Source organism: Hippopotamus amphibius, chromosome 9 (genome assembly GCF_030028045.1).
Source record: "Hippopotamus amphibius kiboko isolate mHipAmp2 chromosome 9, mHipAmp2.hap2, whole genome shotgun sequence".
NCBI lineage: Eukaryota > Metazoa > Chordata > Mammalia > Artiodactyla > Hippopotamidae > Hippopotamus > Hippopotamus amphibius.
The window spans coordinates 106629481-106690452 of record NC_080194.1 but is presented as its reverse complement, the minus strand read 5'-3'; the positions used below and the strand labels follow the sequence as shown (position 1 = coordinate 106690452).

The 60972-nt window shown below is 57.0% G+C and overlaps 1 protein-coding gene across 15 annotated transcripts; it reads right to left on the bottom strand.

Moving 5' to 3' along the window:
• Window positions 1-374: 374 nt before the first annotated feature.
• On the bottom strand, window positions 375-31404 carry ELN (elastin). 15 transcript variants are annotated; one of them, XM_057750744.1, is made up of 34 exons: window positions 31230-31404; window positions 25125-25175; window positions 23663-23695; window positions 20193-20228; window positions 19588-19683; window positions 19290-19340; window positions 19138-19200; window positions 18399-18446; window positions 17352-17423; window positions 16476-16547; window positions 15761-15802; window positions 15312-15371; window positions 14992-15048; window positions 13371-13466; window positions 13227-13286; window positions 12448-12672; window positions 11197-11250; window positions 10517-10627; window positions 10236-10277; window positions 9757-9837; window positions 8849-8905; window positions 7738-7815; window positions 7596-7655; window positions 6899-7027; window positions 6173-6214; window positions 4677-4730; window positions 4532-4591; window positions 4154-4252; window positions 3444-3482; window positions 3177-3230; window positions 2774-2818; window positions 2359-2388; window positions 1657-1707; window positions 375-548 (listed from the first exon to the last, which is right to left on the bottom strand). In XM_057750744.1, the coding sequence occupies exons 1-34, from the start codon at window positions 31309-31311 to the stop codon at window positions 505-507; spliced, it is 2274 nt and encodes a 757-aa protein (XP_057606727.1). In that variant the 5' UTR covers window positions 31312-31404; the 3' UTR covers window positions 375-504. The 15 variants fall into 15 exon arrangements, with proteins under 15 accessions (XP_057606727.1, XP_057606728.1, XP_057606730.1 ...); XM_057750745.1 differs by having other exon boundaries at window positions 6173-6211; window positions 6902-7027; XM_057750747.1 differs by lacking the exon at window positions 2774-2818.
• Between the last annotated feature and the right edge of the window lie 29568 nt (window positions 31405-60972).

The window sequence follows — 60972 nt, the reverse complement described above, 5'->3', positions numbered from 1 at the left end:
GAATCCAGCTTGAGGGTTTCGATGCTTGGGTACCAATTGGACCGCAGCCAGAGGTGGGTCCTGGTGGGCAGGGGGAGGTGAGACTGCCCAGGAAATGTCTGCACCATCTTCAGAGGAGCCCCAGGGAGAGGGTTCCCTACGGGGCTGCCCTTCCCTCCTCCCTCCCCGCAGGAAGAATGAGAGCACCAGCACGTAGCACCAAGTTCCCCTGGAGATGGAGAGTGTGTGTGGGGGGGGCTGCTGGGTGGGAAGGGGGTGGGGCAGGTGGCCCAGCCCACCCACCCCTCGCCTCTGAAGGAGGGGGCCTCCCGGGGCCCACTTGCCCACCACGCGCTCGTCTGCTTGCCCTGTGGATTTCCAAGGCCGCCCGGCCTGCCCTGTTCCCCGCCAGGGTGGGAACTGAGGAGGGAGCACGGGGTGGGGGTGGGGTCACAAGGGTTTACATTCTCCACCAAGCAGTAGCACCAACGTTGATGAGGTCGTGAGTCAGGGGTCCTGGGAGGCTCACTTTCTCTTCCGGCCACAGGATTTCCCCAGGCAGGCCCCAGCTGGGTGCGGGGAGACACACGCGACGGTCAGCCCTCGCCTACCGCACCCAGCTGCAAGCTGTTCTCACACCCACACCATCGCAGCGGGGAACAGAGTTTCCGAGAAGCTTCGGGAAGCCTGGCCGTGACCCCCCGGCCACTCTCTGCGCTGTTCCATTGTACAAACTCCCCTTGGGCAGGTGGGTGGCAGCGGGACGCCTGCCCTCGTGTGGGGAGGGTCTGACGGGTTAACCTTGTTTCCACTCATCAAGGCAGGTAGAAGGGCCTGATGCAAGCGCCTGCCTCTGCAGGGGCTAGATGTGACGCGTTACCGCCACCTGGGGGCAGCAAGCACCATCTCCCTCCCTCTCTCTCCCCCTCTCTGCCTCTGAATGAAGCTCACCCAGGGTGCTTGCCGGGAAAGAAAGCAGTGTGACAAGGCCACAAGCACCAGCTGGCGTCCGACTGAGAGCCGGGCACCCCGGACGAGGTCAGGCTGCTCTGCCTCTGCCTCTCCCTGGGCCTGGGCTGCTTCAGCTGCCCAGTGGGCAGCAGGTGGGGATGGGAGGGAACGTGCAGCCTGAGCCGGGCGCAGGGGCGGAGCTGGGGCCTCTGGGGGTCTCTTCTGGGCGTCGCTGGGAGGTGCCTTGGGGGTGGTGATCGGAGCCCTCCTCCCCCCACCGCCACGGGCCCGTGTGCATCTGGGAGCAAGGGGATGGCTCTGGGCTGGCTCCGCCCACCCTGCCGGGGCCGCCCCTTCAATCCCCTGGCTCTAGGGCTTCTCCATTCTCGCTCCTCTTCCCCTCCCGGTCCCTCTCTCCTCCTCATCCCTGCTCTTTCTCTTGGCCTTTGCCTGCAGGGGTGGGTGTAGGCGTCAGGGAGGCAGGGGCTGCCAGGCCTGGCCTGGATGAGCCTGGAGGGTCCTGGGCCCATTCTCAGCTCTGAGTGTCTGTGTTGGAGGTAGAAGGGGTGGGTAAGGTGTCCAGCTCCAACCCCCGTCTCCCCACCCCCTGCCAGGCCTCGATCCCTGGCTGATGGGCCCAGTCCCTCTGCCTCTGCTTCACCCCGCCTCCAACCCTCCGCCCCCCCCAACCCCCCCCCCCCACCTCCAGGGTCTGAGTCTACTCACCTTGGAATCCCAGGGCTCCCAGGGCCCCTCCATAGGGCTTGGGAGGTTTACCTGTGGAGGGAAGGTGGAATTTGGGGAGAAGGCCAGGCTTTCCCGCCTCTCCCAGACACCCCACCCCACCCATGCGCCTCCATCCTGTAGCAGCAGGTTCTGAAGGCCTCTCTGCCCCCAGCCCGACCCTTCTGTCCAGCCTCTCGTGCAGATGGCCTCCTGCCTGTGGAGGGCTCAGCAGCTCTGCGGTGCCCCCTCCGACCACAGTCAGACCCCGGCCACACTCCCCAGGGCCAGCCTCGCCCCAGCTGACAGGCTCCGGGCTCAGCCTCACCGACCACCTGAGTGAATGGGCCTTGTTCTTTGCCTACAGTTTCTTTCCTTTTCTATGGGACCTTGCCAAGCGTTCTGGTTAGACCCTAAGACCCGGGGTGACCCAGGTCCCCGGCTCACTCCTGGTGCCCAGTCAAGTGCTAGGCTGGGAGCCGCAGAAATCGGGGTCCCCACATCCCTACATCCCAGGGCTGACTTTTCAGCTTCTGTGATTCCCCTGGGCTCCCTCGAGCCCCGCACCAGAGGGCCATGGCTGCACTAGCCGCTCCCTCCACACGATCGACCCCGACCCTGAGAAGGAGCTCAGGGCCCTGCTTGAAACGGGGCCCCTTGTTCTTTTTTTTTTTTTTTGGCCCCTTGTTCTTATGGGAGACTCACCGCCAACTCCCAGGCCGCCGGCTCCGGCACCTGCAAGGCAAGGAGAGGGGCTGTGAGAGTGCCCGCCTCTGGGGAGCACGCCAAGCCCTCCTGGGCAGCCCGGGCCTCGCCTGAGAGGGGCCAAGTTCTGGGCTTGGATGTTGGAAGCCCTGGGCTCTGCCTCTGCCAGTGACTGTGTGACCCTGGTCGAGCCCCTGGCCCTCTCTGAACCTCAGTTTGCCTCATCTGAACGTGGTGCTTTGGAAAAGCTGATGCTCCCTGGCCTGGCACGGGAGGGAGAGAAGAAGGGGAGGCCCAGCTGTGTGCAATCTGAGGGCACGGGGTGCCCCCCGGGCCCTGGCTCAGCCCTTCTGAGCAGGAGATAAAGCAGGGGAGGAGGAAGGACAAGGCCCAGGTCAGAGGAGACTGGTCATACCTGGAAAAATAGGAGACAGTCCGAAGCCAGGCCTTGCTGCGACTCCTGCAGGAGGGGTTTGGGGTTGGCGTGGGGCAGCCTCCCACCTACTGCCTCTGCGCCTAGGATTGCCTCCTTCTGCTGCCCCTCTCCCCACTGCCAAAGCAGCCTTCTTAACAAAGCTGGTCTCCGCCTGGCATCCTGGCATGAGGCCCTGTGACCTCAGCTCGTCAGCCTGGAGTCTGAGGCCCACGTGTGCCCCCTGACCCTGAGGCCTGCCCCTCTGCCTACTCTCCTGGACTGTCCCCTCCACCCTCTCTCGTGCCCTGTGCTAGATGCAGCTCCGGAGTCCCCGCTGCTAGCCAGCCAGGCCTCCTCCAGAGCCGGGCAGAGCTGAGGATTTCACAGCAGAGGTGACCCCTACCTCCAATTGGGAATGGCCTGGTGGCTCCTAGGACACCTCCAAGGCCAGCGGCACCTGAGAAGAGGGCAGATGGGGGTCAGGGCAAGGCACAGTTTAAGGGGCCCTGAGCGTCCCCTCTGGGGTCTGGGGTCAGGGGTAGCCTGGATGAGCCTTCAGCGGTATTGAGAGCAGGACCGAGGCCTGCACTGGGGCAGGGACAGGGCAGCGGGGGTGGGGTATAAGCAGCCCGCAGGCCTGGGCAGAGCGGGGGCAGAGGGAGCAGCTTACCATATTTGGCTGCTTTAGCAGCTGCAGCTGGGGACACACCTGGGGAGATGGGGAGTGTGAGGGCACAGGAATCGCTCCTCCCTCCGCAAGTCATGTCCCCCTGCTGACCTGCTCACCCATCTGCCATCTGCCCACTGACTCATCCTTCCACCATCCCTCCACCCCGCCTTCATCCATCCATCTTTTAGGACATCCTTATGACGCTCCTACTGTGTGGCCAGTCTTGTGGAGCACACGGGGTAAGAGACTTCAGGCCGGGTCAGGTAGGGAGACACAATGATGGCCCGAAAGAGAGAGAGATGTTCACATAAGGTCCGCCGTGATGGCAGAGACTTTGGGAAAGTAATTTCCCTCCAAGCTTTGCTTTTCTTCTCTGTCCTCATGAACTCCCACTTGAGGGGGCTGGGTGAGTTGAAAGAGAAAGGGAGAGGATTGGGACATGCAAGGGGCAGCCCTCGCTAAGCCTGTTCAGGCCCCTCCAAATGCGACAGGAGCCCAGAGAAGGGGGTGGGGCTCACTCCGACCTTGTTTTGCTGAGGAAGTGGGGGTGGGGTCCAGGCAGAGAGGACAGCTTGAGCAAGCTATGGCCAGGTGGGGCAGAAAGTCTCTCTTTCCGTCTCTCACTCGGGAGCGTGTGCGCGCATGTCTCCCCCCCACAACACACACCCATTCACAGGCCATACACTCACTGATTCCCGGGTACCCGTTACCTCCAAGGCCCAAGGCCCCTGGGACAGCTCCCAGCCCTCCAATGCCCAGTCCTCCGACTCCGAGCCCACCAACTCCGAGCCCAGCAGGTACCCCCAGGCCTGTGGAGAGAGCTGTGCGTCAACCCCTACACGTGAGAGCAGCTGGTCTGTCCCTGTCTGTGGAGAGGTGGGGCCATCACCCCAGGACCCAGTGGAGCCTGAGCCCCCAGGACCTTGGAGGGCTAGTGGGCCCAGGAGGTGGGCGGGGCATCTGGGAGATGATGCCTTTGAGGGCCTTGGGGGCAGGTCAGGGAATATGTGCTCTAAGGAGCGTGGTCAGGGGCCCCCCGCCAAATGTTAGGGGCCTGGTGCCAGCCCCTGCCTCAAGCCCGTGCTCACCAAATTGGGCAGCTTTGGCGGCAGCTTTGGCGGCGGCAGCTGCGGCATCAGGTCCAACTCCTGGGGACAAAGAGGGAGCTCAGGGAGGGACTCTCCACGGGTCAGTTTCCCTCAATCCCCGGCCGGTCCTGGGGTTTCAGCTCACCTGCCACACCACCTGGGACGCCGACTCCAGCAAGATCTCCAACCCCTGGTGCTCCTGTGGAGAGAGGATGGAAAGTCAACCCTCCCATTTCTGAAGGATGGGGTCTCCTTGCCCCAGGGCCACTAGGCAAGTAGACAGGTGGCCAAGTCCATGTAACCCAGTGAAAAAAGCACTGGTCAGAAGTCCATTCCCAGACAGCCGATGGGTCAGGGCAGACCCCTTGAGCCTCAACCTGCCTGTCTCCTCTCCTTCCTCTCGGGCTGGTACTGGGAGCCACAGGTGGTCACCGTGGTGGCTGTGGCCACGAGCCACCCAGGGTAGAGGCCTAGTCTCAGGTCCTGACAGCCCTGGGTTGGGATTCTGGTTTCTCCACTCACCACAGCTGTCTCTGAGCCTCAGAGTTCCACCTCCATAAAGGAGATGATGATCCTTACCCTGTTCGCCGGTGCTTGAAGAGTGAAAGGCCCTCTGAGGGTGAACACCCTCTGAGTGTGAACAGCCTCTGAGTGTGAACCACTGTGCAGCACAGAGCTGCCAGGAGCAGCAGCAGCAGGAGTTAGAGTGGGCGCTTTAGGGGGACCCTCACCAGCAGTGCCATGCTTATTAGCCTGCTTATTGCTCCAGGCAGCAGGAAAGGTAGGTACTATTAGCCCCATTTTGCAGATGAGAAAACTGAGGCACAGCAGAGGTTAAGCAACGTGCTCAAGGTTTCATGGGCAGGAAATGACTTCAAAGCCAGAGCCCTTAACTGCTCTGTTTCCCTGGCAATGGCTGTTGAACTCAGGCCAGCAGAGCTGCCAGCAAGGAACAGGAGAGGGGCCCGTGGGTCACCAGGCCCGCCGAGGGTGGGGGCTGAGGAAGCTAGGATTTTCCGAGGTGGAACCTGCCCCCAAGTGGACCAGCCAGGCCTGGTTGGCAGTTCCCTGGCGGAGGCCCCGGCCCACATCCCAGGAGGCCGGGAATGTGGGGGGGGGGACACAGACAGCGTGGGTCTGGCCAGGCGGGGCTGCCTGAGTGCCAAGTTGTGGGGGGCAGGCAGGTCTGCCACGTCCTCATGGCTCGTGGCAGGCACAGTCATGCTGACAGGGAGGCGGGGGCCCAGATGAGGAGTCCTGGCTTTGCTGGGACAGCAGCTCGGGCCCCTCCCTGGCCTTAGGCCCCATGAAACTGTCAAGGCCTGAGGGACCTTAGGGACCACAGGCCTCACCAAGGTGGAACTGCCCCCAGCGGGGCTGGAAATGTAAAGGGGGGTTTTGGTTGTCCTGGGGCTGAAGGCATGCTAGGCATTTAGTGGGCGGGGGCCAGAGTCTGCTGAGCCGTCATTAATGTGTCCTAGAAACCGCCTTTTTCCATCCTGATGATCCCAGCCCTGCGCTGTAGGCTCCAGGCATTGGGCCCTGGCCCAGGAGGAGGGGAGACGGGTGACCAGGTGCTGCCAGGGATGGTGGGGCAGCAAGGGGACCAACCGTGGGGGGTGGTGTGTGGGATGCACTCACCGTACTTGGCGGCTTTAGCTGCGGCCAGGGCTCCAGGTACTGGGGAAAAGGGCAAAAGCAAAAGTGGGGTGGTCAGCAGCTGAGCTCTGTGCCTGGGGGTTCTGCTTCCTCCAGGGAGCCCTCATTGATTTCCTCAGCCTTCTTTGCTTCTCTCAAAGCCCTGAAGCTGTGGCTCTGTAGCCAGGAGCTCACCCGGCCAGGTACAGAGCTCCAGTATCTAACCGTGCCTCTACCAGTCCGGTCTGGGGGTGCTGGAGGGCTGAGCTGTGCCTCCTCCTTCCATCTGTCCCTTCTCGTCTCCTCTAGGCCCAGCGTGGTCTGCCTGACGCTGGACATAGAGCAGGCTCAGTAACTAGTAGATGAAGAGCTAGAGTTCCTAGTGGCCCCCTTGCCACAGCACACTGCTGAAGGGGAGCCAGACTGGTCCACCCAATCGCACTGACCCCAGGGACCTCTGGCCTCCTTCCTTGGGTGGTGGGCTTCTTCTCAATTTGGAGCCCTGGCATCCTTCCAATGAGGAGATGGCAACTCTGAAATCGGGCAGAAGGGGCCCCCTTTTCCTGGCCTGCCCCCATCTGTCACCCCAGTTGTTTCTAACTGCTCAGGAGAACCTAATGGGGAATTTATTATGTGCCTCTGAATGAAGGGGACGTGCCGGGAGGAGAGGTCTCTCCACTCTGAGGTCAGGGGGTGTTTCTGTTCAGCCCCTAGAAGGCCCCTCATCTGCACCTGCCCCAAATCCAGGCACACCAGCACCAACTCCAAGTCCAGGAACGCCAACACCAACTCCAAGTCCAGGAACGCCGGCACCAACTCCAAATCCAGGAACGCCGGCAGGAAGCCCAGCGGCAGCCCCTGGGGGAGATGCGGAGTGGGGTGGTGACAGCGGGCACGGAACAAGCCCTTTTGGGGGTGTCCCACCCAGGAAACTGAGTCAGGCCCCAAGGGAAGGGGCCCACACCTGTGCGGGGGCCTCCGCCCCCTTAATCTGCCCTCGACGCTGCCACCACAATGGTCTTCCTAAAATTTTCATTGACACCAAGTCCAGCCCTCCCCAGGCCGACTTTCAGGGCCACACACTCTGGACACCACTGCCCTTTTCAGCCTAAGCTTCTGTTCCTCCCTCTCGGATGAACTCATTTGATTCTCCTAACAAGCCTCGGTGGCAGGTGCCAACAGTACCCACGTGGGAGGACAGGAAACTCAGAGGTCACTCAGCTAGTGTGTGGCCCAGGACTTGAACCCGGGTCTCCCTCATGCCAAATCTGTACTTCCAATCCCTCTGTCTGCTGCCCTGGGGGCCTCACGAGGCTGCAGGGCGGGCCTGAAAGGCTGCATGTCCTGGGGCCCAGCTCAGGCTTGGGTCACACCCGGCCAGGCCTGGGCTTGTGGGGTGAGGAGAGAAGGCAGGCAGAGCACTCACGGAGCTGGGCTTTGGCAGCCGCTTTAGCAGCGGGTTTGGCTGCAGCCGGGGCCCCTGCTCCTGGGGGGAGAGAGACGGGGTCAAGGATGGTACCCGTGGAGGATTCAGAGGCCCCTCAGGCCCACGTACTCAACCAGCTTACCTATGACACCGCCAGGGACAAGGCCAAGGCCAGGACCCACACCGACACCGGGACCCACGCCAACACCAGGAGCTAACCCTGCAAGAGAGAGAAGAGCTAGTCCTTAACCAAGTCCTGAGCAAGAAGGGCAGGAGCTGATGGAAGGAGCACTGGGCTGGGGGTCAGGAGCCCTGGGTCCTTGTCCTAGCCAGGCACAGACTTGCTGTGTGACCTTGGACAAGTTACTGTCCCGTGATGGGCCTCAGCTTCTTCATCCCTAATATGAGGTCTATGCAGGATCAGGAGTTCTTAACCTTTGGAGTTACAAGGGCCCCTTTGAGACTCCCGAGGGTGATGGAGGCACACGTGTAATAAAGGGATCTCTGCAAGACAGGCAGGCCTGGCCTCAAAGCTCAGCTCGGCCACCATTTAGCTGTGTGACTGTGGGCAAGCTACTTAAGCGCTTGAGACTCAGTTTCCACATCTGTGAAATGGACATCACAGCACCAATCTCATAAGGCTGGTGTAAGGATTACCTCAGCAAACGGTAGTTTTACAAAAGGGAGCTGTTTGTCATATGTGAGTTTGGGGGTCGGCAGTCCTGAAGTTACGCTTTCTCTGACATGTAGAACCTCCCCACCCTGCCCTGCCTGGGCCCTGGGCCTGGCCTACAGCTGGGCTCTAAAGTGAGTGCTTCGCGGCGCCATATTCAGGCAGGTGTGGCAGCCTGGGGCTGCCGGGGTGGCCCTCAGGTGAAGCAGGAGATGGAGAACCTTGTCAGGGAGCAAGAACACTGCGGTTGCTCAGGGTGGGTGGGCGCCCAGAGGAGCCCAGCATTTGTTCCAGAAGTGGGGCAGGGCCCCAGCTGGCCTGGAAGGCGGCAGGGGCTCTGGGAAGGGTAGGCGGTGGTCCTGGGGGGCTCGCCAGCACCTGTTCTCGCTTTGCCTTCCTAATCAGAAGCTTCACCCACACCCCTCAAAGCGGTCAGATGGGCCAAAAGCTGTGAGGAAGGCCCATGCCCACAAAGTGACAGCCTGGGGAGGGAGGTGCTGCCAGACCCCAAAGCGGGGACACGAGAGAGCAGTGCCCCAGGGCGAGGGTTCCAGGCAGCGTTGGCAGGGGGGACTCTTACCAAACTGGGCTGCTTTGGCGGCTGCTTTGGCGGCTGCAGCTGCTGGGATCCCAACCCCTGGAGAGGTGAAGAATGGGGACTGGGCAGTGGTCCCCAGCACCCCTCCCCCCCTCCCCAACTCCCCACGGTGGAAAGGCTTCTCAGAGACCACCTCTGCGGAGCTGTCCCCTCTCCCAGGAGACCCAGTGTGAGACAGGCTCGCTCTGAGAGGGAACACCGGCCGCTCTGGGCACATCCTTTCCTGAGAAGCAGCTCTGCAGCCGTGGCCTTCTGGCTCCGCCCGTGGTGGAGGGCAGCCCCAGGCTGTGACTGGTAGAGCCCTACCTCCTCTCCTAAACCTCAGTCTAAAAGATTTCTGGAGCTTCTGCTGAAGGTGACGTTAATTTTTTAAAAATCCCAATCATGCCTGTATTCAAAACTATTGGAGGAATTGGCTCATTTATTGCAGGGAAACTCAAAAGGGGAATTTCCTCCCAGAAAGAACAAGAAATGTAGAAGAGAAATCTTCTGGTGGGAAAAAAACAACCAAGGAAGGTTGTAACTTAATCTCATTGTAATTCTTAATCTTCTCCCTTTGGAGAAAGAGTGCAGGGGGAACAAAGGCTGACAAAGGCCTTCCCACCTGGGCAGAAACCAGAAAGGCCCCCAACCCCAGCAGAGCAGAGTTCTGCTGCCCCTCAGGCTGGCATCTTGAGTGTCCCTGGGGCAGGGAGGGGACTTGCCAGGCTCCCTCAGTAATCTGGAATCCCATGGAGGGCTCTTCCCTCCCAACTACGGGAAATTGCTTTCTCTCTACCCCTGTCTCTGGGCTCAGTCTTGCCCTCTGCAAAATGGTACACTGGACCTAGGTCAACTCCAGGGCCCCTTCTATAAGCCGAAAGCATGTCTGGGCTGGGGACACAGCTCACCTGGCACCCCTGCAACGCCTGGCACACCTGGTATTGCTCCTGCAGCACCGGGCACCAGTCCTCCCAGGGCTCCTGCAGCACCTGGAGGGGCACGCGCATCAGCTCTGCCCTCGAAGCGCCCCCTTCTTGGGGGAGCAGGGGGTAGAGGTGGGGGTTCATAAGGCTGTGTATGGGCACCTTTAACTCGCTGGTTTGGCGGTGGGGTTGATAAGCCAGGCGCCAAAGAGCCTAACGGTAGGCAGCTGAAAAGGGCAGAAAAGTTCACTGTGGCTTTGGGAGATGGAGCCGGGGCTTCCGACCTTGACCCAGGCCATTTCAGCCCCGGAGGCCCGGAGGCCCAAGTGTGAGGTTGCTCTGCCCTCATGCTGGAGAACTGCTCTGAGCTGGGAGCCTGGGCCCTGCAGGAGAGCAGGGCTGTGGTGGGGAGGAGGCGAGGGCATGGCCCTGGGCGTGGGGACAGGCAGGGCTGGGGCACTTACCGATCTTGGCTGCCTTGGCGGCGGCGGCTGCCTGAGCTTCAGCTACAAGGAAGCAAGAAAGAAAGAGACTCAGAAACCTTGCTGGGTCCCAGCCGGGCTGTGCCGACAGCGCTCCTGCCCCAGAGGCACCAGAGGCCCTCCCTGCGTTCTCCCCCAGCTCCTCCCTGAGCGTGAAGCCCAGTCTACCCTCCCCCACCCCCACCCCCACAGGCCTGCGGAAGACAACCCCCTGCCCCCATTCCACCCCTTCTCCCGTTGCCCCGCATGGAACTAAGGCTCACGGGAAAGGGCAGCTCCAGGAACACCTCCGACTCCGACACCAAGGCCAGGAAAGCCGCCAGCACCAACGCCGAAAGTGGGAATGCCTCCAACGCCCACTCCACCTCTGACCCCTGCAGAGAGAAGAGGACCAAGTGGAAAAGGATCTCAGTGAAGAGCCTGGGGAGGGCTCTGGGGGATGCTGGACCGGGGAAGAGGATGTAAGCCTCCCCTAGATCTGGTCCACGATGGACAGAAAACCATGGGATACCTGGACCCCCTACCAGCTTCCTCCCTACTGACACCCCCAGCCCCCCTCTTCTCTGAGCACTTGGGGAAGGACCTCTTTGCTGGTGATGGAAAGACCGTGCACAGGCCCCCCATCCCCAGCCAGGCTTGGGCTCCTCTGAGAGGGTCCTGGCCAGAGCAAGGAGGGTCAGGGACACCGTCTCCGCTGCGAATGCCACAGTGGGGCTCTCCCAGCACTAGGTCCCTGGGCCTCATGGTGGGAGACAACGGGGGACTCATCATCCTGGGGCCCAACAGATCCAAGTCCAAGCTCTGCCAGCGACTTGCTGTTGACCCTGGGCAAGTCACTCCCCTGCTCTGGGCTGTACAATGGGAAACAGGGGGTGAGGCTCCTTCAGTTCTGGCAAGTAAAGGCCAGAACGGGGTGGGGCAGAGCTATGAGCACAGCACTCACCGTATTTGGCTGCTTTGGCTGCTGCTTTAGCAGCTGCAGCTGGTGACACCGCCCCTGGAAAGATCAAGGGAAACACAAATGCTCAGGAGAGAATGGAGCAGGGACGCTCAGTATATACAACCCTCTGTCCACCCATCTGTCTTTCAGTCCATCCATTTACTCACGCGTATCTCCATCAACCCAGCTGTCCATCTGGCTACCCAGCCACCCATTCATCCACCTGCTGATCTTCCTATGTCTGTCCATTTTTCTATCTTTGGACCTCAAACTACCCACTCAACCACTTATCTCTCTGTCCACCCACACATGCATTTATCCATCCATTTATCCACCCATCTGTCTATCTATCCATTTATCTAAATATCTAACCAACCATCCATTTTGATTTTTTTGGCCACGCCCCACGGGATGTAGGAGCTTAGTTTCCTGATCAGGGACCAAACCCATGCCCCTTGCATTGGGAGTGTGGAGTTTTAACCACTGGACCACCAGGGAAATCCCCCACCCATTTTGTATTTGCCCTCTACCCACCCATTCATCTGCTCATCCACCCACGTGCTTATCCATCCATCCATCCATCCATCCATCCATCCATCCATCCATCCATCCTGCTAACCACTTATCTTGTCCCCCACCTGTCTACCCATCCCTCTTTTCATTTACCCATTTATCTCACCGTCCACCATTTTACCCATCTATCTATCCATCCATGTAACCACCCATCCTTGTATCTGTCCATTCATCCACCCACCACCCACTATCTCATCCATCAATTTGTCCACTCATCCACATGGCCATTCACTTACCTCCCCAGCTGTCCATCTGCCCATCCATCCATCCATCTCCCCATCCATCCATCCATCCATCCATCCGTCTACCTACCCACCCATCTATCCACCATTTACTGAACACATGTTCGGCTAAGGGCTGGGAACACAGAGATGAAAAAGACATGGTTCCTGCCCCCGGGAGCACAATGACAGCCAAAAGGTGACCTGAAGAAGATGATGCTGGCAGTAGTTAATTAGGAGGTGGTTTTATCCCAAGGGAGAGAAGATGACCAAGGGTATGGAGAGAAGAGGATAGAGGGGTGAGGTGTTAGGGAGAATCCAAAAATCTCAGCAATAGTTTCAACCTCTCTCTCTCTCTCTCTCTCTCTCTCTCTCTCTCTCTCTCTCACACACACACACACACACACACACACACGGCCAAACTCACCTGCTCCACCCACAATGTCCGGGCCCCCAATACCTGGGACTCCAACGCCTGGGACTCCAACGCCTGGGACTCCAACACCTGGGACCCCAACACCTGGGACTCCAACACCTGGGATTCCAACACCTGGGACTCCAACACCTGGGACTCCAACACCTGGGACTCCAACACCAGGGACCCCAACACCAGGGACCCCAACACCAGGGACTCCAACTCCTGGGACGAAGCCAGGCCCACCAGGCACTAAGCCTCCGGGAGCTCCTGTGGAAGGAAAGGATTGTTCTGGCCTGGACCCTGTGGGAACCTCAGAGGGCCTCCAGGCTCTGGGGGGCTTCGGGAGTGGCAGGTCCTGAGTGCAGGATCCCAGGTGGGCTGGCACTTCCTCTGCAGGATCCAAGTCACCTGAGAGAAGGGGAGCGAACCGAGGGAACCCCGACAGCTCTGAGGGTTTGGACCTGTGGTTGGGAAGAGCACGGTCTGCATCTAAAGCAGAGTCGGGATGCTCCACCGGGCACCCAGGCAGGTGGTGCAGCAGCTGTGGGCGGCCCTGGGGGTAAAGTGGGAGGAGCCAGGTGCTCCACAGGGTCCCTGCCTTCTGCTGGGTCAGTCGTGGAGAGCACTGGAGACAGTCTCCCAGGCAGAGTGGCTAGAACGGGCAGAGGCAAGGAGGCATGACAATGACACCTGGGGAGGGACGCTGCCCCACACGGACAAAGACAAAGTCTATCCAGCCTTACAGGCCTGGGGTCTCCAAGGCCCAGGCGGAGTCCAGGCCTGGCCGGAACCCTGGCCCTGTGCTCTCTGGGGACACTCACCATATTTGGCTGCTTTGGCGGCGGCGGCGGCGGCAGCAGCAGCATCCGGAGCTCCGACCCCTGGAGAGACAGCCACGGAGGGTGAGGCCCTCTCCCCACGGCCTTCTCAAGGACACCCCCAGCCCCTGCTGGAACAGGCACTACCTGCAATGCCTCCAATGCCAGGAATCGCGCCGGGCACGCCAGGAATGCCACCAACTCCAACACCAACGCCAGGGAGAACTCCGGCTCCTGCAGCCCCTGTTCAGAGGGGGACACTGGAGAGGTGGCTCCCAAGGGCCCCTCCTGAAGCCAGGCAGGACGCTATCTGGATGCTGGTGTTTTCACCAGTGCAATCTCCTCTGGGCATGAGGCCCAGGCATCTCCGGCTGGGCTTGCTTGGGAAGGCCCCCACCCCACGGTTCCTTGACTCACCCCCAAAGTGTCCATTTCAACACCCTCATTAAGGGACTTGTATGTTTTCAGACAAATCCCATCCTAATCACTGCCACATCCTGAGAAACCACAAGCGGCTGCTCCCCAGGCCAGAGGGGCCCCTGCAAGAATGTTCAAGGCTTTCTCTCCCTGTGTTCTGAAGACGCAGCCAAGTTTGTAATCCAAGGGCCTGGCCGCCCAGCTCTGGCAGCCCCTCGCTGCCCCCATCTCCGGCTCCCCATCTCCGGCTCCCACATTCCAGCCACCTCTCCAGCCTTGGGGGCCCGGAGGGAGGGCCTGTGGGGCCTCCGTGGGGCAGGCCTCCAGCTCAGTGCTTCCCTCCACATTCTCGCCCTCTTGGGCTGGTGGGCAGGCATCTTCCATCCATCGTAGCTACAGGAGGAGCTCCCCTGGGACTGGGGATGAAGGTGAAGACGTCACCCCCCGTGATCTGATGCTAAATTGGGGAATCACCTAGGGGAGGGGCAGATGCCCCCTCTACCCACCACACGGGCATAGAGAAGGCCAGGCCACGTCTACTCGCCAAGGGATCATGGGCTTGAGGAACTAGTTAAAAGTTTTATAGTACATATTAAATTGATGATAAACTATTAAATTGTTTAAACGCTCATACACGTACCACCTAAAATTACCATCCTAACCACCACTGTACCCATTCCCACTGCCTGCTCCTTCCTATTTAACCACATGGCAAACTCCAACTATATTTTAAGGCCTGAATCAAATGTCATTTTCTCTGGGAACACTTCCTGATTATCCCCAGGTAGAAATAATGTCCCCTTCTTCTTGACTTCCACAACAGTGGCTACATTCTCCAGCAGAGCTCTTATCTGTTCCTGGTCTCTGAAATGGGTGGAGGGATGGAGGGAGGGACAGAAGGAGGGAGGGGATGGATGGATGGATGGACAGGTGGGTGGATGGACGGATGGGTGGATGGATGGGTGGGTGGATGGGTAGATGGATGGATAGAGAGATGAATGGGTGGATGGATGGAGGGAGGGATGGATTCATGGATGGATGGCAGGAGGGAGGAACAGAAGAAGGGAGGGATGGGTGGATGGATGAAAAGATGGATGGATGGGTGGATGGAGGGATGGAGGAATGGAGGAATGGTGGGTGGAGTGAATGGATGGATGGAAAGAAGAATGAATGAATGGATGGAAGGAGGGAGGAATGGGTGGTGTTGAAAAAGTTGGATAAATGGGGGTGGGGAGGGAGAGGCCACCTTGGTTAGTTATCTGTGAGGCAGGCTCTCATGGAGAGGAGAGATAATAGGGATGGAGAGGTTGGGGGTCCGGCAGCCAGTGGCAGGGACTCCACGCGTACTCACCAAGCTTTGCTGCTGCTTTAGCTGCTGCTGCTGCTGCTGCAGCCTGTGTGCCAACCCCTGGGGGAGAGGAAGGAGAGAGGCTCTGGAACGCGTGCCCCTGCACCTCCAGAGGCCACCTGTTCCAACACCAAGAGAACCAACTGGTTCCCATCTGGATGTGGATGTGGGGCTTCACAGCAAGCCGAGGCTAAGGGAGCTGCCCCATCCAGAATCCTTCTCCAGGCTCAAGGCAGGGTCTGGATGTGGGGTGGGTGGCCTACTTTCTGGAGCCTGGGTGATGAGTGCCCCTGTGGCTGGCAGTGGGGGGAGCCTCTCCTCACCTGTCCCCGTCGGGTACCCAGCCTTGCCTGCAGCACCTGCCACCCCTCCAGGTCCGTAGCCTGCGAAACGAGAGGCTCAGTGGGCATCCATGCGGATCTCACTGTGGCTGCCCGCTCCCCTGCCCTTCAAGGGCCAGGCCACCCAGAGTCTCTACCTGTCACCCAGACAGAGTTGAATACAGACGTGTGTGGGATAGTTATTCCCATTTTACAGATGAAGACACTGAGGCTCAGAGAAAAACTGGTCCTCCCAAGGCTGGTGAGACGTGTAAGGGCTAGGACTGAGACCCAGGCTGTGTGAGTCCCAGTTCCACGTCCCCTCCTTAGGGAACTCCCATGCTGAGACACCCCCGCCACCACCACCAGCTGGTGCTCTCCTAGCCCTGGGCTGGGGCTGCAGCTCCGCAGCCAGAAAGACCCAGAAGCCCACCAGTCTAAGAGGGCCTTACCATAGGGCAGTTTCCCAGTGCTGTAGGGCAGTCCATAGCCACCTGAGGAGACGGAGCGCAGGCTCAGGGGCTGCCCCACGGCGGCCCCATGCCTCACTGGGCCCCCACTGCCTGGGTAGACAGACCTATTCCCACAGGTGCAGAGGCCTGAGACCTCCCCCCCTCCACCAGGGTCCCGAGCTGCTCGCAGAGGCCCTCAGGAGAGCAGAGGCCTTGGTGGAGGAGGGAGAGGGCACCCCTGCACCTGGGCACGATGGGACACCCATTCTTCCGCCAATCCAGGCCCTGCCCTGGTCCTAGAGACTGAGTATCTTCCTTACTCTTCTTCCCAGCAGGAAACAGCTCATCCTGTGAGCTGATTGCTAGAGTAGGGGTGGGTTGATGTCAGAGGGGTCTTTCCAATGAATGGCGTTTCTTGCCAATAACACACGTGTTCTCCCACCTGGGCGACGGGGCTCTGTGCATGTGCGTGGACGCGTGTGCGTGGTTGTGCACGGGAGTGAGACCAACAGCTGCAGGGTGGCTCCTCCCCACCCCCCCCCCGCCCCGCCCCGCTTTCTTTTGCTGGCGACCATAAATGGGCTTTAATACCAGGTTTCCTGATCACCCCCCCATCCACCCCAAGACACAGGTGACCAAAGAAGTCCCCTCTCAAGCTGGCTTCCCAACAGGGAGGCCCGGCGAGTGGTGTCTCTCGAATCTTCCTCTGCCTTACCTGGCAGCTTGGGTGCCTTGATGGGGTACCCCAGCGGGACTCCAGGCTGCTGACCTCCAAAGGGTCCAACTCCTGTGGGGACAAGGGAGGAAAATCAGGTCCCAGCCAGGTGGGCCAGCGGCCCCTGCGAAATCCCTAGCCTCACGCGCCACTTTCTGCTCAGACAGAATGAGCTCCCACAGCTTCCGGAATCCGGAAACCATCTTGCCTAGAGGGCCTTCCTGCCTCTCCGTCATCGCTTAGCTGAGCCACCCCCAGCGATGGGCCACTTCCTTCTGGAAGCTGCAGGACACTCTCCCCCCAGGGCTTGGGCCACACTCAGGGTCTGCAGCCTCTGCAGTATTTGGCACAGACTGCTGGGCTCTCTGGGCTCATCTGGGCTGCCAGGCAGAGGGTGGGGGCAGGGGAAGCAGGCCTGTGCCTGATGTCCCTCTGCACTGAAGCCAGTCCAAGGCCTGGAGCTGTAGGCGCGCCCAGCCCCTCCCAGGGCAGGGTCCCTGCCTGGCTGGCCACCCTGCTGGCCTGCCCACCCACCTTGGTGTGCGGGAGCCCAGCCCTGCCTTACCTGGGATTCCAGCAAAAGCTCCGCCTCCATCTGCAGTGACAGGGAACCGTCACTGCAGCCCTGCCACTGTGGGCACGGGGCACCCAGGTGCCAATGGCAGCCCGGAGGGGTGGGCTGGGTCGTGCCGTGGCCAGTTCTGCCCAGACCTCCCATCTCACGCTGCCCTTACACACACTCAGGGATTTCTGAGACACGTGCCACCCACCTCGGCCAGCTGAGCCCAGGGTCCCCGCCCCCTCAACCCAGGACAGAGGGGACTGAGGGTGAACGGAGATTTCCACCAGGGGTCCCCAGCCCAGCTGGCCACATACCTGGGGCCTTGGCCTTGACTCCTGCTCCAGTGGGAACCCCAGGGAGTACCCCTATACCTGGGAACCGAGCTCCTGAGGGGGCAAAGAGGGGGCTGGCAGTGAGGGCGAGAAGCCCGGCCTGGAAGGTCCAGCCTGGCACCGCGCCCCCCTCGGTGACACAACTGGTATCCTTCTGCGCTGACTGTCAGCTACTGGCATGGCTCACGGGGTGGGGGCAGGGCCTCTTGGGTGGTGACTTTTCTTCCCCAAGGTTAGAAGTTTTAATCCTCTTTCCTAGCCGTGTGCTTCTGTGCTTCTGTTGGCCTGTCTCTAAACCGGAGTTACTTCCCATCACCCTGCCCACCCTCATCGGGGAAGGCAGACCATAGAAGCCTGCCAGAAGTGGGAAGAGCCTGCAGGTCAGGGAGGGCTATGCCCTTCCGGGGCTCTCGCTGGATGTCATTCACAACCAAACACAAAGCAGTCATCTGCTCTGGCCGGGAGGTCCCCATCTGCCAGTGTCCAGCACTGCCACCTCTCCTGTCTCCCCGGGGCTGGGCCACCGTGGCAGGGAGGGGCCGAGGGAGGGACACTCTGCCAGCAAACCCCGCAGGGCAGCCCAAGTCTGGGCTTTTGGGGGAATTCACGAGGTCACATGTTGGGTGGGGTGGCCGGGCCCTGGCGGGGAAAGGAGGTTGAGAGGGCAGCTCCGAGGGTCTCCTGCAGGGCGGACGCGCTGGGCGGGCCCCCGGTGACTCATGGCTTTTGGGAAACAGCTGGCCGCACTGGGGACTGTCCTCAGGGGCCCACTGCGGGCTGTGATGATGGTCTGGGTCTGGGCCTGGGTTCAGGGCTTTGGGAGGCTGGGGAAAGCTCGCTGATCTTCGCAGGGGAAAGACAACCAGAGATCTTATGCCTGTAGCCTGAGCTTCGATGCTTAGGGAGACAATGGCAGCAGGACCCAAGCTCTCTGGTGGCCACGGCTTGGAGGGAGGTGGGGGGCCACTGGGGGGCCTGCCAGGGGCCACTCTCCTTGCTATACGGTCCCCTTTTCCTTCTTGTTCTCACCTGCGCCTGGGAGCACTCCACCTGGGTATACACCTGGGAGCCCCACACCTGTGGCCAAAAGAAGGCGTGTGAGCAGCCGCCCAGCCTCCAGGAGCCCCTCCTGGCCATTCCCGCTGTGGCAGCTCCAGGGCTCCTGAGCCAGGCACCTGGGTGCCTGGCGGGAACAGCCAGAGATACGTGTGTGGTGGCTGCAGCCCTCCTCCCACGAGTTCCGGAACTCATCTGCAAACCCTCTGTGCGTGGATTTGTCCCGTCTCCTAGAGCCTGTTTACATGGCCGGCCCAGCCCACCTCTGGGCTAACAGCTTCCAGATGTTCCTTCCCTGCTGTGTGGACTCAGGCAGCCTTTTGTTTAACCTGAAGTCACTTCCTCAAGGGCTTGGTGCAGGGGAACGAGCACCAGATGGGAAGCCAGCACCCCTCAGGCTCCCCCCAGCTCTGCTGCGACCGGGCGGGCCCTTCAGCATGACTCCCTATTCGAACCTCAGCGTTCCCATCTGTCACCTGAATGCCTGCCACAGAGCCTGTCTCTGAGGTCTTCTCCAAGGTCCTGGAAGAAGGGCCCGGAAGGTAGGCGGGGTCCCTTGCCCTTATTTCAGCCGTGACACCATGCTCTGTGCCTGGTGATTCCGCCTGCCCTGCTGCAGCCAGGCCCTGCCCTTCCTGCCCCAGGAGCCTTAGAGGCTCTTGCCCCTCCCTGACCTCTGCCCTCCAGCCTCAGGGACGCCATCCACACTGACCTGGCACCTTCCCAGGCTTCGCTCCAGCTGCAACTCCTGCTCCGAGCTGAGGCACCACTGCACCTGGTAGGGAAGGGGCCACGTCAGGGTGCGCTCCCCCCAACCCCCCCACCGCGGCCTTCACCGGGGCCTCCCAGGTCTCATCTCCACACCTGCAGGCACTCCCAAGCCACCGACACCGAGGCCGCCAAGCCCAGCAGCACCTACAGAGGCAGGAGTGGGAGACGAGAGTCACTCCAGGAAGAGTCTAAGGCAGGAGGGCCCCGGGCGGACGTCCGGCCCTGCCACCACTTCACTTTGAGATTCAGGCTCAGCTGGCTGCCTCCTCACACCCCCAGCAGATTGGAGCTGAGGCTCCTGTCTGCCTGCCCCCCAGGAAAGGTTCTTTGCAAAGTGGAGAGCCTGCGGAGGCCAGAGGGCTTATGGCGTGTCCCAAAGGGTAACACTCACCAGCCTTGGCAGCGGCTTTATAGGCTGCAGCAGCGCCAGCGGGGCCGCCGGGCACCAGACCTCCTGGGAATGCGGCTGCAGGAAAGGCCCCGAGCCCTGCGGAGAGGAGGATAGGGTGACGTTCTGCCCCCAGCCCTGCCCTGGCCCACCCTGCCCATGAGGTACATTTGAGGCTCTTCTACTCTGTGCAAAGCAGTGACTACTGCTCCCAGGGCTGGGTTCAATGTCAGAGGGCAGTACGGACTAGGCTGCTCCGATCAGCCTGACAAACTGCAGGGATCTTTCGGGGTCAAACTTCCACACCGCCCTCCTCTGGAAAACCTTCCCGAAGCCCCGCTGAGTTGGGTGACTCCTTTGGATTCCTGGGTCTGCTTCCTTCCAGCTCTCATCGCTATGTGATACTAGCACCCAGGGCCCAGCTGTGATTCCCTTGTGCCCTGGCTAGCTGCTCTGAAGAGGTGGTCTCAGCATCACCACTTATACCAGTGCCCAGGACAGGCCTGGTCTGCATCCTTGTACCCCTCAACTGCCCTCCATACCAGGCAGATGCCCTGGGCTTGGCTCTGGCCCCCAGAGGGGCATCTTGTCTGGGTGTCAACACTAACCTGCCCCTAGGCCAGCGCCTGCGAGCGCTCCAACACCTGCAGGGAGAAGAAGACAGAGCCAGATGAAGGGCTGGTGTGGGGCATTGTTACTGGGCCCGGGGTGGGAAGGGTCTTGTGGAGTAGGGTCAGGAACCTGGTGACGCTGTGGTCGGCGTGTGGCCGCTCAGGCCCCTAAGCTGGACACAAGCCTATGGTACTCTGGGGCCACTCCTGATAAAACAGCAGCCACCGTTCAGCAACCAGCCGCTACGTGCCGTGTGGACGCGACTGCGCTGACCCCCTACAACAAGCCCTGATTGGACCTCACTTCTCTCAGAAGGCCTGCCAGCAAACGGGGACCAACAGGGCTTTCTGTGAGGGCTGGAGCAGAGCAGAAGCTGCCAGCAAGACCGCACCCGGGCCAGGCCCTGCCCCGCTCCCACATGAGCCCCACCCCAGGCCTCTCTTCTGCTTCCTTGCAGGGGTCCCCTAGCTCAGCCCACGCCCTCTCCCCTGTATCTGGAGCCCCTTTTGTCCATCCACCTAGCCTGCCCTATAGTCCGGGAGCCTCCTTGCCTGCAGACAGATGCTAAAATGTTTATGAAAAGCCAAATGGGTCCCTCTGGCTCTCTCCTTCCCACATCTGGGCTCCATCTCTCCTTTACCCCCTCCAGGAGACATTCCACAGCTTTGGCCAGGACCGATGGGCAATCAGGTTGGAGTTCACAACTGTGCCGGGTTTGTTTCCAATTATGTGAGAATCTCTCCCACAAGAGCCAGTCCTGGCCACCAGGGTCCCAAGCTCAGGGGCGGCCTCTCTGAGGACCAACCTGAAACATGCAGGACTGCTGAACTCTGAAGGGTCCGCCTGGCTTTCACCGGGTATGGTCCCCCACCCCCATTTCCTACTTATGTGAGCTGGCCCGTCTGAAACTCAGCCAGCACCTCTGTCAGATGGGCCTCTGACTCCGGCCCGCCTCCCTTCCGGGCAGGTATGGTGGATGCTAGCTGGGCCTGGGGTGTGCCTGGGTTCACGTCCCAGCACTGCAGGCCCTGCCCCTCCCAGCTCTGTCAAGGCTTTCTCTCAAGCCAGGCCTGTTTCCTGAGCTCCAAGAGGGCAGCGGACACACTCCTGCCTTTCCTGACCACAGAGGGGCTGGGAGAAGACGATGGGTACGGAACAGGAAGTGAGAAGAGGCTGGGTGGGTGGGGTGGAGGCAGCCCCTCTGCAGACATCTGTCCTCTTCCCATGCTCCCCCACAGCCGTCTGGTCCCAGGGCTGTCCGGTAGCACGACCAGCCCCATCCCTGCTTGTCCTCCTTCCTGGGGACTCCCCTGGCCCAAATGCCCCAAGGAGTCCAGCCCCTGGAAAGGAGGAGAGGGGGCGAGGAGCTGACCATGGTTGGGAGCCCAGGGTCCTGGTTTACCCAACCTTCTCCTTCCCTGGAGTCAAGAGAGATTTGGGTTCAAATTCTGCTGCCCCAAGCTAGTCCTTGCATAAAAGAGCAAGTCACTTCACCTCTCTAAGACTCAGTTTCTTCACTTACAAAATGGCAGCATGTCCCCGACCTTTCTGGGACCAGAGGGCTTGTGAGCAGAGAGCACGTAGTGTCTATAGCCTGCCAGGGTGACTGGTGGGTGGTCCCCCTGCTCCTTCTTGTCCTCTCGGGTGGGTGACTGGCCTCCGGCCGGTATTGGGGCTGTGGGTGGGGCCGACTCCCAGCTGCCTGGTCCCCCACTGAGAGCCCAGGCAGGGCCAGCCCGCCAAGCCCACGTGGAGCAGCTGCCAGGCCACCCACCCTCTACTCGCCAAGGGATTAGTTGTTCCCAAGCATGACACGTGCTGCCTGTACCCAGTTCCATACCGCCGGGGCAGGCCCGGACGTCCCTGGCTGCCCGGATGGGGAGCTGCCCTGTAGGGGGGGGCCACTGTGGCCCTGTCCAGGCCTTTGTAGCCCAGAGTCCTAAGGCTGAAAGGTGACCTCAGGGAGGTCATGGAGTCCAGCCCCTTTTCATCAGCAGATGCCCTGACTTTCTTCTCCGTCTACACCTTCACCCCGAGCCGGAAGTTCTTTTGGATGTCTACACTAAATCTTTCGTTAATAAAAGCTTCACGTTATCAACTGCAACTGTGTGCAGTTTTCTCAGTCTCCTCTTTGGCGTTTCATCACAACCTGCCACGTGTCCCCTGCTGCCAATGGGATCAACCAACTCCTGCTCTAGCTCTGCCGTCACAACCTCCACCATCTGGGTCTTCGCAGCTAAGCACGCGATCCTAATTCCACACCTTTGTTTATCTAGCCTTACCCTGTTCTCTCTCTACCATCAAAGACCCTGTTAAGATCACTCACCCCTCCGAGAAGACAGGAAACAGGTTCTGGTGGGATAAGCAGTGAATCCAGAGGGCTCCCAGACTTGCAGACCCCTACAGACCCCAGCAAACCACTCGCCCAGGCCTCCGGCCCTCCTGTGTCTTTCTCGCCTGGCCCCAGCCCTGGAGTTTCACAACCCAGATGGGCTTGCAGGGAAGGGGAATCTGGGTCTCGTAGATTCATCTGCACTTGAATCATTGAACGTGGGGATTTCGTAAGAGCTGTTGGACATGCAAACTGTCCTGGAGTCTCGGGCTTCAGAGCCAAGGAGACATGGAGCGGGGACGGGGGTGCCAAGGCTACATGTGGAGCATCTCACGCTGATAGGGCCATCAGTCCAGACAGAGACGCCCTTTCCTCCACCTGTTCCTTATCCACCAGGCATTCCTGGAGGAGGAACCCTCCCTCCCTCTTTCCTGGGGGTGTGTTCTCTGGAGCTGATGGTGGACCACAGTGGCAGCTCTGAGTCCCATGGGCAAGGCCAGGACAGATCTGGCCACATCTTCTTACTGGAAAATTCCATGGTCTGGACACAGCTGGAAGGGCTTGGGATCAGGAAGGAAGCTCATCTGGGGCCAGGGTCAGGGTGCAGCCCAGGGTTAGGTTCAGGGCTTGGTCTGGGGTCAAGATGCAGCCTGGGGTCAGGATAAGGGCTCAGATTGTCATGAAGGCCAGGGATATCTAGGATCTTGGCCCTAAGAGAGGGTTTGGTTTGGGGTCAGGGACCATTCAGGCAGAGTCTGGGGCCCACCATCTGTGTCTGAGCTCCAGAGTGACATTCACAGGCTTGGTGGCCACTGGAACATCCATTCCTACCTTTGACCCCAGCACTAGGGCTGTTTCTGAGGCCCTATGTGGAGGGGAGCCAGGCACACAGGCACTGGCAGGGTAGGTGCCAGACACCCCTCATCCAGGGAGGGCAGCAAGCTGCCTCTAGCCTCCTGACCCTGGAAGCCCTGGAGCATGGGCCCAGCCTGCTCATAGCGGGGGCTGACCGAGGGTGAGGGATTGCTGTCACCACCACCTCCCTCCCTCTTCCCATCCATAGGCTGCATTCATGGCTCTGCGGACTTTTGCCTCCCCTGTCCCCCAGCCCTTGCTCAGTGCTCTGAGTCTTACCTGGCTTGGGTGGTTTGCCTCCAGGGCCCAGTGCTGCAGAGGGAAGAGATGGTGGTAAATGGGGAGTCCCAGCCCACCTGCCCTACCACGTAGGTCCCCAGGGCACTGTGGGGTCTCACTGTGGGGTCAGGAATGGTCCTCCCCTGTGCACAGGGAGCTGCTGGGGAGCCCAGCTCTAGCCCTGATTTGGGGTTACCCTGTCTCACACTGTTTCCCAGCCTATGAAGGGGATGATGATTCCTGCTCAGCTGGCTTTGCAGGGATATTCCTGAGGATCAAAAGAAATATGAAAGAAGGCACGGCCACCAGGGAAAGAGGCCCGGGGTGGAGAGGGGCTTAGGGGGCCTGTGGGTTCTAGTTCTTAGACAAGTGCCTCCTCACTGGTTGCTCAGTCTGTGAAACAAGGGGCCCCTTAATGCCTGGGCTTTCTGAGGTTCTGAGGTCTGAGGACGTGTGTGGACTAGAGTGAGACCCAGATCCCATCAGTGAGGAACCAAGGTTTGGTACCTGAGCTCACCTCCTCCTCCCAGACCTCCGAGACCAGCCCCAGTGTTGGGGGGGGGTGGGCGGAGAGAGAGAGGAAGAACCATCAGTGCCCCGGCCAGGAAGCCATCTATTGACCCATGGTCAAATCCATCTCTGCCTCGCCACGTGACCTCGGGCAAGCCTTGACCTCGGTGAGCCTCCATTTCCTCATCTATCTCATCGGGTAAACAGCCCTGTGCCCGCGTGTGCCCGAGAGTGTGCTGGTAGCTGCCCTCACTTCCACGTCAGCTCTGAATACTCAAACACTTCGTTAAGTATGGAAAATATTAGTTTTGATTTTTCAATTGACTTTAAAACAGTATGCCTTTTTCTAAATTAAAAGAAAATATGCACCCGCCCCCCCCATGCCACTGAGTTAACATTCTGCCCATTCTCTTTTTGAGGGGGGCCCTCAACCTCCATCTGCACCCAGTCCTTGCTTTTGAATTGTTTTTACTTGAAAATCACTTCACCATTTTGCCTGACAGCATATTCATACTTTTTAGTAGTTGCATAATATAAGTTTACTCCATCACACCCTCAAGTCAGGTGGGTTTCTTGTTTTGCATTTTTGCGAGTAACGTTCCTATGAACCTTGGAGCAGATGGTTCTTTTTCTCTTCTTTTCAATTATTTCCTTTGAATGGGTTTCCAAGAGTAGGGTTAATGGTTCAAAGACTGTAAACAGCAAGGATCGGTGAGGCGGCCACTTTCCTACAGTCTCTCAAGCATTGAGTTTCATCTTTCAGAAAATTTATGCTCTTAATAGTTGTAAAAGAGCATCACGTAAACTGCTTTTTAAAATAGGAGTGACTTGTGGGTCCTCTGTGGTGGGTGTGCCAATGTTCCTCCCTTCTGCAGTGTCAAAATATGCATCTCTTGCGAATGTAATCACCATCCGTCTTACTGGGGGCGTGTGAAAATTTCACGTACATTACCTGGGAAGAAGCCGCCTCCAGGAATTCCACCAGGAATAGCCCCTGGGACCCCTGGAAAGAAGTAGGTAGAGTCATCCATTAGCCAGGGTGAATAAAAAGCACACTAACGACAGACAAGCATGATGGTGACAATGCTGTATGCCTCCAAAGTAATTCATGACGACCAAGCAAACAATGTTTACAAAGCATTTTCTCATTCACACTTCTCAAAATGGCCTGGTGAGGTTGGACGGGGAGGGATTATTATCTTCATTTGAACAGATGTGAAGTCAGGCTCGGAGAGGTTAAGGGAGGTGCCGGGGGGTCACACAGCTGGAAAGAGATGGAGCCTGGATTCAAAGCCAAGCCGCTCCTCTGAGTGTATCGGTTCACACCGCGTTACCTGGAGAGGGCCTGGCGTGGGGCTGGGGCTGGGCACCTTTTGCTGGGCAGCTAAGCCTCTCCAGCCCTGAGCGGAACAGGCAGGGGCCAGAGTTGTGGGAGGACAGGCCGGGCTGCGACAGCAAGCGCTAAGGAAATGCGGCTGCTGCCAGCAAAAGTGCAGTCATTCCCACACTGATAGGACGTGAGGTCAGCGTGCTCAGCCACCGGGCAGCCGTGGTTGGGTGGGGCTCTGGCTGTCTGACACAGAGCTGTCTAAGGAGGCGCCGGGGCCTAGGGGGGGACACCATGAATGAGCAAAGTGAATAGTTTCCTAAGGAAAAGCTAATTCACTGGCCAGGCCAGGGGCCGTCTGCCCAGCCCAGATCACGAGTTCAGTCCCCACAGAGCAGTGAAGCTCTCACTGGGGAACACAGTGATGCCGGGGGCCCCAGACCCAGCCTGCGTGTAGTCATGGCAACAGACAATCCCATTGCAGACCAGACCCTGACTCCACCACCACAGAATGGCCTCAGCCTTGACAAGCCGCCTTGCCGGTGCCCCAGCACCACCCTGCTGAAAAGGGCATGGACGGGGCTGGGGGACAGTGTCAGGCAGCTCTGCCGTGTGCCCAGCAGACATCTGGCCTCTGCGGCCTGGCTGTGCCGCACAGCTCGGCCTGTTTGCCCCAAGGGCCTGTCAGCCTCAGCCACGGCCCAGCAGGGTGGAGCATGCCAAGCTGTCAAGGCCACCCCCTGCCAAAGCCCCGGCGCCACCCCCCCCCCCCACCATCCCACCCCGGGCCTGAGGCCCCCCAGGCACTGCAGTCCAGGCCTGGAGTGTCTAAGCAATCTGCTCAGAGCCTCGGGGGCTCAGAGCGGTGGCCCTAGGAGGCTGGGCCTGCTGGGAATGAGCGCCTGGGCCCTGTCATCGTCTGCCAAGTACACACATGGGCCGCCCCGGGCCTTTGATGCCTTCCCTGGCTCTGGTCTCCAGCTCCGAGCTCTGAGCTCTGTCTCTTCTGTGCCTTTCCCTGTTGTGCTCCAAGCCTTCCTCTGCCTCGGCCTCTGTCCCTCCTCCCGCACCCCCGACATCCCCTTCTTTCCCCTCTGCTCTCTGGCTCCAGAGCAGACTGCGGGAACGATGTGGTGGGTGGAGAGAGCAAGAGGCTGAGGACCCAACTGGCCACTAATCCTGGCTGTGCCTCTTCTTACCAACTGTGTGACCTCGGGTAAGTCACTTAACCTCTCTGAACCTCGGTTTCCTTTGTAGCAACGTGGGGCTGATGACTGCTGCCTTGCCACGTTGTTGCAAGTTGTCAAAGACTTCAAGAGACCTCTCCTACCCTGGGCCTGGCACTAGGTAATTGCTCAAAAAAAAAAAAAAAAAAAAAAAGGTGACACTTTATTTCTACTTCACTGCATAGTACATGGCCTGAGGCCAGGTATACAGTAGGTGTTCAATAACGGATGGGTAAATTAGGTGGAGGGGAGGCAAGGAGGTTGCCTGTGGGTCTGGTCTGACCTGTTCCATCCCCAACCAGCCTAAGGGTCTCCCCACCTTGGGCTGGCCTGGCTGAACCCCCACTTCCTCTTCTGGGGTTCTGTTCCCCGACCAGTAGCCAGGCCCCTCCTGGGCCTGCCAGTTCCTCCTCTGCTTCCTCTCTCCCAGCGCCTACCCACCTCTCCCCAGCTCTTTCTTCTCCCCACTCTCCACCCCCATGATTCAGATCCCAACAGTGTTTGCCAAACTCTGTGCCTGAACCATGACGGCCCAGGAGCCAGAGGTTTTCACCCCCATTTTGCACTGAGGAAATAGGGAAGGCTTAGTGGGTGTACAAGATCCCTGCCCGGCCTCTCTTCAAGTGCAGGAGAGGTGAGAATAGAATAAGACAGTAGTCGATCAAAGGCCTTCGATAAGGCAGCGGCTTCCTCTCCTCTCCTCTCCATCTTGGGAAGGGTCATCCTCCTTCCCACCTCCCCTCCTTGGCCTGAACAGTTCGTCCTGCCAGGAATGCCCTCTCCTCTGTCCAAGTCCTACCCTTCCACCAAGACTGGGCTCAGCTTCTCCCCCCTGCCGTCTCTGAGCCTGTGGTTCTCACCGCTCAGCCGGCCCAAAGCAGTTGGCCTGGAGCATACTTGTCTTGTTTTATGTGGGTTTGGCTTGTTTCACCGACTAGCCCAGGGTGGAACTTGTCTCTTGCATCTTAGAATCATGATCCTAGACTCTCAGAGATCATAACAATCTTCTGGCCTGGGTTGAAATTCCTTCGGCAAACATCCTCTTGTGTTCCTGCTTGCATGCCTCCAGTGACAGGCAAATCACCACCTCCCGATGCTGTCAGCTCTACCTGCAGAGAGATCTTCCTCCTATTGAGACAGAATCTGCCCCTCTGTCTCTCCAGTTCTGCCTCCCAGAGCCCCAAAGACTGAGGCTCACCTCTCATCCACAGAAACCCCTCAAACATTTACCTTTCTTTCAAGGTCTAACTCAAATGTCACTTCTGCCATGAAGCCTTCCTGGATTTTCTGGGACTCCTCTAGGCTACCCCCTCTCCCAGTCTTGTCAGCTTCCTCCATTACGGCATCCCTGTTTACACATGGGCTGCCTCCCCACTAGACAAAATGTGGCATGAGTAACAAGAGGGAAAATTAAACCTTATGAACATGCATGAATTACAAGGGTTAATCAGCCCAAGCGAGCAAATTCTGAATAAGAGAATATATGGTTTTTAAAATTTACATTCCCACAGTCCTCTTACTTGAAGCTTTTTTTTTTCTTCCCCATATTACATTGCTGGAGTCTCCCACCAGCCCTAGGAGGTAAGTAGGGGAGGAAAATTTCTCCCCATTTTACAGCCAGGGAAACCAAGAGCCAGAGAGATGAAGTGCCTGGCCCAGGACCCACAGCTGACTCCAGTCACATGCAGGGCATTCCAGGTTCAAAGATCTGGGAGATGGCTGTTTGGGAGTGAGCATCAGGCCAGCGGGCCTTGGCAAGGCGCTTTGCCAATTCCAAGTCCAGGGGGCCAGTCTGGGGAGCAGATAAGACCACACGAAGCTGTTTGTTGTTTGCATGGAGAAAGCCTGCCAAGGGTTTTTCAAAAACAACCCGTCCTCCAGTGACTGACTCTGTCCGCTCCCTCCCCGGGGCACGTCTGCCCTCCTGCCTCGACCCCAGCAGACTCAGAGCAGGACCAAGCCCTGAACCCGAGGTCCGAGGTCCTAGAGGCTCCTCAGAGCCACCTGGGCAGCTTTTACAAGGCCCACAGGTCTGGGTCCCTCCCCAGACCAAATAAAGCAAGAATTTTGGGGTGAGACCCCGCATCAGAATTGTTTCTCAAGTTCCCTGGGTAACTCCATTATGCAGCCGGGGCTGAAAATCCCTGTTTCAAACCATCTTCAGTTCCGAAATCAGAAAAAAAAAAAAAAGACAAACCAAAATGATAAAATTTCTGGGGGTTTCGGCCAGCTGGTCCCAATTATAACTGATCTAATTTCTCCCTCTCTTTTTAAATGGCATGGGAGTTTGGGGCAGCTGATCTTCAAAGCTACTTTTGACCCATTTTAATGGGTTTAGACAACCCTTAACATCACAGAGTCTTCCCGGGATGCCCCGTTCGTGTCTCCACCGGCAACATTGGGGGACCCATAAAGGTGATGTCTTTTGGGCGTGGGGGGAAGCTAGGCTCCCTCAGGACAGCCAGGCAGGTGTGTGCATAGGTGCACACGCACGTGGGGGGGGCCTGCTCCCACTGCTGATCTGTCTAGACGTGGGAGGCTTGGGAGGCTCTGGGCACAAACCCCAGAAGACCTCATCAATTCACACACCCCTTATTTGGACCCAGCTACTCTACCACCTGGGCAGAGCTGAGATTTATGTTTGCAAAGAAAGAACACGGCCAACGGAGCATTTAGCCCGGTCACTGAGGATGCATTCTTCTTAGGGCAGGCCCACCCCAGGGTATTCAGCCCCGGCCTGCCCTTCCCCAAACGCTGCTCGGAACCTGGTCCCCACACCCTCATCCTTTGGCCCAGGGCAGAGAGCTGGCTGGTACTAACCCCCTGGGGCTGCCTTAGCGTGTCTGAGCCTCAGTCTCCCCATTTGAAAAGCGTAGATAAAAATTCTCTACTCTCAAGGTTCCTGTGGGGACTAACCGTTGTGGTCTAGGTGGGAGCTCTCTCTGGGAAGGCAGGTGTTCGGAAGCCAAACTCTGGGGAGGAGGTTCAGACAGGACCAGAGCTGCTGCTCTCAGACACGGGGGCGGCTGATCCTCTGGGATCGCCTCGCTGCCCGCGCTGGGCCCCACTTGATGGTGGCACCATCCCTTGGCCTCGTCCAGACCCAGGAGCTGACCTCTGCTCAGGAAGCCCCTGCTCCCAGCGGTCCTGCCCAGCCGGTCAATCTCACGGAAGCAGCTGCTGCTCCTGCCCAGCTCCCTGTTCCAGCCCTCCAGCCTGGCCCTGCTCCCCCCGGGGCCCCCCCCAGCGCTGGCCCCCACTGAAGGGCTGGTTCTCACGGCGAGGAGGACTCTCCCGGAAACCAGACCCCACCCAGGCTACCCCACCAAAGGCTCGTGAGCCTGCCTGCACCTTTCTCTTCCCACGGCCAGGAGCACCTTCAGGGGCCCCTGGCAGGCCACTCCCAGGGTCCCCCAAGGTGCAGAGCAGCCCCTCGGGGGCGCCCTTGAGACCCACGGCAGAGAACATGCTAGTTGGTGCAGAAGCACCCCGAGGTCCACTCCAGCCCCTGCCACCCGCCACTCCCACTGCCAGGAGATGGATACCTTCCCCAGCTTCCTTGTCCTTGCTTGTGTTCCATATCTCTCTCACACACACACACACATACACACTCTCACATGCACAATGACAAACCACACCGAGTGACACACCTGGACACCAGATCTCCCGTGTGTATATGCCTGTTGGGTGGCAGACTTTTGTACATGCTAACAGGCATTTTCACATACCCTACAACACCCCTCCTTCCAAACACACACACACACACACACACACACACACACACACACACACACCCCTGCTCAGGGATGAACCTGTGAACGTTCATACTATCGCAGAAACCTCCTCCTCTATTTGGTGACACATCTGGGCATATACACAACGTGCACACCTGTGCAATAGCATGTAACACACGTGCACACACACGCACACTCACACGCATACACACACGCTCAAAAGTCCCAGCCCTCCTCACCAGGGACAGACCACAGCGGCAGCATCCCAACCCGCAACCCTATAATCAGCTTAACCCTCACTCTGCTCAGAGCTGGTCCTGACTTCCCAGGGGACAAGGAACCTGTGGAGGTCAGAGAGCTCACTGCCTGCCCCCAGGGCACATGTGCACACCCGCTGGGTCCACAGGTGTGCAAACTGCCTTTGCCCACAGACCCGATGGAACCTTGCCAGCCCTTCCCCAGAGTGCTCGAGACCCCCGTACTGGGAGAGACTCCAGGACAGCGCAGGGCCCATTAGCCCTCTTGGGGCAGCAGAACCCGGCGCTGGTTTGGGACCATCCTGAGTCGTGGGGCGACTGTGTGACAGGTTTCTGCTCAGCACGGCTGGCTCCCGGGAGGGGCAGTTCCAAGGATCCAGTGGCTGAGGGGCTCCTGCCTGGGACCCCCTGGAGGAGGCCGGGGGTGAAGGGCGCCCTCTTGTCCGTCGGTCCAGCCACCTGAGCGGGAGGCCCAAGGGCTGCAGGCACTTCGGGGAACAGGGTGAGGCCTACCTCCGGGCTGCGAGGGGTGGAGGACGCACAGCAGGAGCAGGAGGACTCCGGGCCGAAGGGCTGCAGCTGTCAGACCCGCCATCTCGGGGAGAAATGCCCCAGCCCGCTCTCTGCGCCTCGTTTTATCCCCAAAGCGTAATTGCTGCCTCGGCGGCTGCGAGGAAAGGAGGGAGGGAGAGAGGGCGGGCGGGAGGGCGGGAGAAGGGGGAGGCCTCGGGGAGGGGGCCGCGGGGAGGGGGCAATTACGAAAGGCCGGCTCACAAGCCTCCCAGGCTGGGTCTGACAGGACTGGACTGTGGGCTTTTTTCCTTAAAACACACGCGCACGTACACACACACACACACACATACACACACACACACACACACAGTTTCCCCCATCCCTCTCCCGCTTTCCCTCTGTGGCTGTTCTTTCACTGCTGGCCCTGTTCCCGCCAGAAAGTGCGAGGGGGGCCTCTGCCAGGACAGCCCTCAGGAGAGGAAGCAGGAGGGAGGGCCCTGCAGCCCGGCCAAAAATCCGGCCCCAGCCAAGGCCTGAGTGGCCAGGCCCCCGCCCCTCCAGCTGGGCCCCGGGCCCAGTGTGGGGACACAGGCCAGCTGTCCCGCGCCTCTGCCCCCACCCCAGCCCTCCAGACTCCCTCAACACTCCCAGACCTGGCCAGAGACAGGCCCTGTCCAAAGCTTGGGAGGGGGGTGTTGGTCAGATCTGGGTCCAGGGCCCAGGGCCAGTGTCTGTAGAGGTTGAGAGGCTGTGGGCAGAATGGCTGGGAAGGTGAGATCGGGTTAGCGCTGCCCCGTGGGGCATCAGGGGGAAGGAACGGAGACCCTGACGTACTGCAGGGCTCCATTCTTTGTGGCTTAAGGTCACAGCCTCCTGCCTGAGGGGGTGATGGGTCAGTCTGGGATCCATGGCTGCAGAGGCCAAGGGGCTGCGGCCACAATAGCCTGAGAGCTGAGACTCTGTTGGTGTCAGTCCCTGAGGCATCTGGGGGACACGTGGGAGACTCTGATCTGTCATGGATCAAGGTGCAGCCCCTCGCAGGTCTGTGCAGACCACAGTGTCTGGTAAAGGTCAGGCTGGATCCCCAAGTGCCTTGCAGAGAACCAGGGGGCTGGGGAACCCACCCAGACTGATAGGTGGCCCAGCCCCCCTTTATCACTTGGCCCCCACCTGTGCCAATGCTGAGCATCCCTAGAACCCGGGAGCCCCCAGACTGCCGGTACTCCCCCTGCCCAGGAGAATGCCTGGGCCTGACGTTCCTCTGGTGGCCAGGAGGGGGCGGCCCTGCGCTAAAACAGCTGGGACCAGCATCAGCAGAAGGACTTGGGCTGTTCCCATCTGACTGTGCGGGATGGAAACCCTGGGGATTTTGGGGGTGGGGTGGGAAACAAGGGGGTCATGCCTCCCCACCCAAGTGGGGAAGAAATTTGGGAGCCAGAGGATAGGAGAGGGAAACTGGCACCTGCCCTCATCACAGCCTGTGAGGGGGCCACGAGTTCTGAGAGCTTCCCCCCTGCACCCAGGTGGAGAATGAGAGGAGGACACAGCCACAAGTCTGAGGAAAGGGGTTAAAGGACCCCTCCTCCAGCCAGGAGCAATGAGGCAGTCTGCAGGGCCGGCGGGCGTGGCCGGGAGTGCAGATGCCAAAGGCCAGACACCAGACTCTGTGGGCCCTTAGGACTAAATTCTGGCTCGAGCACTTTCTAGCAGGGTAATCTCTTCAGAGAACTTCAGCTTCCTCATCTGCCAAGTGGTGATAAATATTCCTGCCTAGGAAGTTATTGTAACGATGAATAAGATGTAGTCATATATTTCTGTACTGTGTCTGCAGATCCAAAATGCTCTGTACACTAGTCCTAGTCCTAGTGCTACTGTTACTACATTAGTTCTGCAAGCACCACTCTTGTGTACCTATTAGGCTTGGCTCTCTGCTGGGTCACCTTGGGACCCTGGGCCATCCCTTTCTCTCCCTGGTCTCAGGCGGCAGCTTGCTCCAGGAGTTTGGAAGGGGGTGGGCATGCATATGCTAGCAGAATTGTCTTGAAGCTGTGTATACACAGCAAGTGTACAGCTCTTACTTCCTATGTGTGTCATTTGGGGGTGCTTTGGGGGTAGCTGATGGAGATTATGAACCCAAGCCAGCCCTTGCTGGTGGGGCTAGGGGGTGCTCACGGTCAGGGTCTGAGGCTCAGAGCCTGACTTGTGCCTGCTGGGGGAAGGGAGAGGAGGCTGGGGGCAGGGAGGAGAGGCAGGGTGGGGTGGGGTGCTTCTGCGTGCCTGCCCCCTCCCAGGGATGGGGGAGGAAGGGGATGCTGGGGAGAAGCTGGGCCCCACTTCTCTCGGGGGCAGTGATGTGGGCAGGAACCAGCTTTCAGACTTGCAAACCGCAGTCTGCTCAGAGTCTTTATTAATTCCAGGACTGGGAGAGAGGCTGGAGCCAGCAGGAGAGGGCTTGCTGCGGCGGGATCCAGGAGAGGTGTGGAGGGGCGCTTGCAGGGATAGACTTGCAAGGATAGAGGCTTCTGGGCCAGGCCACTCCCCACAGGGCCAGGGCCCTGGGTCCTGTCCTCCAGTTGCATCCCGTCTTCTCCTTAGCATCCTGTATTGGAGCTCCATGAACTCATATCTGACAAGGCTTCTATACACCTCTAAAGGGGGCCTCAGTTCAGAATAAAAGCCAGTAGACTGATCATCCAGTGCAATTAAGCCCAGTGCATTCAATGCATAATGTAAGGACTGGGGGTTACAGCTTTAGACCAACATTCACTCATTCATTCATTCAAGAAACACAACAGTCCTCAACTGCTCTATCCCACCTCCCTGCATAGCTGTACAGATTGAAGATCAAAAATGTCAAACTGCCTGGTGCACCAAATGCTGGAGGAGCTTGGCTTTACCGTTGTCATTGACAAGCGTTAACCACCCTCTTGCTCCTGGGTACCCAGGTGAGTCACTGACGGGCCATCCCCGTCCGCCAGCATCTCCAGGTGCAGCCGTTTAGGAAGGACAGAGCCCTGTATCCCCTCAGCTCTCAGCACATCCTTGCTTTGCTCACAAACCCTCAGTTGCCTCTCAGATAAGGTCCAGACTTCTGAGCATGGCCTTCAAGGCTTTGCCTGACCCAGCACCACTGCTCTGCCGCTCTCCTTCCTTCTGGCTGGTGGAGCTGCTCCCCAGTGCCTGGACTTGTCCTGGAGGGCTGGGTGCTGGACCTTTGTTGCTGAGGTTCCCTGGTCTCAGCTTCCTCCAGGTCTGTGCCCCTCAGCATCCCTGCCCCCCGGAACCTCTCTGAGGGTTCTTGGGTTGAATTTGGTACTTCATCTTATCCCCCACTGGCCTGGCCATCACTGAAGGCAGTTTGAGGACAGACCCATTTCTGCCTCCCTCATTGTCCGAGAGTATGGGATGATGAATACAGATGCGCACACCAGGAGGCGGGGGCAGAGTTCTGGTGGTATGGACAGACCTCCAGAACCCTGGGAGGTGTGGTTTCTGTTTTCTTCTTTGTCTACACATGGTCCTTTTATCTGTTGGGTGCAGGATGCGCTGTCTGCATGGGACCTTGGACCAGAGAGAGTAAGCGTGGCTTGCTGGGCTAGCCTGGGAAGAGCTGGGTGTCATCCAGACCTGGGAACCCTACTGGCATCCCTCCCAGTGAGGGAGCCACTGTTGTCAGTCATTTACACCGCCGTGTGGGTGAGTGTCCCTCCCGGTGGTCCCACAGGATGTAAGGTCCCGGTTACACTAATAGGGGGAACATGAATTTCTCATATGGACCCAAGTGAGGTTTGGGAAGGAAATGCATGCGGGTTGGGTAGTGTGGGTTCCAGTGTAGATGCTCCAAGAGAGGCTCAGCAGGAAGGCAGAGTGAAGGACCTCTGGCCCATCCCCTCTCACCTGTGAATATGAAGGTCCAAGCTTTCCCCTCCTCTGATTTTAAAATTTCTAGTAGCCACAAAAAATGAAAGAAAACATATGTAAAATTAATTTGAATAATAAACTATATTTAACCCAATATATCTAAAAGATTATCACTTGAACAAGTAATGGATATAAAAAATTATTCGTGAGATATTTTGCATTCTCTTTTGTATTAAGTCTTTAAACTGGAGTGTAGGTTACACTGAGAGCACATCTCAATTTGGATTATTCACATTTCAAGTGCTCCATAACCACGTGGCCAGTGGCTGTGGGGTGGACGGTGCAGGGCGAGACCACGAGGGGTCTGGTGGGGACGAGCCTGACTTGTGACAAGCGAGGAGAGAACATCGAGGGTGGCTCCTGCCCCTGAAAGGTTACAGGTGGGACAGGGCACAAGGATGAGGAACACAGGGACAGAAGGGACGTCCTTAAGGGCCTGCAGGGGGAGGCCTGAGGCGCACACATCACAGGGCAGAGGCCATCATGCTGATGACTGAGCCAGAGAGGGTGGCTTCCTACTGAGGGGTACCGGGCAGCCCCGGCCCAGAGCCAACGTTTCCGCTGGGAGAGGAGAAAGGCCTTCCGCAGCTCGGCGTCCCCAGAGGCACTGGGCCCCCCTCAGGGGACTTCATTGGAGGTAAAGTGTCTGCAGCTAAAAAGAGACTGAACCGCTGCAGATCTGGACTGCTCATAGAATCTCACTTCATCATGCGGGATCAGCCGGAGGGAAGTACAGGCTGTGCTCAGAGCGGGGTTTGGAAGCTGGGGAGGTGGGCTAGAATTTCTGCAACCTCCAGGCTGGGGTGCCGGGAGCAGGCTGAGGGTGCAGAGGGGCCAGTGGTCGTCATTGTAACACAAATTAACGCTGATTAGTGTGTGAGCTTGGACGGATCACCCAGTAATACATGATAATGGGGACGTCAATAGTAATTAATCCTCAGAAGCCCTCTTTCTCTTATGGAGACAGGAGTCTTCACAAGCCTTTGAGATGGAAGACTCGTGTCTGTAAGAGGCTGGCATATAACAAGTGCTCAGAAGTGGGACGGGGTCCGTGACACCATTTCAGGTAACCGAAGCAGACTTTTGAGGCTCGGGGAGCGGGAGGTCCAGGAGGATGGCCCCTCCCCACAAGCGCCAGCCCCATCCCAGCTCCAGGGCGTCCCAGCTCCCGAGGCGTGCATCTCTGATCCAGCAACCTCTGCCCAGGCCTGGTGTTTGTGTGTCTGAGTCATTTGTCAGTCTGGGTCCTTGGCCCATGCGAGCTGGGGGGTGGGTGTCCCGGACGGGCTGTTCTGCCCTGTGCTGTTCCCACATTGCCTCACGAGCTGTCTACTGCAGTCTGGGGGGAACATTGTGAGCCGGGTGCTCTGTGCACCCCTCCTCAGGACCCGGGACGGAGGAGTCCAGAACACGCCTCTCATTGCTTTCACACTTGACAGTTTACAAAGCACATCTCCATTTTCGATCGGAGATATTATTAACCAAGTTTATAAACACAGGGGTTAGGAGCCCTGTCTACAAACTCGGGCTGCCAGAAAGAGCACTCCTCCTATCTGCTTTAGATCTATTTAATTTTAACTCTGAGCCCCTGTCACATGGGCGGGGGCTGTAAATTCCATCCCAGTTACTGGGTCTTTCTGCTTCCACCTTCCACCCCCAACCAAGATCCGGGTGACTCCTCTAAGCCCTGGAGCCCAGAAGCGGCCCTGGCCTCAATGTCTCCCTTGTGGGCGCCTCTGTGCCTTTGTGCACCCTGATGCTGTGCTGAGGCTGGGGAGCCTGGGGCCTGGGCCATCTCTGGCGATGCTTGCAAGGGGTGATCCAGGCATGGGACTCACAAGGGACTGTCCGAATCCCAGGGCAGGATGTCTTCCCTCTGGCCTTCCTGCCCCTCTGGAATTCTAACTCCAAGAGAAGACTTCAGTCTGGCAGCTTGGTGAGCTGCAGGAGGAGAGGGATAGAGGACTGACACACAGGTATTCCCAACTGAATAAACTATCCTGTCCCCCAGATGAGGACACTGAGTCTTGAGGAAGCACACACCTAGCCCAAGGTCACCCCAAGGCATTGTGGCCCGGGGCTGAAGCTTTTGGGGTATGTCACCCCACCAGCCACACCATTCTCTGATGGGGTGATGACTACAGCTTTGGGGTACACTCAGCAACTGAGAGCAGGGCATTCTCTTCCCTGGGCTGGGTATAGAGTAGGGCCTGGGGCCGAGCTGCCTGCCCCCAGGGGTTCCCATGGTGCTCTGGGAGCTGGTGGGCAGAGCTGTCCACGCACCTCCGCCCTCCTCAGTGCTCCCTCTGTCCGGCTCACAGCGGTGCTCGCTCCCGCACGCCCTTCTCTTGTCGGCTCCCGCAGCCCGCCATGCCCAGGAGCCCTTCCAAGAGCCTAACCCGGGAATATTGCCGGCCAGGGAGCTCCCTTCCTCTTGGGCTCTGCCAGTCTCCATCCCTACACCACGTTTGGCCACTCTCTGCCCTAGGCAGACCCCTCCACCCATGCCCGGAACTCTCAGCTGGACTGATCCCTGTGGCGCCGGGCGGGTCCTACGGGGCGGGCAGGGCAGCTGCCAGGATGCAGGGTGGGAGGCAGACAAGGTGAGCCCAGGGGCTCCTGCTGGGCCTGGGTTATCTACTCCCTCTTTCATTCTGTCCTCCACATTCCTGAGGTGCTTGCTCTGGCTAAGCAATGAGCCTCGGGAGTAGGGGACAGGCAGGACACCAGCACCAGCAGTCCTGGGAAAGAGGAGCAATCAGGAAGACTTCCTGGAGGAGATGATGCCAGAGCTGCATCCTGTTCCCTTCTCTCAAAGGGAGATGCGCTCTGGGTGGCATCTGCAAAAGCAGGAAGGCTGAAAGCCCTAACCAAGGCCTGTACCCATCAGGCCACCCACAGGCCGCCTGCTGCCTGCCTGCCTGCGGTGGTGGTGGGGTAAGCTTCCAAAAGCACAGGCCCCAGCTGTCTCCACCCTGTTTCAAGCCACGAGTAACTGACTCTGGGAGGATGCTGGCCCTTCCTGCTCAGCCTCTCACGCTCTACCAGCACTTTTCAAAGTGCAGGCTGTGACCCGTTGGTGGGTATAAAATTCATTTAGTGGGTCAGAAACAGCATCTTAGAATGAGAGAAAAGAATAGATGCAAGTGTAATACGTGTGACCAAATCAGCCTTGTGTCTTGCATCTTTTGTCTGACTTTCACATGTTTGCATGGGAGGACTAGATGAAGACGAACTTTTTTCCTGCATGTCACAGTTAGAAAGCCCAAGAGACCTCGTTACTGAGTGTTTACAAATTGTCTTCACATTCTGCACTGGGGCTGAGGGAAGGAGGCACCTGTGATCTGGCTGAGTGATGTCTGCGTGGACAAGCGAATGGGGGGGGAGGGAGACCCCCACTCCTACAGGCCTCCCTGACCCCCCTCACCTGGCCACAGGTTGGGCTCCTGCCAAGCTGATAAAAACTGAGGTTTTGGCCCCCAAGCTTCGGTCGCCATTGTTCTCAGGGGGGCACTATGCCTGCTTCTGGCTCCAAAGCCCTCCAGACTCCCTGGAGGGCCGCAAGAGGACACCTTGGGCACATCAGTGATCTTAGGCTGTGTTCTTCAGAACTCTGAAGACAGAGGTGAGGCTGCTGGGGCCACGGCACAGGGCTCCAGGCCCTGCCCAGCTGGTACCAACCAAGACGGACCTGGCTGTGTTTGGTTTATATACGACGGTTCTGAGGAACATTGCATTTGAAGAAATGCTTCGGGGGCTTGAAAAATCATGAAAGCCACCACTCTGATGGGAAGGCAGGGTCCCCAGGAGACTCTCATTCCATTCTCTGACGTGCCCCAATCGCTATGTGACCCTAGGGGACCTCCCTGCTCTGGGCATGGAGCCCCCTCTGAACAATGGGCGTGCAGACGGGAGGAGGGCCTCTCCACCTGGCTGTGCATGAAAACCCCTGGGAGTTCCTAAATCTCCCTGCCCAGGCTGTACCCCAGATTGGAATCTCTGGGGTAGGGCCCAGGTGTTGGTATTTTTAAAGCTTCTCAGGTATTTGTAGTGAGGTGGATGGAACTAGAGTCTGTCATACAGAGTGAAGTAAGCCAGAAAGAGAGAAACAAATATTGTATGCTAACTCATATATTTGGAATCTAAAAAAAATGGTACTGATGAACCCAGTGACAGGGCAAGAATAAAGATGCAGAAGTAGAGAATGGACTTGAGGACATGGGGTGCGGGGGGAAGCTGGGATGTAGTGAGAGAGTAGCATTGACATATATACACCACCAAATGTAAAATAGATAGCTGGTGGGAAGCTGCTGCATAGCACAGGGAGGTCAACTCGATGATGGGTGAGGACTTAGAGGGCTGGGATAGGGAGGGTGGGAAGGAGTCGCAGAAGGGAGGGGATATGGGGATATTTGTATAAATACAGCTGATTCACTTTGTTGTACAGCAGAAACTGACACAACAGTGTAAAGCAATTATAATCCAATAAAAAGCTTTAAAAAATTTTTTTTAAAAAAGCTCCTCAGGTGTTTCCAATGCACAGCAGAGCTCAAGAAATACTGGGCTAAATGGCCCGTCTCTGCAAGTGACCCTCCCCCGGGGGACTCTGGCTGTCAGGCCAGTGGTTCTCAGAGTAATCATTGGTTTTCAAAGTGTGGTCCCTGCACCAGCAGCAACAGCATCACATGAGAACAAACTTGTTAGAAATTCAGATTCTCAGGTCCCACCTCTCATCTACTGACTCAGAAACTCTGGGGATGGGGACCAGTGATCTGAGCTTTACCAAGCCCACAAGGCAATGCTGATATAGATTTAAGCATGAGAACCACTGGCCTAACCTTGACCATGAGAGTCCTCTGTAAGAGGGTCAGCTGTCTCCCAACAAAGCTTCTGCTTCTGGAAAGAAGGCAGAGCCACCAGAGGTTTCTAGAGGGTACATGGGTTTTCTCAGGCTGCCCTAACAAAGTACCACAGACCAGGTGACTTCAACTAAAAGGATTCATTTTCTCACAGTTCTGGAGGCTAGATGTCCACGGTCAAGGTGTGGGCAGGGTTGGTTTTGCCTGAGGCCTCTTTCCTTGGCTTGTAGACAGCCATCTTCTCCCTGTGTCCTCACGTGGTCTTTCCTCTGCATGTCTATGTCCTAATCTCCTCTCCATATAAAGACAGCAGTCATACTGGATTAGGGCCCACCCTAATGACTTCGTTTTGACTAAATTATCTCTTTAAAGATGCTGTCTCCAAATACAGTCACCTTCTGAGGTACTGGGGATCAGAGCTTCATCACATGAATTTGGGGCTTGGGACACAAGTCAGTCCATAACAAAGGACTTGTGGGAGCCAGGGAGAGGGCTGCCTCCTTCCTCCCAGGCCCCAAGTACAGTGAGGGAACATTCTGGAACTAAGCTCTCTGGATGCTCATTGCACCCTCTCCTGAGAGCAGACCCTCTGGTTCTGATTCTTGCCTGGGTTTGAGGGGTGGGTTCGAGGAGGTGCGTGTACCTCCTGATACAACATTCAAAAATGTCCCGCATAGGACAGAAGGCCCCTCCCCTGTATTGACTTCTCCAAAGGGTCTTTCCTGGTCACACTGTGTTACCAGATGGTCCAAGTATCCAGGCAGAGGTTTGCACCCACTTCTCTCAAAATATCCTTTGATCCGGGCTGAGCTGTCCACTCTTTCCCCAGCGACCCAGACTGGTGAGACCTCTGGTCCCCCAGAAGCATGTGTGTGCAGAATTCACTGGTGTAGAAAAAACATCTGATAGCACTAATGGGAACCTGGGGCTGTCAAGCAGAAGAGGTGCCACATGGGGCCAGCCCAGGTAGGCTTCTCAGAGGAGGAGGGATGTGACTTTGGATTCCAGCCTGTACTGTGTTCCTGTCATCTGTCAGGCACCATGCCGGGAGCTTCAACGACAGTAACTTGTTTAATCTCCAAATGAATGAGGAGCTCCTGTTATTTCCCTGTATTAATCACATCTTTTTATTTTGTACTTTTGACTCACTGCCATCTTGGGACCTTGCTGAGTCTGGAGGGACCATCCCTCCCTGGGCTAGCTAATTCCTAGAGCTAATAAATAACTTGCCTGGGAGAGGGCCTTTCCCATAGAAACCAACCCGTCCAGAGTCCACACCCCAGCCACCTCCTTTATGGAGCTCTCACACTCAGGGCCACTGCCCACCTGTCCTCATCACCCCATGCCAGGTTTCAGACAACTAGGGACAGGCCTATACCCCAGAGCCCACTGAAATTATTCACAGTAGCCAATCCTAACCCTGCCCACCCTGCCTCCCCTGCTCCTTCCCACGAAAACCACAGCAAAGGCTCTTGCTCCTGTGTCCCCCTTCCCTCTGCCCCCTGAGCAGCCCTGGTGCTTCCCTGTATGGCCCTGCATGGCATGTTCTCTTCTCTTGTGCTCTATGAGTATTACAAACTACCTTTTCAATGGCAGGGGTCTCCTCATCTCTTGGCCTCACCATATCTGAATAATAACAAAACCTATATTTTAAAACATTCTCTTCCCATTTTTCAAATGATTAAGCTGAAGCCCAGAAAAGTTAAGTGACTTGCCCAAGGTCCCAAAGCCAATAATGGCAGTTGGTATTTGAATCTTCTTTCAAGTCCAGCATCTGTCCCCGGCCCCTGTTCTCAGGCCTGGGAGGAAGTGCGGAGGAAGAAGAGTGGGGAGGCAGAGGGGGCTGAGATACATCTCCTGGAGCTGGTCCTTTGCACCGGGGGTCCGTCCCTGCTGAGTCCATGGCTCTCTCCAGGCTGGCCCATCACTTCCACTGCTCTCTGGGCACCATCTCCTCTCTGGACTCTTGAGGGAGGAATGGAGGGAGGAGGATGGGACACAAACTCCCTTGGGAAGAGAAGGAGGCAGACCTCCCCTAAAGCCTGCCCCCCTCGCTCTGGACAGCGGGAGTCTCTATTTCACAGCCAAGAGTTCCTTGGGTGGTGGTGCTATATCTTGCCCTCTTTGTTCCCCAGCACCCATCACAGCCAGGCCCAGAACACATGCTGGGGGTGAGTGGGAAAGAAGTAAATGGATGGATGTCCCCTCACTCCACCCCTCTCCTTCTGTGTCCCTGTCTCACTCTCTTCCTCTGTCTCTGCCTCTTTCTCGATGTGTCTCTCTCTTTCTCCTGCTGGTCTCTACATGTCCCTGACTGCATCTTTCTCTGCCTCTCAGGGGTTTGCTGCTGTAGGACCTGCAGCTCTCAGGTCCCTGGGTTTCCATAAGTTGTTTATCCTGAGCAGACCTCGCTGCCTGACTGTGCCTGGTGGGATGGTCTCCGTGGCCCCCAAAATGGGTTTTGGCTTTAAGCTGTGGGAGAGAAGCAACCTCTTCCACCTTGGACTCTACACTTCTGCCAACCCCTGCCAATGACAGAAGGGGAGACTGAGACCTGGGGGGAGGTATCAGTGAAGATGAGTGGGTCTGTGAGTGTGTCTCTGTGTCTGCCTGTCTGTGGGTGTGTAGCATCGTGTATGTGTGTGTTTTGTCATACTAATCTACACAATGACATCTGCTCACCCAACAGTTAATTCAACTCCACAAGGGCATTTTAAAGTGAGAATAACACATACAGAGCCAAATGCACAGAGGGTAGGTGTGTAGCTTGAGGGTTTTTAAATGCCTACATATCACCACCACCCACAACGTATAGAACTCTTCCAGCCCAGAGCCTCCTCTGTGTCCCCTCCCAGTCAGTACCTGCTAGAGATAACCACTGGGCTCATGTCTCTCACCACAGATTAGTTTTGCCTGTTCTTGAACTTTGCACTGGGCTGAATTGTGTCCCCCAAAAGATGTGTTCAAGCCCTAATCCCTGATACCTGTGAGCATGACCTTATTTGGTAATAGAGTCTCGGCAGATGTAATCAAATTAAGATGAGGTCTTATTGGATTAGGGCGGGTCCTACATCAAATGACTGGCGTCTTCATAAGAAGGCCACGTGAAGATGCAGGGACCCAGAGACACCCAGGGAGAAGAAGGCCATGTGAAGATGGAGATGGATATTGGAATGAGTCACCTACAAGCCAAGGAAGACCAAGGATGGGTGTCAACCATCAGAAGCTAGAAAGAGGCATGGACAGACCCTTCCCTAGAGCCTTCAGAAGGAGCATGGCCCTTTCAACACCCTGAGTTTGGACTTCTAGCCTCCAGAATTGTGAGAGAATAAATTTCTGTTGTTTTCATACCAAGTGTATGATAATTTATTACAGCAGTCTCAGGAAGCTAATACAAACTTCATATAAATGAAATCCCACAGTGTGTAATTTTTTTTGCATTTGGTTGCTTTTGCTCATATTCTGACTATGAGATTTATCCTTGTTGGTGCATATGGCTAGGACTCATTCTTTTTCATAGCTATGTAGTAGTCCATCTGATACATATACTATAATGTATTTACCTATTGTAACATTAATGTACAATCTGGGTTGTTTCCATTTTTTTAGTATTATGAATAATGCTGCTAGGAACATTTGTAGAAATATGTGCTCATTTCTTATGGGTATAGAGCCAGGAGTGGAATTGTCAGGTTCTATGGTAAGTATATGTTTAATTATTTGAAGAACTGCTGGAAAGTTTTTTAAAGTAGTAACATTTTACATTCCTACCAGCAGTCTAGGAGAATTCCAGTTGTTCCTCATCCTGTCAACACTTAGAATTGTCAGTCTGTAAAATTTAGCCATTCTGATGGGTGTGTAGGGGTATCTCATTATGGTTTTAACTTTCATCTCCCTGATGAGTAATGATGGTGAGCACTTTATCATATGACTTTCAAGCCTTTGAATATCCTTGTTTGTGAAGTGCCTATTCAAGACTTCTGTTCACTTTTGAAAACTGAGTTGTTTGATATTTTCCTATTGATTTGTAGGAGTTGTTTATATATGCTGATACAATTCTGTGATTAGTTCTATGTATTAGAAAGATCTTCTCCCACTCTGTGACCTGCCTTTCTTTTAATGTTGTCTTTTGATAAACAGAAGTCCTTGATTTTATTGAAAGCCCATTTATCAATCTTTCCTCTAGTGGTCAGTGCTTTTTCTGTTCTGTTTAAGAAATCTTTGCCTACTCAAAAGTCTTTTTTTTTTTTTAAATTAATTAATTTTATTGGCTGTGTTGGGTCTTTTCTGTTGTGTGGGGGCTTTCTTCTTCGTTGCGGTGAGTGGGGGCTACTCTTCATTGTGGTGCACGGGCTTCTCATTGCCGTGGCTTCTCTTGTTGCGGAGCATGGACTCTAGGCGCGTGGGCTTCAGTAGTTGCTGCACATGGGCTCAACAGTTGTGGCTCACGGGCTCTAAAGCGCAGGCTCAATAGTTGTGGCGCATGGGCTTCGTTGCTCCACGGCATGTGGGATCTTCCTGGAGCAGGGATCGAACCCATGTCCCCTCCACTGGCAGGCAGATTCTCAACCATTGCACCACCTAGGAAGCCCCTACTCAAAAGTCTTGAAGATATTCTCCTATGTTTTCTTTTAGAAGCTTTATTTTTACCTTTCACTTTTAGGTCTCTGATCTACTTTGACATAAAAGCATTTTAAATCTCAGCAGGGCCAGGCCTCAGCCTGCTCACCCAACCCCTTCCCAAGTTTGGTGGCCCCAGCATTTAGAACTCCTTCCCTCCTGAGCTGCCAGCTGCACTGCCTCTTTCACTAGCCCCCAGGCCCTGGATTTAATAAGAGCTCTGAGCTGCCCGTGGCTTTCAGCCAGAATGCTGGTTCCAACCTCTGTCAGGAGTCAGGCAGCATGTGGGGCCCCCCATCCCCTCTCCAGGTACATGTCTATTTCTACCTGGTGTGGGATAAGCTTACCAGTTTCTACAACTCTGAGGGTCCCCAAATTGGGATAAGGAATCTCCAGGGAGGGGCCTCCTTACTTGATCCTTTCTTACTCTTCCTTAAACCCACCCACAGCCTGGGTCTTCCCAGCAGCTTCTCTCCACTTGTTCATAGATTTATGGGCTGGAGGAGCTTGTCCTGTCCCAGGATGGCAAGTAGGTTCCATTGCCAACCGCATCTGACTGGCAAGGACAGCCTGAAATGGTGTTAGAAAGGATTCTGAGCATATCCATTTCCAGCAGGTGAGAATCATACGGTTGCTTGGTAACATCTGCCTGGAAACAAGAGATGGGCGCTGTGCCCTACACGTTGTAACTTTAATGCCTCTGATCTAGGCTAAGGCTCTCACTAGGATTAGTCGAAAGTAGAATTTAAATGACTCATTCAAGGGCACTCAGCTCTTAATTACTAGAGTTGGTTTGGAAGCTCAGGTATTATCCATTCAGCAATGAGGCACTTATTCATTTATTTAGCAAATATTGATGGAGCACCTACTATATTTCATTGTACTGGGCATTGAGGATATAATGATTAAAAAGCCTTAGTCTGGTACATCCCTAGTTCTATGATTTCCTTGATGCCAATATTCAGCTTACAGAATTAATGAATCAGGGGTCTGACTGCCATCCAGCACGGGGGTCACCAGGGTTCATCTGCCATCCAGCAAGCCCGCCACTGCTCACTCCTTCACTCTCCAGCCCCAGTCCCTGGGGTAGGATTATAGTACAATTTTTAAAAAATGGAACTTGGTGGATACCTGGGATTCCACAGTTGAAATGCTTCTCTCCAGATAACTTTCAGGAAAGTGATCCACAAAGGAGACCTGTAACAAGAGGATGTGAAATTGCTAACAAAATGGGCCAGGGGGACTCTGGGGTTTCTAAAATGGTCCTCGGGGACTGCCTGGGCACCATTCTGTGACAAATCCCCTGGTCCTGCTACGCTGGACCATCTTTCTCCCTCTGAGCCAGCCTCAGGGCTCTCTACGCTTCCCCAGATGTATAACACACACAGACATGTACGCAGACACACATATATAAAAGGATACACACAGACACACACAGGGGGCCATATATCAATGTATGCACAGACACACATTCTCTGGCCCACCAGGTTCTGGGCTCACGTGTCTCAGGTTCAAGTTCCCACTGTCCCACTTTGAGATATTTGACCTTGGACAAGTTAGCCTCCCAAGCCTCAGTATCCCCATCTATTAGAGAGGGTGGGAGTGAGATGCCAAGCAGCACATTGCACACGTCAGGCACGGGGTAGCTGTTCAGCAAATGTTAGCTGGAGCGTCCCCCCCAAGCCCTGCTCAGACCCCTGGCTCTGGGCTATTCCGAGAAACTGGGGCAGTGAGGAGGGTGTGGCCCGGCCCGCAAGGCTCTGTAGAAAACTCATCCCTGTGCCCCCTACGCAGACTTTGGCACTGAGCTGGGAACTTGGTAGAGATGCAATCAAGGCCAGTTACAGGAGGGAAGGGAAGACCAGGGTTTTGTTCTCAATCTTCTAGTTCTTTCCCTCTGGGGAAGCCCTAATTTGTTGCAGAGGCTTGAAGGAACAGGGTCTGTTTTTCTGTACCAGGTAGGCTGGGAAAAGGTTGCTGCATCCTCCACTGGATGAGCGGGTCCCAGGAGGTGAGCCCCAACTCTGCCGCGGAGCCACTGACCGGAGCCCAGCTGGGCCCCTGCCGCCCGCCCAGGCCCCATGTTCTGTGCTTTCATCATGTCCACCGCCCTGGCTGGGCCCCCGCCAAGCCCTCACTCGCTGGTGAGGGCCAAGCCGGGGCCGTGCCAGGCTCAGCGGAGGCCCTTGGCCAAGAACAGCAGAGCCGTTCTCAGGAAAGCTGGGGGATTAAGCTGCAGGCCAGCAGGGACTCAGGTATCCGCCTCTTGTCCTGGCCTGGAGATGAGGGGCAGGATGACCTCAGAGCAGCCACCCTCCCGGGGATGTGGGGACACAGCACCACCTGGGCCAGCTCGCTCAGGAACCACCTTCAAAGAGGAGCCAAGGCCATGTGTCTCCTGCCCCCCCTGCCCTCAACCGGCCTGGGTCTCACAACCTGGAGCCCCTGTCCTCCAGCCCGGGCCAAGGTTCTGACCCCCACCCGAGGCTGGACCCTGGATGACAGTGGCCTAGCTCCTGTCCCTGATCCCAGGCGGAACCCTGCCCCAGACTTGGGATCTCACCTCTTGTAAGTCTCCCGGGGTTGGGGCTCACCTGGAGGAATGGGTAGGAGGATGTGGATGGCTCAGGACAGTCCCTTCTCCTGGGGCCACCTCTGTATTCGGCCAGGATGGTGCGGGATCACCAGCCTGGCTGTGGCTGCTGGGTCATGGTGTGAGGGCCAGATTCTGGTGAGAGGGCTGGGGCAGGAGCTGTCCCGGGATGCCTGCGTCTGCCTGCTGAGGGGTGGAAGTACCCTGCTTTGTCTGGGATGAGTCCCCGAGTGCCCGTGGCTTCTGCTTGTTTCATTCCCCTGTCTAGACTGTGCTTCCCCTGCTCCTGTCCTGCCCAGATCCAACCCATCCTTCAGGACTCGCCTGCCTCTGGGAGCCTCCTCTGACCCTAGGCTGGGTTGAGGGCTCCCTTCTGTTTCCCCAGCCCCCTACTTCTCCCTCTTCTGGGACCCAGACCACACTGGACTGTCATCACCTGCAGGTACTCTGACTCCCCCAGACAGGAGCCTCAGGGCAGGGCCCCCTCTCCCTTCCACTCCCCAGCTTCCCTCTCTTGACCCTAATGGTCTTGCTGACCCAGGGGCTGTGCCTGTCCCTGGCTGGGTCCCCACTGGAGCAGGTGGCCGCTTGACCTGGCCCAGTCCCCTGTCTGGGCTGCCTCTAAGCCCCTCCCTGTGGGCCCAGGCGGGTGGGGGCGTCTGCAGGGACGCTGACTCAGATGTTATTCTGGGCTCCCCTTGGGCCCGGCGGGCTCTGGGGCCTCAGGCCTGTTTAGACGGCTGAGCCGGATATGACCGACTCCAGGCGCTTGGGCCTCCCCGGGGCTGGTGAGAGGCAGGCCAAGGCAAACGCCAGCTGGGCAGGGGGCAGACAGGGAGGACGGGCCTGGCAGGTCAAGGGATCCAAAGGCTGACCTAGGCCTGGTTCTCAGTTCCAGGGATCCCAGCCGAGGCCCTGAGCTGCAAGGCTGGTCACTGTCTGGTAGATTTATACACCCAGAATCCCCCAAATCAGAACGCCAGTCAGAGAGGGCCAGGTGTCTCCGGGCATAGCCTTGAGACCCCTCACATGCACATACACCTGTACCCCCCATGCAATGGCCTGGACCAGAGACGGAGGGACAGGCCCACTGCAGATGGAGAGGCCCATCCCAACCTGGGTCTCTGGGTCCCAGAAGACACCCCTCTTTAGAGCTGCCACCTCAGAGGCTGCTTAGCCAAAGGCTGAGGGGCAGATGCCCTGGGCTCTCACCTGGGCCCCGCGGGCCCCAGCATCCTCGTTTATCACCCATGGGACGCCGGTGAGCCCGTGGGCCAGGACAACCCCAGGTCTGCTGTGCTGATGTGGCCTTCCAGGAGGGGGCAGGTAGTGCTTATCACTTCTCCCTGAAGTCTCTGTCCGCGGCCCCTGCCCAGAAATGTTTAAGGAAACATGGAAATCCTTAAGCTCTGTCCATCGTGTCCAAATTGAAAGCAGAAGGGGCTGGAGCAGTGCTGTTAACGCTGGGACAGCCGGTGACGGGGTTGGGGCTGGGGTCCAGGTGCACATCTCGGCCCCAGGCTCCATCGCTGGCACTTCAGGACTAGGTGGCAGGCGGCTGCTCCGAGCCAGCCAAGCTCCCATCGGGGCCCAGTGACACCCAGACCCGCTGCCTCAGTGGGCAGCCTTTCTGAGGGAAGGAGGGGGCAAGGGAGGGAAAGGCTGGCTGCTGCAGGACCTCTAGGTCCCTGACACTTTCTCCTGCCACCCTGGGGTCCCCAGGAAGGTGTGCCTATCCCAGAGATGTTCCAGAGCCACCTGAGGGCTGGGCCTGGGTTCTCCATTCAAGAGGGGAAGAAGGCAGACAGCACCCCCCCCCCCCGCCCCCCCGCCACAATGCCGTCACTTTGCTTTTTCACTTGCAGCACAAGGGCAGGGACCAGTGTGAGACTGGAGGACCCTGTGGCTGGCTGGCCTCTGCACAGGAAGGGGGAGAGATGCTTTTGCAGGCAGGATGTGCTCAGGACCAAAGGCTGGTATGTCCCTGCCGTCATGGGGTGTTGGTGTGGGGATTCTAGTGAGCCCCCTTCTATCTTCTTGGTGTGAGCTGCCCAGGCCAAGACCCGGGTTCTAACTTCAGACCCTCAGAGTTGAGAGGGCCTTGAGGGAGCCCACTGTCTGGAGGATAAGACTGAGGCTCAGAGAGGGCTTGCCCAAAGTCACATGGTTGTGGCCAGTAAGGGAATTGGCATCCATGTCTCCGTCTCCCAGACTCAAAGACAGTGCTTGGACAGCAGGGCGCCGGGCCTGGGTGGGAAGCAGTTGACCCCCCCTCCCTGCAAACTTCCCTTCATCCCCCTGACCCAGATCCCAGCCCTTGGGATATTCCCACCTGTTCTCCAGGCAGGTGGGGTTGGCCTCTCAGGGGCCAGCCCTCTCAGGACTGAGGACACAGCTGGCCCCGGGTGGCCCAACTTTCCGGCAGCCACCCAAGCATGTGGACGGCAGTGTGGACAGCCGTTCTTGCCACATTCCCAGAGCACACACTAAGGAAAACATGGAATGTTTCTTGGACGACACAGTCTCCATCCAAAGTCACACATTCCTGTGGGAGGGCTGTGAGGCGGGGTCTCAACTGGCAGCAGAAGCGGGGACTCTGCCGAGGCACGCAGTCCTGTCGGCAGATGTGGGTCCCAGGGCCGTGCCCACGGCCAAGGGAGGCTGTGCCGGCTGCACAGCGGGGTGGCTGTGCCGTGGGCAGGCACCTGTGATCCTGCTTATGCAGGCAGCCAGTGGACACCAGCCTTGCCACGCAGCTGATGCCCTGGTTCTGTGTCCTGCCCCCGGCACTCGGCTGGTACATCTCCCTGCCTCTCGTGGATAACAGCTATGACCCTGCCCACATGCGTGCTCAGCCAGCCCTGAGCAGGCAGCCAGTGCAGCCTCTGCCCTTGCACCCACTGACCTTTCCCCACCCATCTTCCCTGCCCGGGGAACCGGCCATGTGTCCCCTGCCCCGTAACTAGGGTGGGTGTCTTCAACCTGCTCTGGAAAAACGGCCATTTCAGTCAACCAACTTGGGCTGGTCTGAGTGTGGCTTGGATAAGCAGTGCCCTCAACCCCTCACCTGACTTTCCCCCTCTTTAAGGGGGTCTCGCCATTCCCTTCACATGACCGCTGTGATCAGGGTAAATGACAACGGCCACAACACTCTTGGTCTCTGGCCCAGGACTGGGTTGAGGAGAATGACAGAGAGAGTGTGGGTAGGTGTGAGGGGGGTTATGCTGGAGGCCTGATCCTTCTGGCCTCTTTATAAAGGAACGGTGCCTCTAGCCTTGAACTTGGAGATTCTGAGTCCTTAACAGCCCAAGATGGAGGTCAGGGACCCAGAGAGGGTATGCATGAGGCCTCTGCCTTAGAGAGCTCCATTAGAGGAGGAGCAGGTTGGCAAGAGTGCTGAGTGCTGTGACCAAGAGGACTGGGATGGGGTTGGGGGCTGTGGGAGCTGACAGCAGCCCCTAGCCTACCATAGGGAGGCAGAAATGACTCTGGAGGAAGGGACCTCTGGGATGGGTTTTGAAGGTTGAGTAGGAGTTTGCCAGCAGATCAGCATGGAAAAGCATGCCTTGATTCAGAGCCAAGGCATCATGTGTGCAAAGGGCCCGAGGTGGCAAGAAGTGTGAGGCACACTCAGGAAGTGCAGGGAGTGAGGAAGGCTGAGTTTGAGAAGGGCCATGAAGAGTCATGAAGGAGGAGAGACTGACCTGACAGGGGGCAGTGATGAAAGGAAGCCTGGAGAAGTCAGCAAAAAGCCTGGAGAGGTTTGCTTGGAGAGAGGATGAACTGATGTGTGGAGGTGTCAATTGCCCACAAAGAACGAAAGGTCCAGGCCATGTCGTGGGGAAATGTGGGCCCGGCCCTGCAAGGTCATGATGCCTCCTTCTGTCCAAGATAGCTGCCTTGACCTGTCCCGGTCTCGGTGTCTCCAGCTGGTATGGGGCAGCTGGACTGTCTGCTCCCCGTTGTTTACATCGCTCACATACCTCTGGGCTCCTATCTCCGAGGGTCTGTTGTGAGTGCCCACCTTGCCAAGTGGTCCCATCACTGCTTTCCTCATAAATCAGGCCTGCCTCACCCCAACACCTCCCTGTTCCTGCCACACCCTCTCCCTTCTGCCCACCCCACCCTGAGTCCCACTCAGCGGTGGAGGCAGAGGTGGGCCCAGAGGTGAGCCTAGGGCCTGCCCAGAGCTCCTGGCTCTGCAGAACAGATGTCCTGGTGACCTGGTTCTCAGGAAGCATCCCAAAGGTCTCCAGAGTTTTCCTGGCTCCTGGAGGGGTGGTCAAGCCTGCTTTTCCCTGCAGGGGATTAATACAGATTGGGGTGGGGAGCAGGCAGATCCTAGAGGCCAGAAACTGGCCCATACCCTCTTAGAAACTCAGAGGCCTGTGTCTGCACGCCACAATGGATCAGAGCCCCTGTCACCGCTCTATCGGGCCTCATGCCCCTTGTCTGTAAAGTGGGTGCATTCAATTCCTCATTTGACAAACATTTACTGCATGTCAGGCCCCAGGCAAGGAGATGCACCAAGCAGCGCCTCGACCCCAAGTCTACAGTCTAGAGGGGATGATAGACAAATACAGAGGAGTTCCCCAAAGTGTCTCAAGGTCTAGGCAGATGGTACAAGGGGTACAGGGGGACAAAGGTAGCGCGGTCAGTCTTCTCTGGAAAGAACAGGATACCTGGGGCCAGGATAGGGTGTGGAAAGAGTGCTCCAGGTAGAGGCGGTGTGGTGGGCAAAGGCTCAGCAGGGAAGAGTTTGGGGAGCTGCCCATGGTCTAGCTGATGGAGTGAAGTGCAGGGGATGAGGTATGGGCATTGAGACATAAGACTGGAGACGTCAGCAGACCATGGGAATCAGGCCAAAACTGCCCTGAGGCACTGGGGAGCCATCGAGGGTTTGAGACAGGGAGCAGCAAGTCAGATCTGGATGTGAGCAGATGCCGGCTGGCTGCCATGTGGAGAACTAGCTGGGGCAGAAGACAGCCCTGCTAGGGGGCTGTGGGATCCTGGGGGGCAATTGGGGGAGTCATAGGAGGCTTAAATCAGAGGTGCTGTCCAACACTGGCTTCTGACCCAAAGGGTCACACTGCCTTCTCTGCTGCCAAGCCAGCTTGGAGGAGAGGCTGGCTCATCCCTGGGGAGATGTTTCTCATTTGGGCTGCCTGGCCAGGACCCCCTGACATCTTCCCATGGCCAGATGCACCAGGTCACAAGGACTGATACTACTGCAAGGGAGGAACGGGGTACTCTGAGGGGAGCATGAGACTGTAGGAGCCCAGAGGAGGCACTGACCCTGCCTCGGCAGTCAGAGAGGGCTTCCTGGAGGAGGGGACATTTCAGCCAAGTCTTCGAGGACAAGCAGAAATTTGCTAGTTTAAAGGGAGACAGAGGCATTGCAATTACGGTAACCACAATTCAGAAAGCACACAAGCCAGAATTCAAAAGCTGGGCTTTGAGTAGGATGCTTAGGAGTAGACAGTAGAAAGAAGAAGGTGGGGAACCCAGAGGGGCTGGATCCCTCCAGGCACGAAATGCCTGACGGAGGAATTTGGATGCTTTTATACAGGTAAGTGGAAGCCACGGGAGATTCAAAACAGAGGGACCACACGACCAGATTTGCATCCTAGAATGACCCTCAGGGCATCCCATCCTATGTGCAGAACCCAACCCACTGGTACCAAGGAAAGGGCTGTGGGGTCCAGCAGGGGCCCCAACAATGGATCGAGGTAGCTTCAGAGAGGAGGTGTCACTCAATCTGGGCCTCAAGGAGAAAGAGAGGAAGGGCATCTGGGCAGTGCATCTGACCCACACCTGCGACCCTATGCCTGGCACAGACTCAGGGGTGGGGAGGGAGCACTGTTGCGTCAATGGCCCACAAGCGCATCCTTTCTTGGAGACCGGCAGCAGATGGCTGGGTCTCCCTCTGCGCCTAGGATGTGCCCCCATCAGCCCCAGCTTGCTTTCCCACTGCACGTTTCTGGAAAGGACCAGAGACACCTTGGGGCCATTCCTCTGGTCCCCTTCCCTGCTGCCCAGCATCAGGGTCACCACAGCTTGGTGGGCGCCCCCAAGGCCACCCCAGTCTCTGGGAGGACAACAGCTTCAGGGGTCCCAAAGTCCTGTACGTTCTCTCGACAAGGCTCCTTCTGGGATCTTCCTCCCAGGGGTGGGCTCCTGAGACCTCAGGCAGGGGTGGGGGCAGAATGAGGGGGAGTTCTCAGGCTGCTGCCTGCATTGAACAAACATGCAAAAAATACACTGGCAGCTACACATGACAGCTTTGATGGGCCTCAGATGTAAAAGAGGACATATTCTAGGATACCAGTTACATCAAGTTCAGAAACAGGCGAAACTTGTCTATGGTGAGAGAGGCCAGCAGAGCAGTTATCCGGGGGTGGAGGGGGTAGGGGGAGGCGAGTTGTGACTAGAAGGGGGTGTAAGGCAGCTTTTGGGGGACCCTGCAAAGGTCTGTATATTGATCTGGGTGCTGTCAACACAAATGTGTTCAGTTTCTGAGAATTCACATTGGATTTGAGGAGAGTTCACGTATGATTTTTGTCTTTTTCTATATAAATAATATAATACCTGATTAAAGAGTTCAAAAATTAGTCACACTATTTTAATACACATGTATGTATATATGTGTATGTACATACAAATCTAATGTCTGTTTATCTATTTACCATCTATCTATCTATCATCTATCTATCATCATTTAGCTACGTGTATTCGGAAAAACCTGGATAATACTTTTTCTCTATGCATGCTGGGTTCCCTGTAGGGAGGTGGATGGAGGGAGGTAAGGACTATGGACCAGGTCCCCCCTCCCCCGCTCATCCTGGACAGAGATCCCCCGGATCTGGCATCCCTCCCCCAGAAGGGGAAGGGCTCCCGGGGGACCCTGGGGCTGCAGAGACAAATGACAGTGCTGGCCAGAGTGGACGACTACGTCCCCGTCCCGGTCCCTGCAAGCTGGCAGACAAAGGCAGACCAGCCCCTCACGTCTGATGTATACACCCCTGAATAAATATCTGTTGATCCACTGACCACCCAGCTTGCAGACTGCTGCCCAGCACTGGTCAGGATGCCCTGAGGCAGGTGCAGGATACACCATCTTGTCCCATCTATCAGGGAGCTTCTGGGAAAAGAGTGGTGGATACAGCCGGCATAGACTCAGGGACAAAGCAAGGGCGAAAGACGTCTGGACATTTGCACACACATGGTTACAGACAAACGTGGACCCACACAAACAGGCTTGGATCCGGGCACCCACATGAACGCTTATCCTGCTGCTGAGAGGACTCAGCCCACCCTGGACTTGGAGTGCCTTGGGGGCAGGGCCGGTGCTGGTGCCAGGTGACCAGAAGGGCGAGACACAGATACACAAAGTGCCCCAGGGAGATGCCCAGCGGAGCACAGACACATAGGGAAGGAAGGAGACACACCCTTGCTTGTTCTCAGTCTGGCTGAGTCTTGGCTGGAAAAGCTGGTACCAAGAGCCATTGCAGAAAACAGAGAGGATGCTGAGAGGTTGGGGGTGGGATGCAGAGAGAGTCCCAGATTCGGGATCCTAATCTAGAGCCCTCTGCTCCACTAGGCTGCCACACGGGTCCCTGTTCCCCTCACCCCGCCACCCCCCTGATGACATGGCCCTTGCACTGTCCTCAGCCCCAGAGGCTGGCGGGGTCCCTCAGGCCTGTTTTGTCTTCCACTCCCATCTTGAAAGGGCAGTGGCAGCTTTGCCAGCGACCCCTAACCTCTCCCTGACCCCCGCTGTCTCCTGCCCACCCCCACCCCCCCATCACATCCCGGCCCTGACCTCATGTCTGCAGGGCCTGGGCGAGGGCGAGATAAGAAGGGCATTGCACACTGCTCCCTCCTGGGGACCGACGGGAAGGGCGGGCCAGGCTGCCAGCCTCGAGAGCGCCCATGACTCACCAGGTGGGCAGGGCCGAGGCTGGCATCCGGGAGGAAATGCCACTTCCTCTGGATAAGGCAGCAGGCCCGCCATTTCTGCCTTATGATTTGTGCTTTGGGGGTTTTGTTTTAAGAAGTCCTTCCCAACTCCTGTTACAAAGCTATTCTCCAGCAGTTCATTCTAGCAAATTCAGAGTCTTGTTTTTATGTTTAGGTCTTTAATCCATCTGGAGTCACCTTTTTACGAGATGTTAAGTAGGGATCCGGTTGTGATTTTTCTCTGTAAAGTGAGCCTGTTTCCTCAGCCCTATTAAGTGCTCCATCCTTTCCCCATGCACCTGTGGTGTGGTAAGCTCTGTCCCTGAGTTTGCTGATCTATTCCGTCCCCGTGTGTTTGTCTTTGCATTCACACCATATTGTTTTCCTCCCGGTGGCTTTGCTGTCTGTGCTAATATTCTGCAGGGCAACTGCCCCCTTTTGCTCTCTTTTTCAAAGTCACCTAGCCATTCATGAATCTGTCTTCTATAGCCATTCTAGAGTAAGTTTATCGAGTTCCTCAAAAATATCCAGCTGGAATTAGGGATTTTGGTTCAGTGAAGGATCCTATGGACAAAGTGACAGACAGGAGGATGATGACATATTGTGGTTTTTAAGCAACAAGGAACTGTGATCTGGACTATACAAGGAATACCTACAGAGCAAGGAGGAAAAGACTGAAGCCCCAGTAGAAAAACGGGCTCAGGATATGAACTGAAATTTGCAGAGGAAACATAACTAGAGAACGCAGGAAAAGAGACTCAAACTCACTTATAATCAGAGAAATGCTAACTAAAACAATAATGAGATATTTCTTAACACCCATCAGACTTCCGGGTATTAAGAGAGCCAGGTAACGCCAAATATTGGCAGGGATGTGGGCAGGAGTGGCTGGCCCTCCTGGAGGACCACCTAGCAGGGCTTCGTTAAATTAAGTGCACGTGTATCTTCAGACCCCACCATCCTCACAGCTATATCATCAAGACACTGCCACCCAGGCCCATGAGGGGACGTCCATGGCAGCATTGCTCGTGGTGGCAGGGAGGGGGCCCCTTCGGTGCCCATCGCTGGGGTGTGGGTGTACAATGTGGCCACCGCCCCCACCCCCAAGGGTCACCAGGTAACCATGCAAAGTGACCAGCCCCATGGAGACAAGATTAGGATGTTATTAGATCTTAAAAACAGAGCCTGAGTAGGAAAAGTAAGAAAGAAATATAGCCCGTAGCCCGATTCCACTCATGTAAATAAAAATCCCCCCAAATAGTGATATACATTTTTAAAAACTGAGCTGAAATGCATATAATGTTAACCATTTACCATTTTAAAGTGTGTAATCCAGTGGTATTTTGTCCATTCCCGATGTTGTGCACCCAACCACCCCCTCTATCTAGTTCCAAGACATGTCGTGCCCCAAAAGGAAACCCCGTACCCATCAAGCAGTCACTAGTAGTCCACGTTTTACAAGAACACGCGTGAGTAAAAGGACATGCTGTAGAAAGGTGACTGTGGCGGTAGGGCCACGGGGCTGAAAGGGACAGTGTAAATGAACTGTCTGTGCCTGAGGGCCAAAAAGAGATTTAAAACATAAAACATAAGCTGGGGATTCAGATTCCCGCTATTCTAGGGACCCGGGGAGCAGAGACCCTGGAAGAGACTCTGGGGTCCCAGGGGAGCGTCCCCTATCCCTTCTCGACTCCTGGCACACGTGGAAAACAGGCTGAAGGTGGTACTTGGGCTTGGGAAGGAGATGCCGGGGAGGAAGAAGCAGGCAGTGTGAGGCCAGAGCTGAGGGCATGGACAGAGGCAGAGGTAGACCCCTTGGGGGTGCAGGGTGTGGTGCTGTTGGGTTGGTGGCGGGTTGGGCGAGCAGGAACCTGAGGCCTGTGTCGGGCCACAGGCTCTGCTGGTCCCTGGGCTTCCAGGACAGAGCAAAGCCTCATTCTCTGAGCAAGAAACCCAGACATGTGGTTTGCCAGAGGTCTGGGTTTGTTTGTTGTTGTTTTTTTGGATTTGAGAATGTATTTATATGAAAAGTCTTACCAAGGTATAAACATTCTGGGCCTTTGCACATGCTGCAGACTTAGCTGGAATGTTCCCCTCAACCCCCCCTCCTGATCCGTGTCTGCCTGGTGAACTCTGGCCACCTCCTTCAAGAAGCTTTCTCTCTCCTCCCCGCCCCCCCCCCCGCCCTGCCCCCTGCTGTCGCTCTCTCCTGGGGGGCCCCCTGGGGGCCCACAGTCCCTCACATGCCAGTCGCCCTCTATGTCCACGTCCGCCTTCCCCCCACCCTCACTTGGACACATTTCTCTGCGGCAGGAAGCTGCCCTGTTCTTCTTTCCCAGGTCCTGCCCCCACCCCCCCCACCCGCACCCCCATGCGGTTCAGTGAGTGGCACGTGTGCGGGTGACACGTGGATGTTTAGTTGCACTTTCAGGGGCTCACGGCCGGGATGGGGGCTGCCTTGCCAGTACCGAGACACTGGGGGTTGAAAGAATCAAGGTGGGACTTCCCAGGTGGCGCAGTGAGTAAGAATCCGCCTGCCAATGCAGGGGACATGGGAAGATTCCACATGCCACGGAGCAACGAAGCCCGTGCGCCACAACTATAGAGCCTGTGCTCTAGAGCCCGTGAGCCACAACTACTGAGCCCATGTGCCGCAACTATTGAAGCTCACGCTCCTAGGGCCCATGCTCCGCAACAAGAGACGCCACTACAGTGAGAAGCCTGCGCACCACAATGAAGAGTAGCCCCCGCGCACAGCAACTAGAGAAAGCCCGTGTGCAGCAACGAAGACCCAACACAGCCAATAAATAAATAAAATAAATTAAAAAAAAAAAAAGAATCAAGGTGGTCTCCAGGCTTCTCCTCACCTCCCCTCAGCTACCCCAGGAGGCTGGAACAAGTCGGTTTTCTGCCAGAGCCTCAGGGGCCAGGGTCTGTGACAGGGAGCCCTGGCCCCAGGCAGGGGGCATTTGCTGTGGGTAGGCAGTCAAGACCCGAGACCCCAGACCCCAGAAGGCAGAAGGGACACTGGGCGAATCAGGCTCCCACCTCAGGGGGCTTTGTGACAGGGTCCAGGGCACCTCGGCCCATCTCAGCTGTCCTTGGTTGGCCAGAGGGAGTGGGCACCATGGGCAGCCAGCTCCCCCCGCCACGGCCCCCCAAGACTACAGGGGGGCTGCCGTGCTTGGGGCTCAGCAATGGGGCAACTTCCACAACCTCCGGGAGCCCAAGAGCCCTTCCTCCCCTGCAGCTTCACGCCCTGTCTCTGAGTGGGGCTCATCTGGGCCAGTCTGGGGGACCTTGTTTGAGCCCCGCTTTGGGAACGTGAGGGAGAGAAGGGAATTTTTGAAAGGCATGTACTTTGGTTTTCTGGGCTCCCCTCCTTGCTTGGCAGCGCTGCCCGCCTCGTGCTGTTGACCTTGGCTGTGGGTTTGCGGGGGCTGGAGCTCTCACACCATAAATTCCTGTCTTCTAGGAATCCAGCCTGGGAAAGAAAGGAAACACGGAGGAGAATACTTGATTAACATTCTTCCAACGTGACCACATCACAGAGACGTGTGGCCGGAATTCTCACCCTGGCCTGGGCAGGGTGGGCCTCAGCTCGTGCCCGGCTGTGGGGACGGTGAGCTGGGCTGCGGAACCTTGGATGGTGAGCTGGAGTGGGGTCTGGGCTGGCATCACCCCTCCGGGTGGAGGACTCTTGGATGGGAGTTGGGCCAGCTCAGACCCAAGAAGTCTGAGAGTCTGGGAGAGCTCATCTTTGACCTCAGTGGCTCCTGGGCTGCACTCTGAGCTTGGGATGAACTCCAGGCGTGCGGGGCTCTGACTGTGCTTTAACCACCTGCTCCCCACTCTGGATAGAGCCCTTTCTGCCCCTGGATTGAATCTTGACCCTATTTCCAGACTCAGACCTGGCTCAAGGTCCACAATGACCTCTGACCCCAGCCCCAGGCCAATGCTGGGCTTTGCTCTGTCACTGAGCTCTTACACAGAAATCCTTCATGTCCCCTTCACGGTCCCCAGACTCTGAGCCTTTATCCACAGTCTGAGGCTGGTTCTGTGGGACCATCCTCAATCTGCCCTCTCCAAGCTTCTGGCCATCTGTCTGCCCTCCTCCTCCCTGTCTATGCAGAAGAGACACCATTTCTACCAGGGTGCGGCCACCTGTGCCTGGCTCCCCTCTCCCACCTACTCAGCATCTCGGCCCATCCACCACCCTCAGGTTTCCAGCACTTCTCTTTTTATCAGTCCCTTCTTAATGGCATTTAGACATTCCATTAACAAAATAAAAAGAAAACCTTCCTTGAACTCCACGTCCACCTCTGGCTGCCCCCTATCTCTCGCCTCCCTGTCACAACCAAACTCTCCAAAAAGCTGTCTGCACAGTTGTTTCCACTCCTCACCTCCCTCTCACTTCTCAGTCCACTCCTGTCTGGCTCCGGCCCCCACCGCGCTTCCCAGACAGTCCTCACCAGCCCTCATCGAGGTCAGCGGTGACCCCACGGAGCCCAGCCCCCCAGGCATCGTTGCAGTTTCTTAACTTACCATCTCAGCAGCATGCAACACTGAGGACTACCTGCTCCCCAAGACCCTCTCTTATCCGGCTCCTAGGACCCTACTCTGCCCTCCTTGGTGCAGACAGGTGGTGTCATCTCTGCTGGCTGTCCCTTGGCAGCTCAATCTCAGTCGTCCAAACCTAGACTCCTTGTCTCCCCCCAAACTGCTCCCCCTGCAGTGCTGACGTCCCAGCTGCTCAAACTCGAGTCATTTCCGACACTTGCTGCCTCCTCCCCATCCTATGTCCAAACCAGGAGGGTGCCCTGGAAATCTGACCTCGTGAGTATCTCTCGTGTTTGTCCATTTGTCTGTTTCTTCCCCATGCCCACCCCATCACCACCCCAGCACTGTCTTGTTACCCCCACTCACCTGCATCCCCATCACTGCCACCATTCCCACCCTCATCTACACCCCCTCGCCATCCTCACCACATCTCATTACCCTCCCCCAAACCACCCCTATCACCCCACCCCTACCATCTTCCCATCACCACTGCTCCTTCACCACCACTCCCATCCCCCACGCCGTCCTTCCCTCAGCTCCCCATCGCCACCACCCTCCTCCATCATCATCCCCCCCTCCCCCAGATCCAGCTGCCATCACCTTCACCTGCCTTACTGGGATAGCTTTCCAACTCATCTACCATCATCTACACCTGCCCCCTTCTAAACCAGCTTGATCTTTAAAAAATGCCAGTCTTATCATGCCACGTGCCTTAAACCCACCAACAACTTCCCACCGCCAGTAGGACAACCTAAAAAATTCTTTCCGTGCCCATAAGGCCCTGTGTTATCTTGTCCTGGACTCTCCTGTTCCAACCCTACGCCAGCCAGCCTGGACGCACCCGAGCGCACCGCGCTCCCCTCTCAGCCAGAACTTGGCAGCCCCCTCCCGGAAGCCCTCTGCGCCTCTTCTCCCCCCAGCTGTGCCTGACTGCCCTGCCTCTCATCCCTGCTGCTCACCTTCGTCTCCACCCGGATGAAGCCCCCCACCCTCCAGGATTGTTCATATGTTGATGTAGCAACTATTGAAGCGGTGGGGGTGGGGCAAGGGCTGGAGGGAGGCGTTTTTTTTTTTCCTTAGAATACCATCAAAGCAGCCTGTATTTCATCTGGAAAAATACACAGGTGACTTTTTTTTTTTTTAAGAAATTCAAGATGAGAGGAGAAATGAAATGGAGCAAGACCCCATGCATATTGATTGACACGAGCAGCATGTGCTGTGTGTCAGGCAC

Excerpts from the sequence above, each read along its gene's own strand:
- ELN (XM_057750744.1), bottom strand. The coding sequence starts at position 31,311 with ATGGCGGGTCTGACAGCTGCAGCCCTTCGGCCCGGAGTCCTCCTGCTC. Across the intron at positions 2,389-2,773 it reads ACTGTCTCCTATTTTTCCAG|GTGCCGGAGCCGGCGGCCTG; the intron begins GTATGACCAGTC and ends CTTGCCTTGCAG. Across the intron at positions 1,708-2,358 it reads CGGCGGCCTGGGAGTTGGCG|GTAAACCTCCCAAGCCCTAT; the intron begins GTGAGTCTCCCA and ends TTCCCTCCACAG.